Consider the following 72,089-nt stretch of genomic DNA (forward strand, 5'->3'; position numbering starts at 1 on the left):
ATGACCAATGTAACTCTGCAACCTGCACACTCAGAAAAATGCGAAATTATATCCCACCTGATTCAAATGTATGATATGTCAAGATCATTGTACTGCCATGTGTAACTAATTAAAACAAAAAAAAAAAAGAAAGAAAAAAAATGAGCAGGTCTCCCACTATCACTGTCAATATTTGACCTGGAGATTCGGGAGGCTCTGGCACTGACTTGACGACCTGGGTCACTCACCGTCCTCGCTGTGGTTGTAGAAGCAGTGCGCAATTTGCAGGTTGTATTGGTAAATCTGCTACAGCTCTTTGGCTTACCGCATCTCCTGGTCCCAGTACTCCAGCCCTTCCTGTTTCATGCACTGCGTCTTTAGCTCCATCTTTAGACTTGCGGCGAACTCATCCCCATCTTGAGTTTCAGGCAGAGGGAACTGACCCAGTGTGTCCTCTATGTACCCCATTTCGACAGTGTGAGGCTTCCTGGGGAGAGGTACCTTGGGTCCCAGGTTGAGAAAGCCTGGAGTGAAGTGGCCTGGATCTAGGGCTTGTGAGACAGAAAGGGAGGGTCGAGAAAAGAGAGTGGGTGAGGGAAGGGGGCACGACTCGGAAGTGGGGACTTGGGGAGGGGTCTGGGTCAGAGGTGAAGGAGACAAGGCTTCCCAGGGTCCTGTGTCCCAGCCGAGGCCATTTTCCTCCTGATCTCTCGCTCACCCGCCCAGGTGTAAGTCAGGGTCAGGGCTCTCAACAGCTGCTGAGAAGCACTCCGGGCGCCTGGCCCTGACCCTTCGTGTTTGAGTAGGGTGAGTCCCGTCGGTCCCTTTGGATTTCATAACCAGGAACTGCAGCGACGCTCTTTGGCTTCTCTAGAAATCCTACACCCAGTAGAAGTGCTGGGTCCCTGTCTTGAGGAAAGAGGAAACTGACCCAGTTTGGGACAGGGAAAAGTGAAACCCTGGGAAATCCCCTAGAGTATTCCTCAACGTGAGGCTTCTTTACACACCATCCCGTCCTGCGACCCTGAGAGCCAGGTCCAGAACCTGAGATTTTTGTCTAGCCTAAGCTCTCTCCTCTTTCCATGAGCGCTCTTTGGGCACAGAGTCTTTCAGAGTCCTGCCTCAGGTGCTAAGTCAGCAATTCTCAAACATTTTGATTTCAGAATCTCTGTATGCTCTTAGGAATTGAATAGGCTCCACAAGGTAATTTTCTTTATGTGTATTACAGTTATCAATATTTATCACATCATAAATTAAACCATTTTAAAATACTCTAACTAGTCAATTAATAACTTATTGTTAACAGAAAAATATTATTTCAGAGAAATAACGATTTTCCAAAATAAAGCAGTAAAGTGAGAAGGATGGACCTTCTTTACACTTCACATTTTTGTAAGTGAAAGAACCATCAGACGATGTTGGAAAAATACCCATTTATTGAGGAATAGCTTTGCACATTTATAGAGTTGGGGTGGTTCAATAGAGCAGGGTATTGGCACAAGAAGCTTTCTGATTGGTGGGTAAGGATCATGAGGGTCAGCTGGACTCACGATTGGGTGGCTCTTCCAGAGCAGTCTCTCTGTCTTGGGGCATGGGGAAGTTAGTACAGAAGAAAAGGCGGTAGCTGCCATCTTTGGAGCATGGGCAACTCCCAACAGTAAGTGCTTTTTCTTCTCTGTTTTGTTAAAAGACCTGTGGATTTTTGTATCTATTTCTGCATTTAACCTGTAATTTTGATTGAAATATATTAAAAAAAAATTAGCTTCACACTGGTATGTAAGAGGAAGTACTTTTAAAAATGTTTTTGGATAATTGTGGGTATTCATCTTTGATACTACATTAAAATGACACCTTAGCTTCTTAAAGTTATTTGCAATGTCACTGAGCTTTTGATATTCTGTTGAATTAAAATCCATAGATGTGTCCTGCACATCTGTCAGCCAAATATACAAGTCTAAATAATCATAGTTTCTCTGTCATTCATTCTTTGAAGTAAAACTGATATTTCACAAAATGAACTGATACCGTTTACAAAAGTTTTCATTGATATAAACATCCCAGCTTGGAATGTAGAAGGTTTTCTGTGTATTTCCCATTTAAATTTTTTAAGTTATCTTAAAAAAAATGTGAACCCTAGACTAGAGGTTTAATATAGTTAATAGTTTTTAATCCTTCAGCCTAGACAAGTTTGCATGAAAGTCACTTTTTCTTTTTCTGTAATTAAGAGGTGGTAAAAAAAAATAGAATAGCCACTACTAAAGTTTGGTATTGTAGCCTCTATTTTTGCTGAATTTTATTTCAGTCTTAGTAATATTATAAAATTAGTTTTGACCTTGTGTATCCTGTGAAAAGATCTCAGCAACTATAAGGGCTCCATATACCACACTTTGAGAACTACTGCTCTGAGTAGTGCTCAACTGCCCCCATTCTTTATTTTTGTGAAAAGTACCCTTTTATAGTGTTTATCTCCCCCCTTCACTCTTTTTTTCCTGTTTTTTTTTTTTCCTTCCCCCATTTGCCCACACTTTCTTCCTCCCTCCTTTTAGAACTTAAGGCAAGTTTACTAAATTTAACTGCTAGATTAATTTTTTTAATATTTATTTTTTTAGTTGTATTTGAACACAATACCTTTATTTTATTCATATATTTTTATGTGGTGCTGAGGATCGAACCCAGGATCTCGCACATGCAAAGCGAGAGCACTACCACTGAGCCACAACCCTGGCACTAGATTAATTTTTATATAACTAATATGTTTTTACTTACTGTATTAGTTTACTAAATTTAACTACTAGATTAGTTTTTTAAGCTGTTCCAGGACTTTATTATTGGTTTATACTTAAATTTTAGAAACTGCAAAGAAGAATTGCAACAAGTTTTTATCCTTACAAGGTTGTAAAGTACAGAAGTGATTACAGTTAAGGTGGCTCTGGTATCTCTTAAAATGTAGCTGGTATTGGGATTAGCAGAGGTCAGACATTGAATTAAAATATCATTATCTAGATATTCATCCAACTCAAAGCTCTTAACAAATAGAAGCTCACATAGTACTTCACTTAAAAGAAGTCAGAACTATATTGATAGATGGGTAGACATACAAACAAGAAATTTTTGCAAAACATCTCAACAATTTAAATGTGTTTCCATTTTTGATGCAGAAATTTCTTTTAGGAATTTATCCTAAGAAGATAACCATACATATAGTATATTCAAGGATGTTTTTATGAATTGTGACTAAACAAGCAGAAGAATAGGGACAATCTAAAGTGCTACAATCAGTATGGTGGTAGCTATGAATAGCAAACACTTAGTATGTCTCCAGTAATGATGCAATGTATTGTACTGAGAGGGTAAAATGTAATCCTCAAGCAAACCCATCAAGAACAGATTAGATTGTTTATTCCTTTGTGCAGACAGGGAAAGGAAGAATAAAAGAAGTTAAGGAGGGAGTGAAGTTGTGATGGAACCAGGGATTTTCTCCCAGGGTCTTGTTGACTGATATTCTGCTGATTTTCTGTTCCTCAGATGGTTGGTGTGACTCTGAACCCCAGGCAAATGACTTGTTTCCATAACCCAGAATGTTGCTAGCATCAGAGCTCAGGAGGATATGGGGCAGTGTAACTTCACTTCCCAAACCAAACTTATAGTTCATCATGCAGTATATGTTTTAAGATTTATGGTGAATTATGTGATCACTCAAGATACAATGAAGAAAAAAAGTAAGATCCTGGTAAATGCCCAATACTGAGGGAGCTGCACATTTAGAAGAAATTACAAATACAAGTATAAAATTAGTACTGAGCTAAGGGCTTTGAGGACAAATTCAGGGGATCATGAAAGCAGAGAATCAGGAGACCTAAGATATCCACTACCAATATTCTCAATAATATCTAAAATGTGTAAGAAAGACATGGCATTTATGAAACAGGAACAAAATTATATAAAATTATACACAGAAAACAAAAAAGAGCTTTTGGAAATTAAAAGTAACTGTGTAAGTAAATGATTCAATATATCAATTAGAAGATTAAAGTCATACTACCACAAAGTTGTACAAATGAAAAAAAAAATAATGGCAAGCTAGATAGAAGAACACTAGGCTATGAGTTGAGGATTTCCAATAACTTCATACAAGTTCTGAAAGAACTGAGAGTAAAATGTGATTCCATAATCACAACAAAATTTCTGAATTTACTACCAAAAATTTATACTTTACATGGTGCTTCAACCAAGTCTTATTATAGGTGAAAACACTCATACAAAGATATGTCACAGTTTCAGAAATTGGCTGGAAAAGAAGACAACTTGAAAACTTCAAAAGGCACGAAAAAATATCTTTTGGAGCTAGAAAACAAGGATAATATTAAAATGAAAACTTTGACAGTGAATGGGTTTTATTGGGGATTGATGAATTGACATAGTTCTCAGAAATGCATCACTTTCTCTGCACAAATAATCATAATAATACAAATAATGACTTTAGTTTGAGGCTTTGTATTACTTCAATATATATTTTTAATTTTTTATTGTGGGTTGTTCAAAACATTACAAATTTCTTGACATACCATATTCCACACTTTGATTCAAGTGGGTTATGAACTCCCACCTTCACCCCATACACAGATTGCAGAATCACATCAGTTACACATCCATTGATTTACATATTGCCATACTAGTGTCTGTTGTGCTCCGCTGCCTTTCCCATCCTCCACCCTCCCCCCTCCCCACCTCTCCCCTCCCCTCCCCTCCTATCTCTCTACCCCCTCCACTGTATAACCCTGAGGGTCTCCTTCCATTACCATGCAATTTCCCTTCTCTCTCCCTTTCCCTCCCACCTCTCATCCCTGTTAAATGTTAATCTTCTTCTCCTGCTCTTCGTCCCTACTCTGATCTTAGTTACTCTCCTTATATCAAAGAAGACATTTGGCATTTGTTTTGTAGGGATTGGCTAGCTTCACTTAGCATAATCTGTTCTAATGCCATCCATTTCCCTGTAAATTCTATGATTTTGTCATTTTTTAATGCAGAGTAATACTCCATTGTGTATAAATGCCACATTTTTTTTATCCATTCGTCTATTGAAGGGCATCTAGGTTGGTTCCACAGTCTTGCTATTGTGAACTGTGCTGCTATGAACATTGATGTAGCAGTGTCCCTGTAGCATGCTCTTTTTAGGTCTTTAGGCAATAGACCAAGAAGGGGAATAGCTGGGTCAAATGGTGGCTCCATTCCCAGCTTTCCAAGAAATCTCAATAGTGCTTTCAAAATTGGCTGCACCAATTTGCAGTCCCACCAGCAATGAACAAGTGTACCCTTTTCCCCACATCCTCGCCAGCACTTGTTGTTGTTTGACTTCATAATGGCTGCCAATCTTACTGGAGTGAGATGGTATCTTAGGGTGGTTTTGATTTGCATTTCTCTGACAGCTAGAGATGGTGAGCATTTTTTCATGTACTTGTTGATTGACTGTATGTCCTCCTCTGAGAAGTGTCTGTTCAGGTCCTTGGCCCATTTGTTGATTGGGTTGTTTGTTATCTTATTGTCTAATTTTTTGAGTTCTTTGTATACTCTGGATATTAGGGCTCTATCTGAAGTGTGAGGAGTAAAGATTTGTTCCCAGGGTGTAGGCTCCCTATTTACCTCTCTTATTGTTTCTTTTGCTGAGAAAAAACTTTTTAGTTTGAGTAAGTCCCATTTGTTGAGTCGAGTTATTAACTTTTGTGCTATGGGTGTCCTATTGAGGAATTTGGAGCCCGACCCCACCGACTGTAGATCGTAGCCAACTTTTTCTTCTATCAGACGGCGTGTCTCTGATTTGATATCAAGCTCCTTGATCCATTTTGAATTCACTTTTGTGCATGGCGAAAGAAAGGGATTCAGTTTCATTTTGTTGCATATGGATTTCCAGTTTTCCCAGCACCATTTGTTGAAGATGCTATCCTTCCTCCATTGCATGCTTTTAGCCCCTTTATGAAATATAAGATAGTTGTAGTTTTGTGGATTGGTTTCTGTGTCCTCTATTCTGTACCATTGGTCCACCTGCCTGTTTTGGTACCTGTATTTGTGTGTACCTACTTATGGGTACTTTGGTTTGCTCCATTGATCATCCCTTTGTCAATACCATAGAATCTTGATAACTGTAGCTAAATAATAAGCTTTGACAATGAGTAAAAATATTTCTTTCAATTTATTCTTTTTCAAAATTACTTTAGTTCTTTTCTCTTTTCACGTGAATTTTAGCATAATCTTATCTAGCTTTACAAAAATATTTCTGGAATTTTGATAGAAATTATATTAAACCTGGACCCCAGTTTGGAAAGAATTGACATCTTCAATCCATGTTGAATCTTTCAATCCATGAACACAGCATTTTCTTTTTTGACATAAATCTTTGAATTCTTTCATTGATGCTTTGAAGTTTTAGTGTGCAACTTGTGTACTTGTGTCATTAGATTTATACCAATATTTCAATTTTTGAGTGATTTTAAATTAAGTTGTACTTAAAAAGTCAATTTCTTCATGTTCATAGTATATAAAATAAGATTGTGTTTTGTGTATTTCTCTCAGATCCTGTTATGTTTCTGAACACACTTACTAGTTAAAAGAATTTCAATGTAAATTCCTTCAAGTTTTCTACATAGAGAAACATCTAATCTGAAAATAAGTGCCTTTTTAATTTCTTCATTTTCAGTATATATATTTTCTTGCCTTGCTACATTGGCTAAAACTTTGAGATCTATGTTAAAAATGAATGGTGAGAGAACATATTCTGTCCTCATTCCTGATGTTAGAAGAAGGCATTTAGTTGGAGGATTTTTAATAGATGATTTTTGCCAAGTTCACATAATTTTCTTCTATTTCTAGTTTGCTGAGAGGTTATTTTTTTTTAATTTTTGTATCATGAGTGGGTATTGGATTTTGTGAAAATATTTTCTGTCTCAACTGATATAATTTTAACTCTCTTCTAATGTAATGGTTTTCAATGACTGACTTTCTGATGTTTAACCAGCACTGTGTACTGAAGTAAATTACAGTGGATGGGGTAGAGAGAGAAGATGGGAGGGGAGGGAGGGGGGATGGTAGAGGATAGGAAAGGTAGTAGAATACAACAGTTACTAATAGGGCATTATGTAAAAATGTGGATGTGTAACCGATGTGATTCTGCAATCTGTATTTGGGGTAAAATTGGGAGTTCATAACCAACTGGAATCTAATGTATGAAATATGATATGTCAAGAGCTTTATAATGTTTTGAACAACCAATAAAAAAATTAAAAAAAAAAAAGAAAAAGAACATCTTTTTGTCACTGCAGTGTTTTTGTAAAAAATTGTATGAATATTTATGTGTGAGTGTGTGTGTGTGTGTGTGTGTATTTGCTTTTGGACTTCCTATTAATTGTCATTTGTTTTTTGTCAATCATTGCACAAGGTCCACAATGTCCTACTTAATATAACTCTATTTTAGATGTTGATATTTATATCTTTGTGAGTCTCCATCTTTATTTTGTTACTACAAGGTTGTTTTGGATCTTCTCTATCCTTTACATTTCCATGTAAATTTTAGAATTTACTTGCCAATTTTATTTTTTAAAAAAAAATATTCCAGGGGCTGGTACTATGCTCTCAATCCAAAAATAAACAACAAAAACAACAACAACAACAAAAAAACTCTAGGTAAAAGAAACATTTGAATATTTTGAAAACCTGTATGAAAAGCTGATGGACCGCTTGCCTAGCATGTGTGAAGCACTTGGTTTGATGGTCAGCACTGCATATAAATAAATGAATAAAATAGAGGCCCATCAACATTTAATTTTTTTTAAATGTTCTGAAATTTTTATTGAAATTACATTGACTGGCTAAATTAGTTTTAGAAGAGTTGAAGTTGTCATTATATTGTGTCTTTCAATCTGTTCATGAATATATAAAATTATTCGTTGCTTTTATGTAATCCTTATTTTTTTAATACTCTTTATTTTTTCATAGTGATGTTTTATGGTTTTCTATATAATGGTCTTATACAACTTTCAGTAGATTAATTCCCATGCATGTGTTGTTTTTAATGCTATTAAAATATCATTTAAATTTTATTTTTATTTTGTTGCTAGCATATAAAACATTACTGATTAGTGCTTAATATGTTCATATTATAGCAAAATTCCAATTATATGGGAATATCATGTGTAAAAATGATAGTTTTATTTCTTATTTTATAATTTAAGGTCTTTTATTATTTTTTTTTCTTGCTTTTTAACATTGGCTGGAACTTCTGGTACAGTATTTGAAGTGATGGTAACATAAATCTTTGTCTCATTCCTGATATGAAACTTTTCATATTTACACATTGAATATGATCTTTTATTTTAGTGGCTTTATAGTTCCTCTTTACTAAGTAAAGTAATTCCTCTTGTATTACTAGTTTGCAAGGAATTATTTTTTTTTAAATCATGATTGGGAATTGAACCTATGAAGTGTAGTAGCAATTATGATGTTCTTTTCTTTCTCTAATATGGATATTGTGTTTATTAATATTTGAATATTAATTTAGTCTTGCATCCTGAAATATATTTTATTTGGTTGTGATATAGTTTCTGTTTTATTAATATGTATATTGAGTATATATTCATATATACGTTTATATAAATGTTCATGTGTGTATATATTGCAGAATTGGATTTGTTTATTTGCATAATATATATGTATTTCAAGATTTTTGCATTTATATTCATGAATCAGAATAGTCTGGAATTTTCCTTCCTAGTACATTCAAGTATAAGTCAAAGTTATTCTTTCCTTATAGAGGAAATGGATAAAGGCTCCCTTTTTCTTTCTTTGCAGGAATTTGTATAGATTGTGATAGTTGCTTCCTTTTTTATTAGAATTCACCAGCAAAATCTGGACTTGGTGTTTCCCTTTTGGAAAGATTTTAAATAACAACTTCAGCTTTCCATACACGTTATCAAAATATTCAAATTTTTCTTTTACCTAGAGTTTTTTTTTTTTTTGTAAATTATTTTTGGATTGAGATAATTCACAAATTTCACCTAAACTGTTAAATTCATTGGTAAAAATTTCTTGTAATTACACCTTTTAATTTTTGACACTGATAGTGTGTATAATATTACTTTTTAATTTGGCAATGTTCATCTTACTGAGTTTATCACTTTCAAATAACTGTTTTAGATGTGTTGAATTTTTTCTATTGCACTTTTATGTTTATTTTTAGTATTCACTCATTCATTTATTTAGCTTCTTGAAATAAAATATAGACTTTTTAATTTTATTTCATTTTTAATTAGTGCATGAAAATTGTGTGTGTTTATGGAGTACACTCTGATATTTTGATATATGTATACATTGTATAATAATCAAATCAGAATAATTAGCATATCATTCACCTCAAATATATATATATATATATATATATATATATATATATATATATATTGATATTTTTATAAACTTTATTTGCTCAAAGTATACAGTACAGTATATTTTGATATATTTATACAAACACGGAGTATATCTTATTTTAATTAGGATTCCATTCTTGTGTATGCACAGAATGGGGAGATTCACTGACTGTATTCATATTTGTATATAGGAAAGTTATGTCAGATTCATTCTGCTGCCTTCCCTTCATTCCGCTTTATCTAATGCACTAAACTTGTATTCTCTCCTCTTGTTGTCTGTTAGCATCCATATTAAAAAGATATATATCAAATGTATATCTTTTTATTATTATTTTCTAATTCCATCATTGTCAAAGAACATTGTTTGAATGGTATAATCTTCAAGCTTTTTTTTTTTTTTTTGCTTGCTTGCTTTTCGAAAGACTCTATTTCATTATTTTTATTTTAATCCTTATTCTGATTGATGATGATCAAGGGAAGGGGTTTGCCAGTTCTTCCACTAACACAGATGAAAATATTAGCTTTCTTGAATCAGTTTTCCCTGAGTCATCTGCATATTGTTTAAACAGTGAGGTTGGAAGACTTCTTTGCTTCTAATCAGACAACTTTAATGTGTGGCCCTTCTAATCTGAAATTTCTTAAGTATTTCTTAATTTAGAGAAAAATCCAAGGATTAAGGCGAGGAAGGGCATGTATTGCAGGCAGAGCTCAGCCTTTCATCATTATTTCATCAGCAGTTTGGCTCTGGTCAGGTAGGCATTCCAAATCGAGCCCATTTTCCCTTGAGGCAGGTGGTTTCCACTTCTACTCAGCGCTTGGAAGAAGTGGCTTCCAGCAAAATGCAGCGGTCTCCCTGGGAGGATTTTCAGGGAAGTCATTGTCTTTTTCATATTTCAGTGATATTTTATTACTTTATCAAAACGTGCAATAGATCTATCCAGGTGCTAAACTACAATGCTTGCTCCCTGCACCAGAATTCCAGGCGAGGGCTGCAGAACCGTGTTTTCCAAGCTCCTAGGTCATTGTTAACAGTTCCCCAAAGGTGGGGCCTTTGTGCCCCCTGAAGGGCCTGGGCCTTCAAAGGGCTCCCAGCCTCTCCACCATGGGCTCCTTTGCGCCACTCTGATGGACGGTGCCACGCTTCCTTTGTCCCCAAGAATGCGGCCCACGCAGAAGGTGGACTCCCATTTTCCTGCCAAACATCAAACAGTCATAAATTTGGAAGAAGCATTATGTTTCCTCCACTTGGATACAATTCACTCTCTCTTATGAGTGTTTTTGTTGTTGTCTGAAAATTACTTTACTTAAAATAAAAGTCTCTTGCTTGGCTTCTTGTGCCTTACTTTACATTTTCTTTTGTTGGAACACAAGAGATGAGACTTGAAGTTTCCTGTCCCCATTTACTCATGACAATTTTGTGTACCTTAAATATATAAATACAATGTTTAAAAAAATTAATTGGGTTTGGAATCTGATTCTACTAATAACTACCTGCTTAATCTCAGATAAGCTCCTTCTTTTCTGGACTTTATTTTTCTTTTTTAAATAAATGGGGAGAATCTTTTCTCACAAGATTTCTGGAAATACTAAGATAAAAGTATTTTATAAAACACAAAGTGCTCCACATTGTTCACATAAATATTTTTGTTAAATTTCTAATAATATTTTATTAAAATACTATTAAGGTTTACATGATATTGGTGTCTCTTAATTCTTTCACAAAAGGCTATGACAAGGACAAAATTTAGTCAATCTCTTTGTTAGATTCTAACAAGGATTGACTTTACTCCAGTTTCCAGTAATATATTTCTCATTTCTGCCTGACACATCATCAGGATGGGCTTTATTGTCCATATTTCTAACACCATTCTGTTCATGACCACTTAAGTAGTCTCTGAGAAGAGAGGATTTCCCTACAACTCTTCTCTTCTGAGCCTGAGTCCTCACTGGAATTGCCTTTAATGCTATTACTGTCAATCTCACCTTTCACTACATGTACCTCAAAACCTTTCCAGCCTTAACCCTGTACACTGTTTCAAAACTAGTCCACAATTTTAGCTGTCTGCTATAGCAATACCCCACTCTTGGCACTGATTTCCTTCTCAGTTCATTTGTGATTCTATAATAATATCTTTGAGACTGGGTAATTGAAAACAAAAGCATTTTTTTCCTTCTTCTGTTTCTGAAGGATGGGAAGTCCAAGATCAAAACACTGGAAAGTTTGATGTGGATGAGGGCTGCCCTCTGCTTGCAAAATGTCACTCCAGAGGAGACAAATGTGTGTCATCACATGGCAGAAAGATGGAAAGGCAAAAGGTCTTAGGATTGTTGCCACTAAGGTCATTCATGAGGACTCCACCCTCATTACTTTATGAACCCCCCAAAAGACCACATCTCTTAATAGTTTAACACTGAGTCTTAGGTTCTAAGGTGAATTTTGGGGTGAGGGAACATACATTCAATCCGTAGCTTATGATAATATAAATAGATACTATTTGTGCTTATTATATTAATAGTAGTGCTTTATCTATCTAGACCATTTTCTCTGCCCAAACCACACAGAGTGATCCTGATTCATCACCACTAAGGCTGTGAGTCATAGTGAAAAATTAGAAACTGGAGATATGAAGCATCTATCATAAAGTTATCTTGTCAGTGAGAATGGGCTTTGATTACAAACCTCAACATTCTGATTATAAATGCTGCTCTCTAAGCTTTAACTTTAAATCTGGAGATTATAGAGAAAATTGAGTATGAAATCAAGTAATTTTAAAATTCAGAAGTTTAACCCAGATTATTTAACAGTTGTGAAAAATATAATCTTAAATTTGTGAGATTGGAAGTTGTCTCTGGGACAGGAGAAAAACGAATTTGTTTAAATCTGAAGGCACTTATAAGACCTGTTCTCAGCAGCCACAGACCACAGCAGGGACCAATTACATCAAAAGCTTTTGTTTCCTGAAACATTAGTGCACTGTGATGCACTGACAATGGTTATGTATTTTGTGTGGAGAGCCAGAGCCTAGCAGTGTCTGTGCAAGTAGTTACATTGGAAACTGTCTATTGGAAAGTGGAACATTATAGTACGTTATGGTACATGGCATGGGACCTCATTAAGAAAGTAAGTAGGCAACTGTGTATTAGACAATTATGTGCTACAAGTTAAATGGGTCCACATTTACATCTACAAGGCTGTAATACTTAATTGTTTCCACTGTTGGGATTATTTCCTTTGAAGAGATCAATAATGCTGCAACCCACACCAAATTTCTTATTAAAATAGCTCCCAGAAGTTATAACTTTTCTAAGAATTCCCTGATGTAATTAACGAAACTGGCAAATAAAGAAAACTCTGCCTCTGCAAGGCAGGCTAGATAACAAGCAGCTTTTAAAGAATTGTTCATAATAAGGTGTCCCAGAGGGAAGAAAGCTCATGACTTGCAGATGATTCACATGTTTTACAATTGAGAGAGTTAACTGTTGAAAAGGAAAATAGGGTTTACAAAACCCTCCTAGGGTCATATTATGTCTCAGAATATAAAAGCTCCATATCATGCTGATAATCATTATAGCACACATTGACTTATTTATAATTTATACATTGAGTTTGATATGTCCTGTCAGATTTTTCCCACCCCACCCCCATACTGCAGATTGAGCCAAGAGGCACTTTTTCACTAAGATACATCCCAGTCCCTTGCCCCTTTATTTTTTAAATTTTTAATAGGGAATCTTGCTGATTTGCTTAGGATGTTACAAAATTGTTGAGGCTGGCCGTGAACTTGTGATCCTCCTGCCTCAGTCTCCTGAGTTGCTGGGATTCCATGTGGATGCCACTGTGGCTGGCTCAAATTATTCTTTTATTGTTAAAATGTCCGATTAGGAAACAGCCTTTTTTTCCACTGTTTAATTGGGCTAGAGAATAAATTCTATGCATGGAAGTAAACCCATTCATCTCTAGTCAACTTTTTTTTTAAAATTTTTTATTGTTGGTTATTCAAAACATTACATAGTTCTTGATATATCATATTTCAACCTTTGATTCAAGTGGGTTATGAGCTCCCATTTTTACCCCATATACAGATTGTAGAATCACATCAGCTACACATCCATTGATTGCCATACTAGTGTCTGTTGTGTTCTGCTGCCTTTCCTATCCTCTACTATCTCCCCTCCCCTCCCCTCACCTCCCCTCTTCTCTCTCTGCCCCCTCTACTGCCATTCATTTGTCCCCCTTCTATTATTTTTCCCTTTCCCCTCACTTCCTCTTGTATGTACTTTTGTATAACCCTGAGGATCTCCTTCTATTTCCATGCAATTTCCCTTCTCTCTCCCTTTCCCTCCAACCTCTCATCCCTATTTAATGTTAATCTTCTTCTCATGCTCTTCAACCCTACCTGTTCTTAGTTTCTCTCCTTATATCAAATAAGACATTTGGCATTTGTTTTTTAGGGATTGGCTAGCTTCACTTACCATAATCTGCTCAAATGCCATCCATTTCCCTGCAAATTCTTTGATTTTGTCATTTTTTAATGCAGAGTAATACTCCATTGTATATAAATGCCACATTTTTTTATCCATTCGTCTACTGAAGGGCATCTAGGTTGGTTCCACAGTCTTGCTATTGTGAATGGTGCTGCTATGAACATCAATGTAGCAGTGTCCCTGTAGCACGCTCTTTTTAGGTCTTTAGGGAATAGACCAAGAAGGGGAATAGCTGGGTCAAATGGTGGCTCCATTCCCAGCTTTCCAATAAATCTCCATACTGCTTTCCAAATTGGCTGCACCAATTTGCAGTCCCACCAGCAATGTACAAGTGTACACTTTTCACCACATCCTCGCCAGCACTTGTTGTTGTTTGACTTCATGATGGCTGCCTGTCTTACTGGAGTGAGATGGTATCTTAGGGTGGTTTTGATTTGCATTTCTCTGACTGCTAGAGATGGTGAGCATTTTTTCATGTACTTTTTGATTGATTGTATGTCCTCCTCTAAGAAGTGTCTGTTCAGGTACTTGGCCCATTTGTTGATTGGGTTGTTTGTTTTCTTATTGTCTAATTTTTTGAGTTCTAAGTATACTCTGGATATTAGGGCTCTATCTGAAGTGTGAGGAGTAAAGATTTGTTCCCAGGATGTAGGCTCCCTATTTACCTCTCTTATTGTTTCTTTTGCTGAGAAAAAACTTTTTAGTTTGAGTAAGTCCCATTTGTTGATTCTAGTTATTAACTCTTGTGCTATGCGTGTCCTATTGAGGAATTTGGAGCCCGACCCCACAGTATGTAGATCGTAGCCAACTTTTTCTTCTATCAGATGGCGTGTCTCTGATTTGATATCAAGCTCCTTGATCCATTTTGAATTCACTTTTGTGCATGGCGAGAGAAAGGGATTCAGTTTCATTTTGTTGCATATGAATTTCCAGTTTTCCCAGTACCATTTGTTGAAGATGCCATCCTTCCTCCATTGCATGCTTTTAGCCCCTTTATCAAATATAAGAAAGTTGTAGTTTTGTAGATTGGTTTCTGTGTCCTCTATTCTGTACCATTGGTCCACCCCCCTGTTTTGGTACCAGTATCATGCTGTTTTTATTACTATTGCTCTGTCGTATAGTTTGAAGTCTGGTATCGCTATACCGCCTGATTCACACTTCCTGCTTAGCATTGGTTTTGCTATTCTGGGTCTTTTATTTTTCCATATGAATTTCATGATTGCTTTCTCTATTTCTACAAGAAATGCCATTGGGATTTTGATTGGCATTGCATTAAACCTATAGAGAACTTTTGGTAATATCGCCATTTTGATGATGTTAGTTCTGCCTATCCATGAACAGGGTATATTTTTCCATCTTCTAAGATCTTCTTCTATTTCTCTCTTTAGGGTTCTGTAGTTTTCATTGTATAAGTCTTTCACCTCTTTTGTTAGGTTGATTCCCAAGTATTTTATTTTATTTTTTTTTGAAGATATTGTGAATGGAGTGGTTGTCCTCATTTCCATTTCAGAGGATTTGTCCCTGATATACAAGAATGCCTTTGATTTATGCATGTTGATTTTATATCCTGCCACTTTGCTGAATTCATTTATTAGCTCTAATAGTTTCTTTGTATGCCCTTTTGGGTCTGCTAGGTATAGAATCATGTCATCAGCAAATAGTGATAATTTAAGTTCTTCTTTTCCTATTTTGATGCCTTTAATTTCTTTCGTCTGTCTAATTGCTCTGGCCAGTGTTTCGAGAACTATGTTGAACCAAAGTGGTGAGAGAGGGCATCCCTGTCTTGTTCCAGATTTTAGAGGGAATGCCTTCAATTTTTCTCCATTCAGAATGATGCTAGCCTGAGGCTTACCATAGATTGCTTTTACAATATTGAGGTATGTTCCTGTTATCCCTAGTTTTTCTAGAGTTTTGAACATAAAGGGATGCTGTACTTTGTCAAATGCTTTTTCCGCATCTATTGAGATGATCATATGGTTCTTATTTTTAAGTCTATTGATGTGGTGAATAACATTTATTGATTTCCGTATATTGAACCAGCCTTGCATCCCAGGGATGAATCCTACTTGATCATGGTGCACAATTTTTTTGATATGTTTTTGTATCCATTTCACCAGAATTTTATTGAGGATTTTTGCATCTAGGTTCATTAGAGATATTGGTCTGTATTTTTCTTTCTTTGAAGTGTCTTTGTCTGGTTTAAGTATCAGGGTGATGTTGGCCTCGTAGAATGAATTTGGAAGTTCTCCCTCCTTTTCTATTTCCTGAAGTAGCTTGAAAAGTATTGGTATTAGTTCCTCTTTAAAGGTTTTGTAAAACTCTGCTGTATACCCATCCGGTCCTGGGCTTTTCTTAGTTGGTAGTCTTTTGATGGTTTCTTCTATTTCCTCAAATGATATTGGTCTGTTTAGATTGTCTATATCTTCCTGACTCAATCTGGGCAGATCATATGACTTAAGAAATTTATCTATGCCTTCATTATCTTCTAATTTATTGGAGTATAAGGATTCAAAATAATTTTTGATTATCTTCTGTATTTCTGAAGTGTCTGTTGTGATATTGACTTTTTCATCCCGTATGCTAGTAATTTCAGTTCTCTCTCTTCTTCTGGTCGCATTTCTGCCTACTTTGCAGGTGCAGGCAGTGGCACTGCCCCTCTGCAGGCCTCTGGGGCTGTTCTGCCAGTGGGTTGCAGGTCCACCTACCTTGCAGGCGCCGGGTGTGGGTGGCTCTACCCTTCCGCAGGCCACTGGGCCTGTTCTGTTTGTTGGTTGCAGGTCTGGCCTGTTCTGTTGGTGGTCACAGTTCCACCTACCTTGCAGGCGCAGGGGGGTGGTGGCTCTGCCTCTCAGCAGGCCTCTGCTCCTGTTCTGCCGGTGGTTCACAGGCCCGCCTACCTTGCAGGAGTGGTTGGCAGCTCTGCCCCTCCGTGGGCCACTGGGCCTTTTCTGTCGGTGGTCACAGTTCTGCCTACCTCGTAGGTGCAGTGGGTGGGGGGCAGCTCTGCTCCTCAGTAGGCCACTGGGCATGTTCTGTGGGTGGTCACAGTTCCATCTACCTTGCCAGCACGGGGGGAGGGGGCAGCTCTGCCTCTCAGCAGGCCACTGCGCCTGTTCTGCCGGTGGGTCGCAGGCCCACCTACCTTGCTGGTGTGGTTGGCAGGTCTGCCCTTCCGTGGGCCACTTAGTCAACTGATTTTTGATAAAGGTGTTAAGAACATGTGCTAGAGGGTAGTTTTTCAATAAATGGTTCTGGGAAAACTGTATCTTCAATTGAATAAAATGAAATTAAATCCCTCTGTCTTACCTGGTACAACAATCAACTCGAAATAAATTAAAGACTTATATATAAGACATGAAACTACAAGAAGAAAACATAGGGATGTTGAAAATCTTTTGGATAAAATCCCCAAACCACAGGAAACAAAAGGGAAAATAAGCAAATGGGATTATTAAATCCAAAAAGTTTCTTCATGGCAAAGGAAACAACAGAGTAAAGAGACAACCTATACAATGGGAAAAATGTTTGAACTATATACCTGACAATGGGTTGATATGCAGAATATGTAAGGAATTCCAAAAACTCAATAGCAAAATTTTAAAAGATTAAAAAATGAGCAATAGACTTAACCAGACATTTCTCAAAATATACACAAATGTCCAACAGGAATATGAAAAATATTCAACATTGCTAGTCATCAGGGAAACAAAAATCAAAACCACAATGAGACATCACCTCACCTTGGTAAGAATAGCCATTATCAAACAACTAATGATAACAAACCCTGGTGAAGATGTGGGAAGAAGGGAATCCATTCGCATTGTTGGTAAGAATGTAAATTAGTACATCCATTATGGAAGAGTGTTGAAAGTTCTTCATAAAAGTAAAAACAGAACAACTATAAAAGCCAGAAATCCCACTCCTGGGATATTTCCAAAGGAAATAAATCTATCTGCACTCCCATGTTCATTTCAACACTATTACAGAAATGGAACTAACCAGTGTCCATCAAGTCATGAATGGATGAAGTGGTACCTATAAACATCAGAATACTATTCAACTATACAAAAGGATGAAGTCTTGTCATATGCAATATTGGTGGAATTAGAAAAGGGAAATGAGCCAGGTATAGAAAGACAGGTACCTCCTGATCTTACTCATGTGTGGAATATAAAATAGTTGAACTTACAGAAGTTAACAATAGAATGGTGATTGCCAGAGTCTGGGAGGGTAGCGGGGAGGTAGAGATAAAGAAAGGTTGATGAATCAGTACTAAGTTAAACAGGAGCAAAATATTCTGGTGTACTATCACATAGTAGGATGAGTATGGATAATAGTTATATGCTGAGAATTTCAAAAACCTAGAAGAAAATACTTGGAAAGTTTTTACTAAAGAAATGATAGGGTTTGAGAGAGAGATTCTCTTTAACTTGAGAAAACTATATGCATGTTGTAAATTTATGCATCCATAATTACAAAAGTGTCAGACTAACTTTTTGATTTTTAAGTGCTTAGGTTAATAAAAAACGATTTTTAGTTACCATGGAAAATGCTGGAGAAAGAGATTTGAAGGTTAGTGTACTCACTCCAGTGACTTTTAAGGTTTGCTAAAGTGATGGACATTAAATCATATTTTAATGTTATTGTAATTTAAATCATTTTGAATTTAGGATGGTGGATATACACTCATTTATTAGTCAACTGTTTTCCTTTGTAAATTTTTTCTTTGTCAACTTTTCCATTTTTGTTTTCCTATTTATGCTTTATGAAAGTTCTTTATAATTGTTGGTAACCCATTATTATCATGTTTTTTTTGAAAAATACAGTCTGGTAAACTTCATCTTTTAACTGTAGCTTATTGTCTTATTATTATGCCTTTGAATTTATTTGTAGCAAATGTTAATCTGTGTGGTCAATTTGTTCTATGTGTATATTCTGTTTCTCTTTATACTTGTAAATTTGAATATGTTTTATCATTTCTGTTCTTTTTCCTCCTGTTATTCTGGAAATTTTGCATTCTGCTTTCTTCTTTTATCTTTTAGCCTGAAATTACCACTTGCACCTTTTATCAGTATGAAGACTTTAAAACACTTTAACACTATAGAAACTGAATTTGTATTATATGCTATAAAATATGTATTTCTTTTTAACACCAAAAAAATTAATAATATTTTATACAAATTTTATTTAAATTTTTCAGTCAATGACTTTGGTTTTTTGATATTTATCTATTATTAAACTCAGAATTTTCCCCTTTTCTTCCAATTAAACTATACTCTTCAGAATCTCTTTTAAGTGAGGGTTTACTGGTCTCAAGTCTTATGATTTATATTTTGTATGAAGATATACAAATTCTATTTTTCATTTATGAAACTTATGGTCTTTGAACATGCTATTCTACATGAATGGATATTTACTCTCCCTGACTTATGTTTCCTGTTGTTGCCAATGGTCTCAGCTGTCCTACTGTATAACAATCTGTTACTACTTTCAAGGGTCTCTATCTTTCATCCCTCTCTTAAAACTTTTCTGCTTCTGTTTCTTTCTCTGTTTCATATTTCTTAGGTCAACTCATGCAACTTTTCTATGCCCCAAGGCTTCAGTTTAAACTTATCATTGTTTAGGTTTTCAAAATTTCTATAGGTGAAGATTCACATTGCATTCAACAGTCATTAAATTTCCAAGGCTAAAACTGTGTCCTTTTTTCAAATTCTTGTTTTATTTCTCTTTTAGTGAGCAATACAAAGCTCTGCACAACAATTACTTAAACTTTGCAAAAATTCCCCAAAGTAATACAAAAATTATAAAAATCAATACTTTTGGAGAAATAAAAAATAGACAAAACAAGGTCTCCAAGAGGAGATTCTCAAGACATTTATGCCTGGGACACCACTTGTGAGAGTCAGAGGGTACTCAGCTTATTTATTTTGTGGTCAGAATATGAACAAAGCCAAGTCTTGTGTCATTTATTTTTACACTTAATTGTGCGAAGTTCATAACAAGGCTTTGAGCAACCAAAAATCTCTATTAATTCTATTCAAAGAGACAATCAAAACCTTATAACCTTATCCTTAAAACTTCTTAAGTACAAAACTATCTATTTATTACAAGACACGTAAAGAGAAAAGAGTAAGGTGAATTGGTCAGGGAGAAGATAGTTAAATTGGAATGATTTTTTGTTCTTTGATAGAACCAAATTGAGACCATTAAATGGGGTAAGTCAAAGTCCTTGGGAAAACTTCTTGAATTTAGGTTGTGGAAATTACCAGATGGAACAAGTGGGCATATGGCACAGGACATCTGTTAGAAAATATTTGAATTTGCTCATCTATTTAATCACTTTTTGTTTCAAGTAGATATACCTGTTTACGTGCATTTATATGTGTGTGTTTATAAGTGTTTGTGTGTGTATGTGTACATGTAAATGGTTAAGGTGAATAAATAGCTACTGTATTTGTTTTAATATTTTCCATATACTGTAAATTAAAGTTTTCTATATACTGGAAATTAAACTATAAAGTTCCCTGATATCATTTAGTTTGAGTTTCAGTACTTAAATCAATATCATGGTACATTATGATTTTTGACCTTTGCAAACACATCTAAAGATCAAATTCTGGGAAGTTGAATTTCTAGTTCAAAGTATATGAATATTTGCATTTTTGATAGTTATTGCTAAATTGCCCCTTAGAGATTGAGTCAATTGATATACCCACATGTATTACACCATCCTTAAGCAAATACGGTGCATTGTCAAACACTTTGATCTTTGTTAAAATTGTATATCATTACATTTTACTTTGCATTTCTATTTTGCTTTTTTCTACTTTTTTTTTCTGGTAAGATTTCTTCCATTAAGAAATTATGACTTTGGGGGCTGGGGTTGTGGCTCAGATGTAGAGTGTTCACCTCACATACATGAGGCATTGGGTTCGATTCTCAGCACCACATAAAATTAAAATAAAGATATGTGTCCACCTACAACTAAAAAATGTTGTTTTAAAAAAGAAATCATGACTTCCTATTTTTTTTATTTTCTTTCATAAGGCTTAGATTATTGGGAATTTATTTATTAATTCTTTGATTAATATATAGTAATTGTACATATTCATGGGAATTAGTGTGATTTTTCAGTTCATGCATACTGATTAAATCCAGGCTCACTCTAGCCACTGGCCCCCACCTGCCCATCCTCTTGTAATCACTAATTTATATTCAGGTTGTTTTTATTGATTGACTTTTTTTTAAGAAGTGAGGAGATTTGAATCTAAGCTATTGCTATGCTCCTACACAGAAATAATGTGTGCCTATTAAGTCCATTAAAAAGTGTTTTCTAAGTACCAATATATTTTTGACATGCTTTAATTAGATATAGTAATTTTAATGCCGTATATGAAGCTAGAGTTAAATCTTCTTCCTTTTTAATACATTTTCTCTGAACCTACCTTAATTCTGATGAGCTGCCTTTTAGGTTTAACTGCACAGTCTGAGTAGCCTTTTTACTTCCATGAATCAGATATCACATTAACTCAGAACATGTCATGTACTTCCGTTTTCCTCAGTTATGCTTAAAATCAATTTACCCCTGGAATGCTGTTCACCACAGTTTATCCTTCTTTTTTTTTCAGGTGATAAACTTGCTTCATTTCACCCTACACAGTGTATCAGGATGTTTTTTGCTAATTGTCACTGTCATCTTTCCTTCCCTAAAGCAATGGAAAACATCACATTTGTGAATAAGTTTCTTTTGTTGGGACTGATCCAGGTTCAGGAGCTATAGCTTATAATCTTTAACATTTTCCTCATTATATACATGACAAACCTATTTGGAGATGGGGCCACATTAGTGATCATCATCTCAAAGCCAATACTCCACTCTCCTATGTATTTTTTCCTGAGAAATTGTTCTTGTCTGGATATTTGCTATTATTCAGAGACAATGCCCAAGCTAATGTGGAACCTCCTCTCCAGGCACAGGGTCATATCCTTCCTAGGCTGTATCACTCAGCTACACTTATTCCACTTTCTTGGTTGCACTCAATCTGTCTTGCTAATCATTATGGGATTTGATAGATTTGTGGCAATCTGCAACCCACTTCACTACACTGTCATCATGAACACCCAGCTGTGTGTTCTGTTGGCAGCTGTGATGTTGCTCATTAGCTTCTTCTATGCTCTGGTGCATTCTGTCATGACTGCATGCCTGGACTTTCACCACTTTCAGAAACTCAATTACTTCTTTTGTCATATCAAGCCTCTTTGGAACTGGCTTGTGATGATGTAAGTCTCAATAAGTGGCTCATTTTCATTGTCACTTGCAGCTTAGCCATGGTGGCTTTCTTCCTCACTCTCCTTTCCTATTTCTATATAAGTGGCTTTTTTCTGTTGAACCACTGGTCCTGCAGTGTATTCCGCAAGGCTCTGTCCACTTATCCCTCCCTTTTAATGGTGGTATTTCTCTTTTATAGAACTGTGGAGCTCACTTATATCCCTCCTCCCTGTGTTGCATGTGTAATACAGGAACAATTTATGGCTATTGTACACACAATGGTCACTCCATTGTTGAAACCACTGATATATACCTTCAAAAATAAGGAAGTGATGTTTGCTCTGAGCATAAATTTTAGGAAGGTGCTGAAGCTGTTTGCCTGAGGAAAATCAGTCACAATAATAAACAGAGGAAAACTGTATGCCATTTTTATGACATTTATTTTACTTCCTATAGTAATTCAATATATTTCTTAAAATTTTATTTTCATTTTAGATATTTGTTTAGTTGGAAACCAGGTTATTCTTTCATATAATTTCAACCACTACTCATATAATAATTCATTCATTTGAAATATCTTGAGTAAGTCCTGATCCATATGCATAAGATACCCCAGTGGAAAAAGGTTCAGGAGGCCATTAATGGGGACATGGATCTTACATTTTTGTTGAGGGGGCAGGTAATACATAACTGAATAAGTAAATGTGCCTCTGTCAGAAGGTAGGACATATTATGGAAGGTAAGGGAATGACAAAGGCCTTTCCAAGATGTGACCTTCAGGCAGAACACTGAAAGAAATGAGGTGGAGGGTCACACAGATATGTGAGGTTATGTCATTTTATGAAGAGACAAAAGCAAGTGAAATAGCATTGAGCAGAGTGTGCCTGTTGCTTGTGCCTGGAGCTTCATGGGTAATGGGGAGAATGGCCAGACATGAAGTTAGTCACCTGGTGGACCCATGACACAGGCATCTTAGTCATTTTGAGGATGTGGGTATTTACTGTGCATGATATTGAATGACTTTGAGGCATTTGAGCAAAGAGCTGACTTGATATAACTTCTACATTTAAACAATCACATTGAATTCTATGTGGAGAACAGTGAATCAATTAGAATGCCCTTAATCTTTTGGGTAAGAATTGAAAGTAATGCAGGCAAGGGTGATGGTGGTGAAGATATGAAAATTAGTTAGATTCTGGATGAATTTGAACACAAAACTTTCAGTATCTGCTGAGAGCTTAGATATATTTTGTGAGGACAAGAGGCACCAAAGATCATTGTTAATTTTTATTTATCTTTATTAACTGGAAAATTGACCATGATATCAATAAATTAGTCTATGAATATAGCACAAGTATGATTAATATAGGTTTGAATTAGCTTTGTATATCAGGGGAATAATTTGAATGGAATTATTTCTTCCTATTAATGTTTTTTTATGCCTCAAATAATATATGTTTAAAACTTTTATGTTCAGATTGGCATGTAGGTTTTATGTATTTAAAGGCTTTAAGATATTGCTATCAAATTACCATCTATTTGCAATAATTTAGATTTTTTTGAGCATGATTATATTCCATTTTAAGGTAATAAGAATAGTAAAATGTTTTTTGTTTGGGGCAACATATACTTTACTATGAAGAATTAACTCAGAACAGAAACAATTAGCACATAAGTCAGAATATAACAGGTGGAAAATGTTATAGAAGGCAATTTGAGATGAAATCTACAGTGAACACAAATTGTCTAAATGATAAGCAATATCCTACTTGACAGTGGATACTATAGCTCAAGTATACTGTGCCACATTGTAAATGATGTGAAAATAATCATTGATGTTTGGAAGAATTATATTTTTCAAATATTTTCTTTTGATCTTTGGATATTTCTTAGACACACTTGTTGCATCATCTTTACATACACAGACAACCCATCCATACACAATGAAATGTTTTACAGTTCTGTCTTTCTATGTCTTTCTCTTTGTCTCATTAGCCATATTCATTTTTACAAAAATAGTAGTCTAAATTTCTGTTAATAACCTGATGTGGAAGTTTCTAGTTAATATTTGAAGTTGAGGGACTTTGTAAAGACATAGAAATGTGATTTCTAGGAATCCGTTTACTAAGTATATCTGTGTGTATCTGAACTAGAATGAAAAGAAAATGTTTATGTATAATAAAATATCCACTTCTCCCTAACTCTGGTGTCTTTGCACATCAATGAAAGGCCTGATAGAAAAACATAAACATATATTTTTAGTGAGTTTAAACAAATTATTGCTAATTTTTGTCACAATCTAATGACATATAATGCATTTATATATTTTTATATTACATAACATATTATACTAAATAATATACTACATATAGATATATAAAGTATGTTTTCATTTGAAATTTACACTTTGAAAATGTAGTCATCAGATTGCACCAAGATGGTACAATAGTAGTTTCCCAACATGTATCTCCCCTCACCAATATTAATTTGGAGTCATTCATGGATAAAAGTGACTTTGTGGGATCTTTGGGATCAAGATGGTTTTGAAGCCCCAGTAGAGCTCAAGACAAAAAATAAAAGGGTTATTTTGAGAAGTCAGACCTATGCCTAAATGACCATAGGATTACTGACCATAGGTCTTACTAAAGATCTGGAGAAAGCCCCACCACATGGCCCTATTTATTCTTGGATTTGCCACTAGCATCATCTGCCAAGGAACCCAGCAAGAAATTGTGCAAGACTATGATCCAGGAAACAGTCCCACTGACCTTGGTAGTGGCTGTGGACCTGGGAGCTACCCACAATGACCTGGCTCCAGCATCTCTCAGCTGCCAGGAATTGGATGAGATACACATACATCCATGCTCCAATACAGGTCTTATGACCTCAATTTTACTGTAGATCCTAAAAATACTCTGCAACTTGTCTGTAGCCACTTTCAACTACATACCTGGAACATTCCTTCTGCTTAGGACCCACCAGGAAACTCTTATTCATACTCCTAAGTAAGGCTCTAGACCTTTGTCTTACTGCAGGTTTAGAAATAATTTTGTAGCTTGGATCTAGTACCCTGGCACTCAACATATGCTGAGCAGCATTTGTACTGCTTCTCAGCAAGATGGAAAAGACAGAAATCACAGAAATTCAATATTGGTCAGTCAGAGACTAAGAGATCCAGAAATTTGAGTATTTTTAATAGAGAAAAATAAAGAGTACATTGGAGTCATGTCAGTAGTGACAATGGCAGCAGGTCACTGCAGAGGAGAGGGTAGCACAGATCGAGAAGCATAGCAGACAAATTTGGTGTAGGAAAATTTGTAGATGAGAAAAACAGTATGAACTCAGTCAAATCAAAGGCTATGCAGTGAGCTGGTGTTAGAAAACTACTTCATGTTTCTCAGCTGGTCAACAGAAAGCCAAGGTAGGGGGCCATCTTGAGGAGGTCACACTGGATCTTTTCGATGCAGAAACCCAGGAGATCATGGCCAATGTTTCCACATTATCTCAACCAGTTTTTACTGTGTGGCCTAGAATGTATGTACCTGGCAGCATGTAATTGAAACAGGCACCGAGATGATTGTACCCACAGGGAATTCACGTTGGAGACATGGAGGAAAATTTCCTTTTAGTCTGGGAGCTCACACTACCAGCTGATGAAGGTTAGGAAACTGAACAGGTGAGTGTGGTTACACTTGGGAGTTGAGCCTGGAAAGGCCATAATTAGGGAAGAGGGTGAAAGAACTGTGCAGGGTTTGTTACCCCACCCTGTGAGAAGAATTCTTGGGTGGACCCTGAGATTCAGACTTCCAACAGAGAATGGTCTCTGCCCACTCATAGGGTTGGGTGGATCTAAATTTCTTTTGAATAGGTACCACCTGACAAAGTTCCTAAGTTTTGATTAGAGTTAAACCTCTCTGGAACTTATCATTTAGAACTCTGAACCAACCTCAAGCTGATAGATTATCTGGGCAAAACTCCAATTGACAGTACTTCCTATGTGTCCTACTTTACACTAGTGAGAAGGGAAGCCAAAACCATTCAGCCAGTTTCTGTTCATATTTGATGGTGATTTCTTGTGCATTCTGATTTACCTTGTCAAAAGATTTAGGTTGTCTAATACAGTATTTCAGATTACTGCAGGTATAATGCTGGGATACACAGTTACTAACTATAGTGATAGGTATTCACACATTTTGCTTGTTCACCTATGTAGGAATATGGTTCATCTGCTCATAATTTTTATACCTGTGCAACTGTTGTTAGTATAGCTGCACATTTATTCATTCAAAAGTGTTATTGTATATTTAATGGTGTAAAGTAGTTTCTGACATGTTCTGTCATGTCTCTAAAATAAATCCCTTTTGAAAATGCTAATAAATGTCTTTCAGTGAATTAAAATTAAAAATTTTCCCCAGACTTATACTTTTGGAGTTTTAATCTTTTGGAGATTTAAACATTTGAGATTACGGCTTTCAGTATCATGTCTTTTGTGGGTCAAACCCTTCTTAGTTAAAAAGTCAAGAAAAACTACCTGGGACTTGGAATCCCCACTGGGAAAGAAAACTGAGACCTCACCCTTACCCTACCTGAGTTCTTCTCCCTCCACATCATAACAGCAGCAACAGCTCCAAGGAGAACCAGTCCAGCAACCATTACCACAAAGGTGATGGAGAACTGGGGAGACCTCTCTGGGAAAGGAAGGGAGGATAAGTGACCCTGGATCTCAGTTTTCAGCCTTGACCCTGCTGAGGGTCTCCAAAGAATGGCTCGTGTTTTCCTGACCACAGACCCTGTGCCCCCATCTCTCCTTACCCCATCTCAGGATGAGAGACTCAGGCAGCCCCTCATGCTGCACATGGCATGTGTATCTCTGCTATTCTCCAGAAGATACCACCACAGCTACCCATTTCTGGAATTTTCCATCCCCTGCAGGCCTGGTCTCCACAAGCTCCATTTCCTGGGTTTGGTCCTCCCCATCCCGTTGCCAAGTCAGGGTGATCTCCACAGGGTAGATATCCAGAGCCCATTACCTCAGGGTGACCTCATAGTCAGAGATGGGGTGGTGGGTGACATATGTCAATGGGGGATCTGCAGATAAGACTCAGTTAATTGGGACATTTTGCATGGGGCACTGAAGAATGGACAGGACAATAGGTGTGAGGTGGGAGCAGAACACCCAGACACTAAGCAGGATTCAGGAATCTGGGATAATATTCCAATTTTTTCTTATGTTCTAGAATCAGAGTGAGACAGCCAAGAGGAAGATGCTCCACACTTCTAAGAAATACTTTAGATTCTGAACTGAGTGGAGGCTGACATCTGAGGAAAAGATGGCCTCAGACTTCCAAAATCATTGGGTTGGGATAAAGAACAAAGCCTGAAAGTCACCCTGGGATGCCCGAGATTGCTGCCAGAGTCAAAGGAAACTGATCACTTATTTTAAGGATTGTCTTCCCTCCAGCCATAGGACCCCTTGGTGTAATTAAGAGAAGTGTGGTCCTTAGAGTCACTCTCTGGTACAGCTTTTGGAAACCAAGTTGAAGTCATACCCTTTTGGATCAGAGGGAGGACACTATACATGCAAGAGGCACATTGGGGAATGTACAGGAGATCTCCAAGTTGCCCCGCTGCCGCTGATACCTGCACGCTGCAGCGTCTCCTTCCCGTTCTCCAGGTGCTTGGGAGTGTCTCCACACACCCCCATTACAGGAAGGCCCTGTTTGTCTCCGTCACTCCCTCGGCAATGGGGATGTAGATCTCCCCTTGGGAAATGATCTTGGGCATTCCTGTGTGTAGACGGCCCAAGGTGTGAGATCTCTGCCCTCACTGTATCAATGGAGTACTTCTCATAGCCCTGGACTTGGATGTTACCCATTAGGCTTAGACAGCCCACTTTCTACCTTATTTGTCAAAAGAATATTTCATTGAAATTTTTTTGAAGCCCTCTTTGTATAAATATTGAAAATGCAGGTTCTCTCTCTCTCTCTCTCTCTCTCTCTCTCTCTCTCTCTCTCTCTCTCTTTCCTTCCAGTGTTGAAGCAGGATCCTTAAGATCTCAGAGCCATTCTTCCCCTGCATTTCAAAATTATTTCTGTGTCATGTGATTTTTCTCTATATTTCTCAGCCAGCACATTTCACACAAGGGAAACCCAAAATTCATAGCCCACGTGGGATGCGAGGGAGAAGTATAGGAATTGATAAGAGTAAGAATTGAAGGGACTCTTGAAAATGTACAAAATGTATTTGTGTTTTAGAATGGCCATGAGCTTTTGGGGATCAAGGGAAGATTGTTATGGTTTGGATGTGAGGTGTTCCCCAAAACTTTATGTATGCGACAATGCAAGAACATTCAGAGGTGAAATGATTGGGTTATGAGAGCCTAACCCATTGTTAGGCAGTAGCTAGCAATGGGCAGTGAAATGCATGACTAGGTCACAAGTGTTCTTTAAATTACTTTAGAGTCTTTTTTTTTGTGGGGGATGGTACTGGGGTTTGAACTTAGCAGTACTCAACCACTGAGCCACATCTCCAGACCTAATTTTTATTGTATTTAGAGACAGGGTCTCATTGAGTTGCTTAGAGCCCCGTTGTTGCTGAAACTGGCTTTGAACTGGCAATTCCACTGTCTTAGCATACAGAGCTGCTGGGAGCACCTGGCTAGGGTCTTCTTTAAACTACTTTCAAAATGGCTGAGAAAGCAAAGGGTGGTAGTTAATTTCTATAAAATAAACAGAAGCAAAGGAGCTAATGGTAAAATATGTCAAAAGAAAAAGATTAATGGGAATAATGCTTGACTCTGTCCATTGATGTTGAGATGAATCTAGAATTTAAGGGTATAGGTCTCTCCATTTGTCTGGGAAGGAAGATTCCTTTCACAGTGCAGGCACACTAAGGTAAATTCTGACCAGCTATTGATCCCAGTACCCACATTAACATGCAATTGACTTGCAGATGAAGCCTCCCTGATAGGATGACCATCATAACAGTTCCAGAGAGGATCAACTAATGTAAAAAATTCCACCATCTGATGTTAAGGAGGAGTTGAACATCTGATTGGCAAAGAGTACAGAAGGTGGTCCCTAGATATCTTGGTAAATTTCAAACACTAATAAATTTGAAATATAATTGGTATTGAGATGATGGAGGATTGAAATTATTAATAATGACAAAATCTAGTGTTACAGATAGGAGAAAGTGGCTAAGGTAGGATGCAATGATTACCATACTATTGAATCTTAAGGAAGAGGGGAGGTAAAGGATGTTCAAGGAAAGGGGCAAGCATGAGTGAAATCCTTGTTGGAGAACACCTTGGCACATTTGTGGAATTGAAAACTAGCAAGGAAGATCAGATCTGAGGAATAGCAAAGCTTAGACTGCAGAGCTAAGCCACAGTTGGATCCTGGATGATTTGTAAGCAAATGTAATTAGAAGATATTAAAGTGGTTCAAATAGAAATGTTATATTATAACATTTTGGCTATTTCCAACTTTAAATATTATTAATAATAATTCTATAAACACAGTTTTTTTTTTTTTTTTCTGGGAAGAATACCCAGATGTACAATTGTTGGGTCATATGAGAGGTTCATTTTTAATTTAATAAGAAAGTGACATACTTTTCAATATGGCTAAGCATGTTACATTTTGGCTAATGTTAAATTTGTGATACAGTTTCCCTGTATCCTTACTAGTATTTGGTGTCATCACTATTTTTATTCTAGCCATTTTGATAGATGTGTTGTGATATCTTTCCATTATTTTAATTTGCACTGTTCTAATGAAAAAATGAACATCTTTTCATGTAGTAGTTTTCTATCTGCTTGTCATTTTCTGTTCATTTCTATTTATGTGTTTTGATGATAGTTTATTGGACTTTTTGGTTTTATACAGTTGAGTTTTTAGAGCTCTATGAAATATGTGGTTTGGAAATATTTTCTCCCAGTCTGCAACTTGTTTCTTTCCATTCTTTTAGTGGAGTGTTTTGCAGAGCAATATTTTTGGAGTGTGTGTGTGTGGTGAGGTAATTGTTTAAAATTTCCTCTTTATGGGTCATGCCTTGGGCTTAAAGTTTAATAATTCTTCATCAAGCTCTAGATTGTCGAGTCCCATGACTAAACACTCAATATCACTCCAGGTAAACTGGGCTGGCATGAAATAATCACACAGACACAGAGAAATACCTTTTGCTTTAGGTCTTGTGATAGCTCCTCTGACCTTAGGGTCTGTGGAAAGAGAGAGCAAGGAGCACCCACTGAACCCTTTTATTGAGGAGAAGCCATTCAAATGAGGCAAGGAGTCAGGTTTCAGCAGGCTGAGTCTGGCAGGTTGACTGACATCTAGGAAGGCCACACCCAAAGTCAGAGAAAGAGAAAGGGACACACAAAGTGTGTTTCCATGGAACATTCTATCCCAAACAGGGCAAAGAGGTAATATATAAAGGAACAGATGAGCATAGCTCAATCCATAAGGTGACATGCCTATGTCTGAAGAGGTGTCCTCAACCTCCAGGACCCAGGCAATGTTCAGGTCACTACGAAATGTAGTGACAGTCAGAACCTCCCTGCTCAGGGAAGGAGGATGCGAATCATTCAGACTGGCTCCCCATAGCTAATGATGCAAATTCTGCTGTTTTTATTTTTACCCCTTCTATTTACACAATAACTTAAATTTTGTGGGCTTTTATGTCTCTTAGTTTCACTGAAGGTTTAGGTTGTCAGGAAGGATGTGTCTATCTCTTGTGAAATTTTTGCACCTTAGAAGTGGAAAAAATCCTACTAAATTACATCTATATTACTGCTAGAACCTGAAATCACAAATTGAATAGATATTTCCTTTGTATGTTTAAAACTTATCTAAACTCTAATTCTAATGCCATACATGAGGTTATGGTCAGGTCCCACATATATAAAAAGTTCCCTTTATCCATATCTGATCTATTCATAATATGCTGCTTTTATTAGTCTAAAGTCATTTTATTGATGTACTATATATGTTGACCTTCCTTAATTTTGTTGTTCATAAACCAACTTTACTATTTTTTGTGTGTGTGTGTTGGGGATAGAACCCAGGATTTCTAGTATGCTAGATAAGTGTTCTACCACTGAGCTATATCCCCATCTCTTTGCTATTCTTAAACATTACTGATACTATAATTCACCACTAGATTAATCCAAATAGTAAACTTGCTTAACTTAAGCCCCACAGTTTAAAATTAAGCATTAGAAAAAAATAACTAATTAGTTTTTTATTTGCTCCCCAGAGGGATGGAGAATGTCACTACAGTGGATGAATTTCTTTTACTCAGCCTGACCAGTATTCAGGAGCTGCAGGCAGTCTTCTTTGTGAGGTTCTTAATTATTTACCTGATCAACTTGGTTGGAAATGGAGCAATATTAATAATTGTAATTTTGGAAACCAAACTCCATCCCCTATGTATTTCTTTTTGGGAAACCTTTCTTGTCTGGATATTTGTTATTCTTTGGTGACACTGCCCAAGGTGCTTATGAACCTGCTCTCCACTCAAAGGGCCATATCTTTCCTAGGCTGTATCACTCAGATACACTTCTCCCACTTTCTGGGAAGTACCGAGGCCATCTTGCCAGCAGCGATGCCCTTTGACCATTTTGTGGCTATCTGCAACCCACTTCATTACACCGTCATCAAGAACCCCCAGCTGGTGTTCTGTTGGCAGCTGTGGTGTGGCTCATTAGCTTCTTCTATGCTCTGATGCATTCTGTCATGACTGCACACCTGGACTTTTGCCATTCTCTGAAACTCAATCACTTCTACTCTGATGTGAAACCCCTCCTGGAACTGGCCTGAAGTAACACAGAACTCAACCAGTGGCTTCTTTCTGTTGTCACAGGGAGCATATCCATGGGAGCTTTCTTCCTCACTCTCCTCTCTTACTTCTACATTATTGGCTTCCTTGTGTTGAAGAACAGGTCCTGCAGGATACTCCATAAGGCTCTGTCTACTTGTGCCTCCCATTTTATGATGGTGTGTCTCTTTTATGGACCTGTAGGTTTTACATATATTCTTCCTGCTTCAGCCACGTCCATGAGTGAGGATCAGACAGTGGTTGTCATATACAGTGCAGTCACCCCAGTGCTGAATCCACTGATATACACCCTTAGGAATAAAGAAGTGATGTTGTCTCTGAAGAAAATCTTTGGGAGGAAGCTCCTTAAAGACTGCTATTAGCACCTAGGGGACTAAAAAGACTTATATCTGTTTTACATTAAGATTTTCATGACTTCACTATAATAAATAATTCTTTATTTGTTCTCCTATTTTTCTCTCAGGAATTTTGAGCATGCATTATATCATGGAGTTCAACAAACATAGGAATGAACAAACCAAATTCCACAATCTCATAAAAGTTACCTTTTAATGTGATGGGGGAATATAATAAACAAACTCATAAGAACCCATTATCAGGGTAATTAAGACCAATGGAGAACTAAAAGAGTAGGATGAAAAGGGAAGGATGAGAGTAGGAACCTGATGTATAATAAAGAACTTATCTGGTCTTTGTCTCTGGTTCATAGTATAGAGCTTCTAAAACCCTAGGAATTTCCCAAGTGGCAGAAGTGTCTTGGTTATTCATGAACCACCTGGTTCATACTTGTTTATCCTCATGTTATAATTTGTGGTAGGCCCAAGGATAGCTTAGGATGGGGGCTGACCATGCTCGAATGATTATCCAGGTCATTGGAGATTTGGGGCTTTGAATCATGATGATAGTATCCTGACCTTCACGAGATGAGGAGGTAGGCTAGAGATTGAGTTTAGCTACATGGTCAATAATTCAATCAACTATGCCTATGTTAGAAAGCCTACATAGAAACTTGACACTAAAGTTCAGGTATGCTTCTTGGATGACAGTATTGTCCATTGTTTTGAACACCAGTGTGCTAGAAGAGTAATGTACCTTAACAAGACAGAAAGTTTGTGTGTGGGACCCTCACAGAGCTTGCTTGATGTATCTCCCCTTTGTGTATTCTTTTCTGTGATAAAACTGTAATCATAAGTATATCACTTTACTCAGTTCTGTGAGTCACTTGAGGGTATGCTAAAGACCTCCAAATTTGTAGCCAGATGTCCATGGGTGAGGATGATCATTTCTGATCCTAAAATCTACAGATTATACCTGGAATGAGGACAGTCTTTTGGAGGACTGTGCCCATAACCTGTGAAATTTGGTCTAATTTCAAGTAGTTGGTATCACAAGTCATTACAGTCTTTCACTCTTCTCTCTTACACAGACACTTATACCTATATGTGCATATATGTACTCCCCCATATCCTTAAACTATCTTAATTCTTCTACACTTTTCAGCCACATGTTATTCTGATAATATGATGATGCTGGCCCACAGGTATGAGCTGGTTGTTGGTGGAGAGAAACACTGTATTCCCTTAGAGATGTGATTAGCAGAATATCTGTCAGACAAAAATGGATGAAATTATTGTAGCAGGCAGCAAAGTTTGAATGACAATTGGGGAATTTTGACCTACATGGTTAACGCTAATGACAAACTGATCATGGGAAAAGTTCTATTCAAACCAGTACGAATATTGACTGCTTGCTCTATATCAGGAGTGGATGAGCTAAAAGTTGATATTAACTGATTCAATGGAAAAAAATCACAATTCCTCCATAACTTAAGTTCCCAGTCCTGAGCCAGTTCTCAGAGACTGTCAATTGATGGAGATGCATGGTACTCAGTGCCACAGAAAGGATACATAGTAACATTTTTTTTCCTAGTTTTTGTCCAAAAGAGAGCTTTGTCTGTTTATCTGAATGATTGCACACTTTGGAAAGACAAATATTCAGGTCTTTTAAAAGCTTTGGTTATAAAGCTTTAACCAAGACAGCAACAGGTAGCACCGACTCTTTTTATGGTCCTCTGTTAGACTGGAGAGTAGGTATTACTGCATTAAGGTCAGGTGATAAAAATATCACTTTTCTAAGTCCACCTCACAGTGGGTTCACTGTGGCCCAGAACAAAAGAGAGATTTTCAGACAGTCCAGATTCTACACAAGTGACCATGTTGCTTAGAGTGATAAGATCAAGGAGATGCCACAGTAGTAATATCCTACTTGACAGTTGATACTATAACTCAAGTATATTGTGCCACATTGTAAATGATGTGAAAATAATCATTGATGTTTGGAAGAATTAAATTTTTCAAATATTTTCTTTTGATCTTTGGATATTTCTTAGACACACTTGTTTCATCATCTTTACATACACAGACAACCCATCCATACACAATTAAATATTTTACAGTTCTGTCTTTCTACCTCCTTCTCATTGTCTCATTAACCATATTCATTTTTTACAAAATTTGTAGTCTAAATTTCTTTTAATAACCTGATGTGGAAGTTGTTAGGTAATTTTTGAAGTTGAGGGACTTTGTAAAGACATAGAAATATGGTTTCTAGGAATCTGTTTACTAAGTATATCTGTGTGTATCTGAACTAGAATGACAAGAAAATGTTTATGTATAATAAAATATCCACTTCTACCTAACCTGGTGTGTTTGCACATCAATGAAAGGCCTGATAGAAAAACATAAACGTATATTTTGAGTGATTTTAAACAAATTATTGCTAATTTTGTCACATTTTAATGCATATAATATATAATGATTTTATATATTTTTATATTACATAACATATTATACTACATAATACATTGCATATAGATATATAAAGTATATTTTCATTTAAAATTTATGCTTTGAAAATGTAGTCATCAGGATTGCACCAAGATGATACAGTAGTAGGTTCCCTGACATGTATCTCCCCAAACCAATATTAATTTGAAGTAATTCATGGATAAAAGTGCCTTTGTGGGAGCTTTGGGACCAAGATGGTTTTGAGCTCAATTTAAAAAATAAAGGGGTTATTTTGAGAAGTCGGGCCTATGCCTATATGACTACAGGATTACTGATTATAGGTCTCCCTACAGACCTGGAGAAAACCCCATCCCATAGCCCTATTTATTCTTGGTTTTGCTACTAGCATCATCTGACGAGAACCCAGTAAGAGATCATGCAAGACTATGATCCAGGAAACAGTCCCACTGACCTTGGTACTGGCTGTGGACCTAGGAGCTACCCATCATGACCTGACTCCAGCATCTCTCAGGTGCCAGGAATTGGATGAGATATACATACATCCAGGCTCCAATACAGGTCTTATGACCACAATTTGACTGTAGATCCTGAAAATCCTCTGCAACTTGGCTGTAGCCACTTTCATCTACATACCTGGAACATTCCTTCTTGCTTAGGACCCCCCAGGAAATACTTATTCATACTCCTAAGGAAGGCTCCAGACCTTTGTCTTACAGCAGTTCTAGAAATAATCATGTGTGGGGCGCTAAGGAACCTAAATTGAACGCTGCTACCCGCTTCCTGGTCCCAGGGCCACACGTGGTTAAGATGGCACCTGGCGATCAGCCAGAAAGTGATGCTGTGGGTTGTGACAAAAAATCGGACCACCTCTAGGATAAGCCCAGGACTCTTCAGTCCTTGTAGACAGTTTGTGCTTTCCCTTACATCCCATTGAATTGGTGCAAGCATGAGTCCTTCCAGCCCTACCGACCTTTGTTCTGATTGGCTTCTGTACTCTATATTAGATGTGTGTACTTCCTCAATAAATGAGCTCCAGCTTTGACTGGTCTGCCTGATACATCTGATTGCCCTCCAGCAAGGGAGGGCTGGGTGCCAGCTGTCAGTTGGCCCTCTCCTTTCTTGGCTCTCCTAGTAGAGGCCTGTTCTCCCTATCTCTCCTGCAGGTTGGGAGGGAACAAGGACTAAAAACCCTGAAAATTTTGTAGCTTGGATCCAGTACCCTGACACCAAACACATGCTGAGCAGCATTTGTACTGCTTCTCAGCAAGATGGACAAGACAGAATTCACATAAATTCAATATTGGACAGTCAGAGTCTAAGAGACTCAGAAATTTGAGTATTTTTAATAGAGAAAAATAAAGAGTGCATTGGAGTCATGTCAGTAGTGACAATGGCAGCAGGTCACTGCAGAGGAGAGGGTAGCACAGATCGAGAAGCATAGCAGACAAATTTGGTGTAGGAAAATGTGTAGATGAGAAAAACAGTATAAACTCAGACAAATCAAAGGCTATACAGTGAGCTGGTGTTTGAAAACTACTTCATGTCTCTCAACTGGTCAGCTGAGAGTCAAGGCAGGGAGCCATCTTGAGGAGGTCACACTGGATCTTTTTGATGCAGAAACCAGGAGATCATGGCCAATGTTGCCACATTATCTCAACCAGTTTTTACTGTGTGGCCTAGAATGTATGTACCTGGCAACATGTAATTGAAACAGGCACCGAGATGATTGTACCCACAGGGAATTCACATTGGAGACATGGAAGATAATTCAACTTGCCTTCCCTTTTAGTCTGGGAGCTCACACTACCAGCTGATGAAGGTTAGGAAACTGAACAGGTGAGTGTGGTTACACTTGGGAGTTGAGCCTGGAAAGGCCATAATTAGGGCAGAGGGTGAAATAACTCTGCAGGGTTTGTTACCCTACCCTGTGAGAAGAATTCTTGGGTGGACCCTGAGATTCACACTTCCACCAGAGAATGGCCTATGCCCACTCATAGGGTTGGGTGGATCTAAATTTCTTTTGAGTAGATACCACCTGACAAAGTTCCTAAGTTTTGATTAGAGTTAAACCTCTCTGGGACTTATTATTTAGAACTCTGAACCAACCTCAAGATGATGGTCTATTTGGGCATAGTTACAATTGACAAGTACTTCACATCTGTCCTACTTTACACTGGTGAGAAGGGAAGCCAAGACAATTCAGCCAGTTTCTGTTCAGGCCACTCCAGCATGCAGGTTGGTGAGCAACAGAAAAGGAGAGAGAGTTTGACAATCCCCAGTCCTTTGTCTTTCTAAGGGATACATAGCCCAGAAAGAATGGAAAGAAGAACAGTCTGGCACAAGCAGTGAACTCTATCCTGGTCAACAGTTTTGACAATTAACCATAGTTTTGTTGTTAATTGCTGAACTCACCATTCCTGTTTCTGTGGTAATTAGTGTATTTGATTTCATAGTAAGCACCTGGTATTTATTTAAATGTTGTATGTTGGTTTTTTCCTTCTTTTTACTGTTGCTGCTTCTGTTTATTTCTCCCTTTCTGTATGATGCTGGGAATCTACTGTTAACACTGAGTCCGTGGAGTAGAAACTTGGCTGCTGAGCTACACTCAAAACCAGATGCATCCACACCCCAGCCAAGAGACAGCATACCTTGATCTACACAAAACCAGCCCCAATCAAATTTTAGCCATATTTCAATATGAACAATAGGGGAGAGAATAACTCCAAACTGATGACCAATCCTCAAGCAGGAATGGCTAGGGGGCCCTCAGGTCCCACTCATGGACACCCATACACCTAGAGCAGATAGAAAGAAATAACCTGAAGTCTGAGGATACCACACTGATGAAGGGGACTCAGTCTAGATTGTTTCCATACCCTTTGGAGTATACAGAGTTGTGCAGTCTAGAAAAATTGCAGAGTGTGCATCTCATATAGCCTGCTGTACAGAACACAATTGCCTGATCTATAGGAAGGCCCCCACACTTTTGAGACATTAAAAAAGGGATCCTCAAGCTCTGTCATAATACATACTGTATCAAGGTAAACTAATCATGAACTATACTAAATTTGGAACCTATTTAAATGAAGAGAAACTTGTTCCTGTTGAGAGTGAAAGCAAGAATCTTTTCTGAGCCCCAAAGACCTGTTGGATGCCAAGAAACTGGGAGTGGAGTTTACACTTTGCCCCCACCCATATAGCACATGCTAATCATATCTACATATGCACACTGCCTACCTTTTGTCTCACTTTGCTGTAACTACTGCCTCTTCTCCTTTAAAAGTTCTGCTCACCTTCAGGGATTTTGAAGATGAAACATTTAAAATATTAGTTTTATTTTGTCTTCTTTCAAAACTGGTTTTGAATAAAATCATTTTCCTACCAATTTGATTTCAAATATTTCTGGAGCAGTGAGCATTATATATAGGACATTCACAAAGTCCTTGCAAAGTTCAAGGACCACACCATTCACTGGAATCCCATGCAAGAAATTTATTGTTAGCAGCATGGAGCAAACCGACAAGGCTGTCCCTCTGAGGGGGTCCCTCTGAGGGGAGTAGCAGCCTGTTGGCACTCACAGAGCAGCTTGATAGCCCTCAAGAGGAATTTCACAAGCATGCCTAGGGGTTGTGACATGAACTAGGTGGGATTAACCTTTTAGCAGGCACATTCAGAAAAGCAAACAGAAAGAAATAACCTAAAGGCTGAGGACACCACAGCCTGGGGTCCCTGAACAAATGACTCTTAAATCAAAACTTAGTAGTTTCTACATAAAAATGGCTCCCAGTCCCAAAAGTGGCTGATCTGATGCCAATATTGATCTGATGCCAATATTGATCTGATGCCAATAATTATAACCTAGCCTTTTCCTCCCCAGGGTGGTACTGATAGTAACAACCATTGCCTCAGAAAGAAGTAGAAATAAATTAACCTGAGGAGGCGAAATACTTCTCCAATAAAAATTTTAAAACACTGAAGAAAGAAATGGTATGACTTTTCATGTTCATCGATAGGCACAACTAATAATGCTAAAATGACCTGAATTCCAAAAATCATCTATAGATTTAATGCAATCTCCATAAAGATACCAATGACATTGTTCATAGAAATAGCAAAAACAGCCCTAGAATTCATGCTCAAGAATAAAAGACCAGAATATGCAAGGTGATTCTAAGTGAAAAAAAAAGCAATGCTGGAGGCATCACAACAGCTGATTTCAAATTATGCTGCAGAACTATAGTAACAAAATCTGCATGGAATAAAAAACAAACACAGATCAATGGAATAGAAGAGAAGACAGAGAGACAAATCCACACAAATACAGTCATCTGGCCCACAAAGCCACCAAAAATATACACTGGAGAAAAGGCAGGCTTTCTAACAAGTGGTGCTGGAGAAATTGGTTTTATCCAGAGTACAAGAACGAGTCCTATCTCTCACCCTGTACAAAAGTTAACTCAAGACGGATCAAAGACTTAAAAACTATGCAACTTTTGGAAGAAAACACAGGGTCAACACTCTATAGGCACAGGCCTACAGTTAAGAAAATAATGTGAAGAGTTAATCAATGGGATGACATCAAATTAACAAGTTTCTCAATAGCAAAAAAGAAAAAAATCTTTACTAAGTACTGTTCCAATGTGAATTAATATCCTTTGTATAAACAAAACACTTACCACAAAAACCTCCAAATAACCTAATCAATAAATTGACAAAGGAACTACACAGACACTTCTTAAAAGAAAAAAATACAAATGGTCAACAAATATATGAAGAATGTACAACATTCTTTGCAATCACAGAAGTGTAAATCAAAGCTACACTGTGATTTTATCTCACCCCAGTTAGAATGGCAACCATCAAGAATACAAATGATGATAAATGCTGGAAAGGATTTGGAGAAAAAGATACACTTACACATTGTTAGTGGAGTTGTAAATTAGTACAACCACTTTGGAAATCAGTATGGTGACTCCTTAGAATGGAAACACGTTTTCCAGTTATACCTCTCCTCAGTATTTATTTTAAAGAATTAAAGTCAGCATCTGAACACAATTCTCAATAGCTAGGCATGCTTGTGTGTTTTATTCAGTCCTGCAGAACAATGAAATTATGTCATTTGCAGGAAAATGAATGATACTTGAGATCATTGTATTAAGCAAAGTAATCCATACCCAGAAAGTCATGGATCATATGCTTGCTTTCTCTCATAAGTCGAAGCCAGAAAGAAAAAAAGAAAAAAAAAAGGAAAAAAATAAAGGGTCAAGGGAGGAGCTTATAAAAATAGAAATGACACAATTAGAGTAAAATTAGAGGAGCCAGGGGAGCAAAGGAAAAGGAGAGGCACTGGTCAATGGAATTGATAAGATTATATTGTTCTACTCTGTGCACATTTGAATATATAACAATAAATCTCACTATTGTATATAGTTATATCCATAAAATAATATGTGTAAATTGATAAAAGGGTATATGATTCCAGTCTCATATCTCATACAAAAATCAATTCTGGAATATTGTATGCCTCAATGTGTGAAAGCATTGTAAAGGTCTTTTAAGAATGACACAGGGAAATATCCTCATCATATTCATTTAGGAAAATATTTCTTACTGAGGTCACAGAAAATACTGATAGCCACTTTCCATTTATGAATTTCTCTTCACCAAGAGTTATCACTACGAAAGTGAAGAAATAAGCCAAATTGTGGGAGAAAGTATTTGCAGCACATATTATCAACAAAGAATAATAAAAATAAAGTCTAAAGAAATCCATATTACTCATCTCTAGAAGATCTGGAATCATAAATTATGACAAAATTCAAATGTTGACAAAGAGGTGGAGCACCAGCTAGCCTTACATAGTGCTATGGAAATTTAAATGCATCAAAGCAGTTCGTAAAACAGTTCTTACTGAACACACTCTTTTATTATAAACTATTCTCTAAACACTGTTTGTACTGTGAGCATAACATATATTGTAGATCATATAATATATTACCTCTTTTTTGATCATTACTATGACTTCCCTGAATTATATATTTTTCAGATTAAATATTTTAAAGACCTTGTATTTATATTAGTTAACTATTGCTGTGTAACAAATTCTCCCCAAGTTTTACAGTTTAAAACAATAAATGTTTATTATCTCAAAATATCTAGGGATCAGGAATCCCAGTGCAATTTAGCTGTAAGCTTCTGACTCAGAGTTTTCTCACAAGCCTCAAAGGGTCTGGCTATAGCTACATCATGTCAAAACTCAGTGGTGGAATACATTATTGTCACTGGGCCTCAGGCTCTCTGGTTGTTGATCAGAGACTCAGTTCCTTGTCACTTGGACCTCTCCAGAGGGAGACCCACAACATAACAGCTGAGTTCCTTCAGAATGATTGAGCAGGAAAATGCGCCTAAGATTGAAGCCATAGTCTTTGTAACTAACCTTTGAAATGACATTTCACTACTTCTGTTGTATTCTATTTGCTAGAAGTTAAATAATAATTGTATCTTCTTGGCCTTTTGGCTAAGATCAAGTGTAGCATTTATTCTTATCAATTTAAAATATGATATGATAGTAATTGGAGTTTTAGAGCAGTACTCGCTTGCTTTGTGCATTCCATGCATAGACCTGATATTGCAGTACCTCCAGGAATGGTGCAATACACCCGACAAAAGAAGTTAACTTATAAATCCAGTCCATACTCAAAGTTTATACATTATAAAAAGTGATGAATGCTAGGAGGTGAGGATCATTGGGGAACAAATTAAAGTCTGTCTACCATACTACTTTTATGAGGGAAAGAAATAGTATTGAGCTGAAATTATTTTTTAAGAATAAATTCGTTTGATCAAATTATGATTATATATATATATATATATATATATATATATATATATATATATATAAATCTGCCACAGTGAAACTCACTATTCTGAATAATTAATGTGTACCTATATAAAATGAAAAAAAAAATTCTGTAAAGGAGTCAATCTTAGTTACATTTATTTGCCATATATAATAACTTATCATATATTTACTTAGTTTTTATCAATTTATAAAATGATATTTGATATTACTGATGTAGTATCAGTACTAATTTATATGATGAATTATAATAGGAAAGTGTTCTAGTTCACTAAAAATCATTTTACTGGATATCAATTACATGGAAAATCAAATTTTCTTTTTATCTCACATATCCATAGTTAGTTTTCAAATGTATGTAAACAAATCTATGCAGAGATCCCTAAATTTGTAAACTATTTTTTTTGTATCTAGCTATTTAATTTGTATACAATTACACAGTGTTTCATAAGTTCTTTTCCTAGACAAGTTGCTCTCTGCCTTTGTATTTTTGTCATCTCATAACTGTTCAAAATTTTTGAGAACAGGGGCTGTGACTTCTCTGGTTTTGGATCCTCTATTGCCTATCCAGTGATAAGATTAGGCTTTGCCCAAGGAGGAGTGTTATTTTAATATCATTAGCATATGGTGATACCACATGCCAAGAAGGACAAAATTGGGATTATAAACCTGGAAAGGAGGATCAAAATGTGTTTATGTTGAGAAGCTTAGGGGAGATTTTGTACTGCTAATTCTCAACCTAGGGTAAGAATAAAGTTGAGGTTTCTGAAATTTATTCTTAGCCTTAGATAAAAGTTTAGTACTACTTTCAGTCAGTTTGCATTAAGAGGATCTTAAGGGCAATTTTTCGGAAAATGTTGTATTTGGGCAGCATTCTTGGCAGAAGTGGAATGAGCAAGGGAGGACAGTGAAGACGAAATGATGTTGAGCAAGAATGGAGACTAACTTTGGTCTCACCCTATGGGAGTCCTGAAGAATACTGCATCTCAGAATTGGTTTCACCTTGAGGTAGAGGGACTAGACTTTGTCACCCTGTCAGTCAGTCAGTCAGTCATTGGTCTCTCATTGATTGTCCTGGAGAAAGGGAAAAGCTCATTTTTTGAAAGTCCAGAGGAGGAGCAGCTATGATCAACATTAAAAAAAAATCTACCCACATAATAGTAGACTGGAAGGAAGAAGTCATAATTGATTTAATTGTCATAAAAAAGAATTGATAAAAATTAACACATGTTTAGTATGACAAAAATTTTAGTAGAATAGAAATAAAAGCGAATTTAACTATGATACTAAGTATTTTATACCAAAGAAACTGAGCATCCATATGTAATGAGAAACCACAGAGACTTGCCTTTGGGCCAGTGAGAGTGAGAGGGTAAGAATGTCCACCACCATCATTACCACTTCATGTACTTTGCAAGTAATAATCTGTTCTATCAGAAAGGACACAGAAATATGCAATGTATGAATTAAAAAGAAATGGATAAAATTCCTTTGTACATGCCATGAGGCTTTATCTAGAAAAAACAAACAAAAAAAAAAAGAATTCGCAACAAACTACTCAAGTAAAAGGTGTTCACCAATGTTGGTAGATAGTGACACAGTAAGTAAGATAGAATTTATAATAGCAACAAAAGTTATATAGTATTCAGAGTAAATTTAACAAAGAAACATAGATCTCTATGATGAAAGCATTAAGTATTTTAAAGGCATAAAAGAAGATTTGAATAAATTAAGAGTTATGCCACAATTTTGGTCAGAAAGACATTTAAATATGTCAAATTCCCTTCCAAATAATTTATAAATTCCATGAAATGAGCTTTTAAAAATTTTATGAAAGCAATAGTTTTCAGAATTTTCTAGGTTTATTTTGAAAAAAAAATTAAAAGTATAATAATTTTGAATATGACATTTACATTTTAAAAGCTATTAATATAAAGTCATGTTCATGCAAAATAGATTTTAGAAAAGTGTAGAAATCATTGTTTAATAAGAGGAATATCACATTGAATGGTCAATGTTTAGGAGTAGCTAGGAGCAACCAGATCACTAAATACAGAAAAATAAAATTAGATTCTTGAGGGTTAAGAATTAATCTTCATTCACTTAAGATGAAGAAAAAGCATCCTGAAATTTAAAACTATAAAGTTAAAATAAAACCATAAAAATACATATTTTAAACCTATCAGTAGGGATAATCTTTTAAACAAACTTCAAAGTATCACTCATAAACTGAGAAATTATGGATTTTATTATGACAAAATTAAGATTTTGTTTTTTATGAAAGACATTCTAGATAATGTACAGAGGACTGATTACTGGAAGGTATTTAGAAACACAAACTTCCAAGTAATCAGTGATGTCTAACATAAATAAGGTACTCCTGCAAAAGAACAAGAAAAAACAGGGAATCCAAATAACTGAAAAAAATCTTCTGTATATATTCAACATTGCTGGTAATCTGACTAAAGTAATAATGAGCCACTACTTCATATTCATTAGATTGACAAAAATTCAAAAATTGGATAATGCCAAGTAACCTTAGTAAACTTGTACATTACTGGGAATGGTACAGATACAATTGAAGAAGTTGATTAGATTTTGAAGATTAAATTCACATAATTCATCATTTGCTGAAAGCCAAATTTAATTGTTCCTGACTTTGTATCTGCTTTGGAAGAAGTGTCCTCTGATTCTGAGGCACTTCCAGGCTGGAAGATAGTTATAAAAATTCTAATATTATCTTTAGCTTCCATGTCATCTTTGAAAAAAAAAGAGGACAATAAAATACCGTATCCTAGGCTGGGGTGGTGGCTCAGAGGAAAATTGCTCACCCAGCATGAGTGAGGCACTGGGTTTGATCCTCAGCCCACATAAAAATTTAAAGGTATTGTATCCACCTATAACTAAAGAATAAATGTTTTTGTTGTTGTTGTTGTTGTTGTTGTTGTTGTTGTTGTTGTTGTTTTTTAATACCATATCCCTGAGATGTTCTTTCCTGGTTTCAAGAACCTAGCAAAATTAAGAAAGCCATAAGAATTAGCCTAGTCCACAATTTCTGGATAAATATTATCTTGAAGGACATTGGCTTTCCCTCAAGTATGTATGTAGAAATTAGGGCCAGTTGTTCTATGTGTAGAAAGCTATTTTCTTGCATATATTCCAAGTTCCTTGGGATGCTGGTCATAAAAATGGACAAAGCAATCAAAGCTAATTATATTACTGCTTCTGTAACCTAATAATTTAACCAATAATCTCCCTCCCCGCCCCTGTGATAACTGGTGTGGAAAGGCGCTGTGGACAGGAAAGTGCTTGTCCAGTTGGCCATCGGACATTGAGAGGGATTGGGACACTATTTTCAGGTGAAACACTGTGTGAAATGGAGGTGCACCTGTCTAGCCTTTCACCTCTGGACTTTATGGAAAAGCTCCTGTCTAGCCCTTCACCACTGAATCTTTTTGGTGAGTATTTTTTGATAAATCTTATGTCTCACATCCCATTTCCTGGTGTCTTCTTTGGTCTCTTGGTAAGCTATTTCACTGCCCTAGCACAACTGAGCTGTAGATGGTAAAGCTTCCCAAGGTAATAAACTTTCCCCAATAGATGCAATCAGAAATAACAGAATTATATTCTAAAGCCATCAAGGTGGCATTAAAAGTTAAATTGTTTTGAAATGGCTTAAAAATCATAGCAAGAAGATGGAGAGGGGAATTGATAGTGATGGTGGAAGGATAAATGGCCAATGAACATTATGCTTCAGAATAACTTTTAGTTACATTTTTTGCACCCCTTATCAATAAATTGAAAGTTTTACATGATGTTAAAAATATCATACCTCCATTTCAAGTGAGATCTTAACAGAGAGAGATACTAGCAATTTTATCCAAAGGAAAGGTATTAGTTCACCAACCTACATGTAACGCATAAAGAGGTGGATATTTAGTTCAATTTGGTGGCTGAAATACATAGTTCTCTCTCTCTCTCTCTCTCTCTCTCTCTCTATATATATATATATATATATATATATATATATATATATATATATCCATCTATATATATATATATAGATAGATAGATAGATAGATATAGAGAGAGAATTTTTGAATGACCTTTATTCAAATTCAATTATATATATATATATATATATATATATATATATATATATATATATATATATATATATATATATAAATTCTCATCAAATATACTAGTGTGCTATATAATCTCTTCCCACTTCCAGAAGGAAATGAAAGTGATTCCAAATAAAAAAGGAATGGGGATATAATTTAAGGTGAAAAAAAAAAAAAAAAAACAGAGAGCTTAACATCTACCACTGGAAATTGAGAGTCCAAAGTTGAGTGCACTGTGTAAGTGCAAAGTAGCAAGAAACCAGAACACTGCATTTGCTCTGATGATGGGGAAAGGATGCAGGTTGCTTATCATGGGGCAGATATGGGCCAAAGAGGTGTGATCCACCTGGAATAGTTTTGATTTCACAGACTTCCTGAAACTGACCTATTGTAGTGAGGCTCTGTGTGTGACCTATGTGCATTTGAGCTTAGGAAGGGACTGGTGTGGCAGTGTGCTGCAAGTGTGCCTTTCCTCTTGTTCTGCCTGTGATCCCACACAGCACCTGAGATGGGTGTGACTTGCCAAGATGTCAATCAATCTGCTGACCACATGACATCACAAAGCAAGACTCCATCTTTGAAACCTTATTCCCTGCCTTATTTGGTGAAGAACATTCCATTGAACCTCCCTGGTGTGTGTCCCTGTCATAAAATAAAAAGAATACAGGTGCACACTCCTTTTCCAGTGCTGCCCAGCTGACCCTTGGTGTCACTGAGCTGTCCCACCCTAGACATTAGAAACTCATGTTTGTGTGCTGCATGGTTTCTTCACCATCTTCTTAGTTATTGATATAGCCAGCTCCTTTGAACCCAACTCATTCGACCAGCATGGCCAGCTGGTGACAACCTATGATGGCAGAAAAGTGGCTGGAAATAAAACAAATTCTCAGGACTGAGCAGGAATCAGAGTTATTGGTTTCAGGACCTCTGTGCTCAGAGGTCCCAGAAGTGTGTCTTCAGGGTCCTTGAAAGATTCCCACAAGATATGGAGATCTTTCACATATATATGGCCTTGTCCTTGCTCAGCTCTCGTCCCACCCACTGGCATGCTGGGGTTGAGAAGATTCTCTGTACTCAGCTGGAAGTCAGCTGACAGAGACTCTCCAGAGACAGTTATTATGTGCCATTCCTTGTGTTCATAAAAGCAGTTCCACATCAGGCTCTAGGCTACTGAATGGTAATCTTTACTATGTAGTTTTGATCACACGTAAGTAGTTTTAAATTGCTTAGTTATAGTTCATTGCTTTCAGAAATAATGTTTTGCCTTGATATTTGGGTGACACACTGAGTGTGTTTGTGGAGGGGAGATGGAATTGTAATGACCCAAGGACTTCCCAGGGAGAGAAAATTCAAACTTTCTCTCCCATGCTTTGAATGACAGAAGTAGACTGACAGTGTGCGAACCAGGGAGCTTCCTTCCTTTTGGACAATTTCTGTGTCTCAGAATGGACATGTGCTAACTTACTGACTCTTTACTGGATAAAGGACAGTATTTTCATATATATAAAAAAGAGAAAATGCCACTGGATTTCAGAAAATAGTGTTAGGAAAACACTGTGTGGTTTTCTCACGAGAAACAATCTTTCATAGGGAACTAACATCATTGCATGCTTGCTATGCCTATTTTACATGCTTATTATGTGATTTCAGATGTAAGTAAGCGATTGGACAATATACTTTTAGGAAATCCTTGCAATTTTTTGATTCTAAATTTCTTAGTTTCCTTTATTATTATTATTATTACTATTATTATTATTCATAATAATAAATTAATAAACTTAGCTTTGATAGAGTGACTAGTGCCTGTGATCCCAGGTACTTGGGAGGCTAAAGCAGGAGGATCACAAGTTCAATGTCAGTCTTATCAACTTATCGAGATCTTCAGCAACTTATTAGCCCCTGTCTCGTTGTAAAATAGGAGTGGGGATATAGCTCAGTGGTAAAGTGCCCCTGGGTAAACATACTGCAAACAGTCAATAAAACAATTTTTAAAAAGATGCACTGAGTCTCTTAAAAGTGAAAACATCAAGACTGAGACACTTCATGAATTTTCTGGGAATCTTTTCATGTGGGTCCTGAGCAGCCATCCTTGAGATCTTACTATGATGTGAACCCCTGAAAATATTCCTCCCCCACATCATCCCTTTGACCTCAAATCCTAAATAAATCCTAAATTATTCCTGGCCAAATAAGTAATAAGTTACAAAAATCAATATGTTTTGTTTAAGTGCCATAGTTGAGATCTAAACAAAGGCCTTAGAGTTCCCCTAGGGAGGGACATCATTTCCAACTGATGAGAAAGGTAGATTTCAAGGTGAACTTTGAAAAAATACATGAAGATTGGAAGACAGACATGGGGGCAGAAAGAAAAACTTGAATATAACAAAATTAATGTAAAATTAATTCTGAAAAAAATGTATTTTGTCTCAAGGCAAATAACCTTAGAGAATTAACATATTATTTGTTTTAATTATTCCATCTGGTCACTTTACCACATGACAGCTCCATAATGGATTAGGAAACAGGAAAAATGTGTTTTGAAGTGAGAAGGAATTATCTCAGGGGACAGTGGGCTTGGGAAGTATCCTATGGCAGAACAAAAGAATCAGGATATCCCCGGGAGGAAACAGTTCTTTCTCTGAATATGTAATACATGCAAAGAGGGAGGCATAGCAGCTGGATCAGGGTTTCCTCTCTCACCTGACAGCTCATAATGACTGTGTTGGTGACAGAGGATTGTCATCAGCAGGATGTCTTATTATGAGTAACATAAAGTAAGGAAATTGAGGGGTTTTTGTATTTTTATATTCTACAACGTTGTTCATATACTAACTGTGATTTGATGCTTCTTTGGATTTCTTCATATTATTGTTTTACTTCCCCATCTTCTTTTCTAGCATCTCCACATAGCAAATTAATTCTATAGAACTTAAGAATGTTCAATTTTGTGTTCCCTTATTTCTTATTCTATTCACTCCCATCTACATGATAGTTTTGAACACCTTTTATTTATAGATGTGTTACAAATGTATGTCTCTAGTACATACCTCTGTCCTGAGGTCCAAATAGCAACTGCTTTTTGAGACATTTTATTGGATATCTCAAAGATGCCTCCAGATAACTGAGACCACCAATGAACCTCTGATCCACCTCTAGATCTCAACTGTTTTCTGCTTTCTTTATCTCAGTGAGTGACTCCACTAAACATTTACTCACTCAAACTAGGACTCAGATCAACACAGTGTAGCCATTAAGGTTAAAATCTCTTTATTTAGTTTTTTTTTTTTCTTATAGTATGAGCATAATATTTCTATTTCATATTTGCTGTGTGTGTGTGTGTGTGTGTGTGTGTGAGAGAGAGAGAGAGAGAGAGAGAGAGAGAGAGAGAGAGAGAGAGAGAATTGGAAGAAATAAGATTTTTTCCTAACAAGCATTTAATGTATGTCAGTAATAATGATTATCCTTAATTCATCTCTCTTTCTCATTTCATACCAGAACTTTAAAGATTGTATCTCCTAACATCTCCTAATGCCTCTGATTATTTCCAACCCAGGTCTCACCAATCTGGTGTGAAGTTCCATGACCTTTTGTCTGACTGAAAAAGAGAACACAATGAGTTTGTCTTGCTCATTTTTGCTTCCTTCTATTTTATTGTCCACACATTTTCCAGAAAGACCATTTTTAGAACATGGACATCTTACATTCTTGAAATATATTCCAATTGCTCTTAGATTCTAGTAGAATATTTCACAATCTTGAAATAGATTCCAGTTGCTCCAGATGATTCTAACATTATCATAGCAGCCTCCTGCCCTTGCTCCTTTCCTTCCAGGCTTCTTGGATTTCCTTTAGGTCTCACATTACTCCAACCTCAGGACCTGTGCATATGTTCGTATTTGTGTATGGAAAGTTTTCTACATTCACCTTGCCTTACCTACTTAACTTCTGTTTATTATTGAGATTTCAAGTCACATTTTTTTCTGGGAAATTTTTGGTAACTAGGTTCCATATTAGTCTATCCCTTATGTTTTCTACTTTAAAATATTATTATAGCTTTTATTAGATATTTTTAAAATCATGCATAATCTTCAATGTACATATTCCTGGAGATATGGTTAAATTCTCTTTTTCTTATTTTGTCTTTAGTACACTTTGTCTTCAGCCATATAATTTGTACATTATATGGCTAAAATTTAAAATATATAAATTATATATATATATATATATATATATATATATATATATATATCACATACATTATATAAATTTATATATTAATACTTATAATTTTATCTTTGGAACATACTGCCATATAGTTGTTGAATAAAATTCGCAGAAAGGGTTTCCCAGGAGTAGAAAGAAATGTTAAGAAAAATGAGAAAGGGGAAGAAGATATTAGGAAAAGATAGATTAGAGAACAGAAATTTTGGATTGAGAGAAAATTATACTAGAAAATTCATTTTGTTCTAGTAACAATGTGAGATAATATATTATGAAAATATAAACCTTCATCTAATTTGTCATCTACTTCCACTGAAAATGTCCAGAGTAGTTCACAAGCAGTGAGGACATTATTTAAAACAAAAGTAAAAATGTACTACATTCCAAACTTGAAATTAAATGTACATTTTTTTCTGTAGGCCCAGATAATCAATAACGCATATATTTGAATAAATATACAATATGTACTTTTATTTATTCTTTTTTACTTTTAACTGATTTTTAAATGTACTTTTATTTTTAAATATGGTATTTTATTTATGTTTTTGGTTTCTATAATTTGTGTGAGAGTTCAAACTACAAAATTAACTTTTTTCCTTGAATTTGAAATTAAATATTTTTTTGTGTGTATTTTACTGGGTATCAAACCCAGGGTTTTGCACATGCTAGGCAAGTGCTCTACCACTAAGCTATATTCCCAGCCAATAACTTGAACATTTTTTAAAAATTATTTTTCAATTGACAATTATTATACATATTCACAGGATACAGTGTGGCAATTAGATACATTTACATAATAATTATCCCCACAATTTTACCAAACATTTTAATTATCTGACTTAACCTAAACTGTGGAATAGTATCCTTAGTAACAAAAACACAAACATTTAATGTTCATTTGGTCAGGAAGGTGAACAACTACACTGGATCTTTATTATTTAAACAAACACATTAAAGTGAAAGACCAGATATTTGGTAATAATTAGATTTAACCATCAAGATGCTGTGGCATAAATTATTAACATCTGGGAGCACAAGTCATAAAAGTTTGTGACTACATAATTAAAATAATTTAATTGTATGAACTTAAGTTTCATTAAAACCAGAAAAGTATTTTTAAAGAGGATTCTGTTGTCATTAAAGGGAATCAAATTTTCTACTACTCAATGTATGTATATTGAGATAAAAATGTATTTCCACCTAGCTAGCTGCCTAAACTCTGCCATATATCTTTCTTGCTGAAACTCTGTTTTCATCTGGAAAATGGCAATGATGATATCACTTATCTCACTGGATATGTGTAGAGTAAATGAGATGACATGTAGAAAGTGCTTAGAAATTATTGATAACCTTCTCTACTCAGCACTTAAAATGATTTGTCTAAACAGCAACAGAATCTTGAATAAACCTAATGGCTCTTGAATTTTCCAGACAGATGACCTGCACCAGTGGGTCTCTTTCAAAATTTGTAGAAATACAAGTAACCTGACCCCAAATTCAGAGAATCTAATTCAGCATGCTTATTATTGAAATTATTATAACAGAAATAAGTAAATAAAAAAATACAAATGTTCACCACTAATAAGAGTGGCTTTTCTTAAACTACTTCTAACATTGAGCAATCTTGTTGATTAGAATCTGAGATGTAGGTAACGAACAGGTAAAAATGATCCATAGTTGCATGTTAACTTTTAATTTTAGACTACTGAAGATTTTCTGTTACACCTAATGTCAGACCAACTTCCCTGACTTATTTCAAAGTCAGGATGCTGTCACACTAAAGATCATGAATCCCTTATCATTTATGTAAGTTGTACAGAATTAAGATAAATTATATACAACTTAAAGGTCATGTTTCATAGGGTTTATTGCCCTGAAAATCTATTACAATGCAGTGCTTAAGGAAAAAGCAGTTTAAAATACATACTTTTCTGATCCTCATTTTGAATATTTACATATGGAAAACTGATCTGAAACACAGACACAAAACATTTCTGTGAACATTAAGTATTATATTTATTAAAAATTTCTTTTTGGGATGGGGTTGTAGCTCAGTGGTAGAGCATTTCCCTAGCATGTGTAAGGCCCTGGGTTCAAAACCTGGCACCACATAAAACTAAATAAACAAAATAAAGGTATCATCTCCACCTACAACTAAAAATATTTTTTAAAATTATTTTCTATATTTTCAACATATTCTAAAACAAACACATTAATTTGAATCAGAAAAAAAGACAAATTTTGTTCTGCATTTAAGGATGGAAAGGAGGAGCAGAGATAGCTTTGCAGAAAGTAATGAAGGCCAGAGAGATTCTCCAGTAACTATTTCTGCAATACATGTCTACACATCACCAAGAAAATGTAAATAGGCTTGACAGAGGTATTATTAACAGAGAATCTTAGGATGTACATTGCCCTTTTGTGATTTGCTTTTTTTTTTAGGTGTTGATGGACCTTTATTTTATTTATTTATATGTGATGCTGTGAATCAAACACAGTACCTGGCATGTGCTAGGTAAGTGCTCTACCAATGAGCCACACCCCCAGCCCTTGTGATTTGCTCTTAGTTAAAAATGTTCAGTGCTGTATCTTATACAGGGAGATGATTTTCAAGTGAAACACTGGAGGTTTTTACATATGTGTTTGGTAGCTGGTATGAGTCATAGTTTATAAGAGTGATAATTCCTCTGGTTTACTACCAGATATAGTTAGTAATATTGTATTTGTAATATTTTGCTTTCCTGTTTTTCAGACCATAGCTACTGTAGCATATGATTATTGTTATCTATACGTCTCTTTGCCCAACTCCCCAGAGGAAACCAGACAACATTATGGAAGGAAAGAATCAAACAGCTATATCTGAATTCATCATCTTGAGATTCTCTGACCTGAATGAATTGCAGTTTTTACTATTTACCATCTTTTTTCTGACCTATATATGTACTTTGGGAGGAAATATATTCATCATTTTGGTGACAATGGCTGATCCACACCTACATACACCCATGTACTATTTCCTAAGAAACCTGGCCTTTCTTGATGTCTGCTATACCACCACCAATGTCCCACAGATGATAGTACATCTTGTATCAGAGAAGAAGAGCATTTCCTTTGGGGGATGTGTGGCTCAACTTTTTGCATTCATTTTCTCTGTAAGATCAGAGTGTCTCCTCCTGGCAGCAATGGCATATGATTGCTACATTGCCATCTGCAAACACTTAAGGTATTCAGTTATTATGAACAAGGCTCTGTATAGCCAGTTAGCAGCCTCATGTTGGATTGGTAGTTTCCTCAATTCAGTGGTGCATACAGTACTGACATTCCATCTGCCATTCTGCAACATCCAGATTAATTACTTCTTTTGTGCATACCCCCTTTGCTGATCTTGTCTTGTGGGGACACTTCTGTCAATGAACTGGTGTTGCTTTCCATAGGAGTCTTCATTGGTTGAACTCCTTTACTGTGCATTGTCCTTTCCTACCTTTACATAATCTCCACCATCTTGAGGATCCATTCCTCAGAGAGGAGATCCAAAGCGTTTTCTACATGTGCCTCCCACCTGGTCATTGTTCTTCTCTATTATGGTAGTGCCATTTTCACATATGTGTGGCCCATTTCATCTTACTCATTGGAGAAAGACAGACTGATCTCAGTATTGTATAGTGTTGTTACTCCCATGCTGAACCCTATAATTTACACATTGAGGAACAAGGACATCAAAGAGGCTATGAAGACATAGGGAGAAGGTGGCAGCCACCATGTCTTCAGATGTAATGTTAAGGATAAGTGTAAGGGTAATCATTATTTTGATATGTAATCAAAAAATAATAATCTTATATTAGAATTTAAGGTGTTTTTTTTTTTTTTTTTTTTTTTTTTTTTTTTAACCAATCAGCTGTTTCTCCTGACACTCAAAAACTGCCTGAAATGCTGGGACAGAGATGAAATAATTGGCACATTCCACCTCAAATGTACATGATCTTGAACTTGCTTTCTTCCCCCCACCCCTTGTTTTGGCACAAGAGGTTGAACTTCTCAGTCCTTTATTTTTTTTTTTTTTTTTTTTTTTTTTTTTTTTAATTTTGAGATAGGGTCTCACTAATTTGCTAAGGGCCTCACTAAGTTGTTGAGGTTGGCTTCAAAATTGCTATCTTCCTGCCTCAGGCTCCCTAATTGCTGGGATTGCAGTTGTAGGCCACTCTACCTGGCATTCTTGAACTTTTGGTAGTTCCACATGAGAGACATCAATCTCTTCTTTTTAGATGTTTTCTTCTTATCTATGTTTTCCATTCTTTATCCTCTTTCCAAAGATGGTGGCTCTCTTCCATGTAATATTTGTTAGATGAACTTCATCATTTGGTACTTTATTTCCTATATGTGGAAGAATGTGAAAGAAGCTTCTCTTACCATATTTCTCTTTTCTTACCACTTAATTCATGCTTTTGTCTTTTTTTTTTTGGTTCTTTTTAATAAAACATCATCATCAATATATAAGTTCACATTATTCTCATTTTGACAAAGAAATATAATCATGATGAAGTGGTATTTTATCTCCAGATCTGTTGGTAATTAATTTTAATTTTGTCACCTGATGCATGGGCTAAAGCCAATTTATCTTCATATTACAAAGAAGATACAGTTTCTTTTTTTTTCATTTTATTTTTTTTATTTTTTAATTTTTTTTATTGGTTGTTCAAAACATTACAAAGCTCATGATATATCATCTTTCATACATTTGACTCAGTTGGGTTATGAACTCCCATTTTTACCCCAAATACAAATTCACAATCACATCGGGTACACACTCAAATTTTTACATAATGGCATATTAGTGACTGCTGTATTCTGCTACCTTTCCTTTCACCTACTATCCCCCCTCCCCTCCCCTCCCATCATCCCTCTCTACCTCTTCTGCTGTTGTTCAATTCTCTCCCTTGTTTCCCCCCCCCTTTCCCCTCACATCCTCTTCTATGTAATTTTGTGTAACATTGAGGGTCTCCTACCATTTCCATATGCTTTCCCTTCACTCTCCCTTTCTCTCCCCACACTTGTCTTTGTTTAATGTTTATCTTTTCCTCATGCTCTTCCTCCCTGTTCTGTTCTTAGTTGCTCTCTTTATATCAAAGAAGACATTTGGCATTTGTTTATTAAGGATTGGCTAGCTTCGCTTAGCATAATCTGCTCTAATGCCATCGATTTCCCTGTAAATTCTATGATTTTGTCATTTTCTTATTTCTGCATAGTACTCCATTGTGTATAGATGCCACACTTTTTTTATCCATTCATCTATTGAAGGGCATCTAGGTTGGTTCCACAGTCTAGCTATTGTGAATTGTGCTCCTATGATCATTGATGTGGCAGTATCCCTATAGTACGCTCTTTTAAGATCCTCAGGGAATAGTCCGAGGAGGGTAATAGCTGGGTCAAATGGTGGTTCCATTCCCAGCTTTCCCGGGTATCTCCATACTGCTTTCCAAATTGGCCTTACCAATTTGCAGTCCCACCAGCAGTGTACAAGTGTACCCTTTTCCCCACATCCTCCCCAACACTTATTGTTGTTTGACTTCATATTGGCTGCCAATCTTACTGAAGTGAGATGGTATCTTAGGGTGGTTTTGATTTGCATTTCTCTGACAGCTAGAGATGGTGAGCATTTTTTCATGTACTTGTTGATTGATTGTAGTCCTCCTCTGTGAAGTGTCTGTTCAGGACCTTGGCCCATTTGTTGATTGGGTTATTTGTTATCTTATTGTTTAATTTTTTGAGTTCTTTGTATATTATGGATATTAGGGCTCTATCTGAAGTGTGAGGGGTAAAAATTTGTTCCCATGATGTAGGCTCCCTATTTACCTCTCTTATTGTTTCTCTTGCTGAGAAAAAACATTTTAGTTTAAGTAAGTCCCATTTATTTATTCTTGTTATTAACTCTTGGGCTATGGGCGTCTTATTAAGGAATTTGGAGACTGACCCCACAGTATGTAGATCATAGCCAACTTTTTCTTCTATCAGACAGCGTGTCTCTGACTTGATATCAAGCTCCATGATCCATTTTGAGTTAACTTTTGTGCATGGCAAGAGAAAGGGATTCAGTTTCATTTTATTGCATATGGATTTCCAATTTTCCCAGCACCATTTGTTGAAGATGCTATCCTTCCTCCATTGCATGCTTTTAGCCCCTTTATCAAATATAAGAAACTTGTAATTTTGTGGATTGGTTTCTGTGTCCTCTATTCTGTACCATTGGTCCACCTGCCTGTTTTGGTACCAGTACCACGCTGTTTTTGTTACTATTGCTTTGCAGTACAGTTTGAACTCTGGTATCGCTATACCTCCAGATTCACACTTCCTGCTTAGAATTGCTTTTGCTATTCTGGGTGTTTTCTTTTTCCATATGAATTTCATGATTGCTTTATCTATTTCTACAAGAAATGCCGTTGGGATTTTAATTGGCATCGTATTGAACCTGTAAAGAACTTTGGGTAATATCGCCATTTTGATGATGTTAGTTCTGCCTATCCATGAACAAGGTACATTTTTCCATCTTCTAAGATCTTCTTCTATCTCTCTTTTTAGGATTCTGTAGTTTTCATTGTATAAATCTTTCACCTCTTTTGTTAGGTTGATTCCTGAGTATTTTATTTTCTTTGAGGATATTGTGAATGGAGTGGTTTTTCTCATTTCCATTTCAGAAGTTTTGTTGCTGATATACAGGAATGCCTTTGATTTATGCATGTTGATTTTATATCCTGCCACTTTGCTGAATTCATTTATTAACTCTAGCAGTTTCTTTGTAGACCCTTTTGGGTCTGTTAAATATATTATCATGTCAACCGCAAATAGCGATAATTTAAATTCTTCTTTTCCTATTTTTATGCCTTTAATTTCTTTCGTCTGTCTAATTGCTCTGGCTAGTATTTCAAGAACTAAATTGAATAGAAGTGGTGATAGAGGGCATCCCTGTCTTGTTCCAGATTTTAGAGGGAATGCCTTCAGTTTTTCTCCATTAAGGATGATGCTAGCCTGAGGTTTAGCATATATAGCTTTTACAATGTTTAGGTAAGTTCCTGTTATCCCTAGTTTTTCTAGTGTTTTGAACATAAAGGGATGCTGTACTTTGTCAAATGCTTTTTCTGCATCTATCGAGATGATCATATGGTTCTTGTCTTTAAGTCTATTGATGTGGTGAATAGTATTTATTGATTTCCGTATATTGAACCAGACTTGCATCCCAGGGATGAATCCTACTTGATCATGGTGCACAATTTTTTTGATATGCTTTTGTATTCGATTTGCCAGGATTTTATTGAGAATTTTTGCATCCAAGTTCATTAGAGATATTGGTCTATAGTTTTCTTTCTTTGAAGTGTCTTTGTCTGGTTTCGGGATCAGGGTGATGTTGGCCTCATAGAATGAATTTGGAAGAGCTCCTTCTTTTTCTATTTCTTGAAATAGCTTGAAAAGTATTGGTATTAATTCTTCTTTGAAGGTTTTGTAAAACTCTGCTGTATACCCATCCGGTCCAGGGCTTTTTTTGGTTGGTAGTCTTTTGATGGCTTCTTCAATTTCTTCCTTTGTTATTGGTCTGTTTAAATTGTGTGTGTCTTCCTGACTCAATCTGGGCAAATCGTATGACTTAAGAAATTTATCAATATCTTCACTATCTTCTATTTCATTGGAATATAGGGTTGCAAAATACTTTCTAATTATCTTCTGTATTTCTGTAGTGTCTGTTGTGATATTGCCTTTTTCATCCCGTATGTTAGTAACTTGAGTTCTCTCTCTTCTTCTCTTCGTTATCATGGCTAAGGGCCTGTTGATCTTGTTTATTTTTTCAAAGAACCAACTTTTAGTTTTTTCAATTTTTTCAATTTTTTTTTTTTTGGTTTCAATTTCGTTGATTTCTGCTCTAATTTTAATTATTTCTTGTCTTCTACTACATTTGCTGTTATTTTGCTCTTCCTTTTCTAGGTTTTTGAGTTGTAGTGTGAGTTTATTTATTTGTTGTTTTTTTCTTTTTTTGAGGAAAGAACTCCAACAAATGAATTTCCCTCTTAAAACTGCTTTCATTGTGTCCCATAGATTCCGGTATGTTGTGTCTGTATTGTCATTTGTCTCTATGATTTCTTCCTTTATGTCTTCTGTAACCCATTGGTCATTCAGTAACATATTGTTCATTTTCCATGTGATGTAGGATTTTTCCTTCCTTCTTTTATCATTGATTTCCAGTTTCATTCTATTATGATCAGAAATGGTGCATGGTATTATCTCCACGCCTTTATATTTACTAAGAGTTGCCCTATGGCATAGTATATGGTCTATCTTTGAGTAGGATCCATGTGCTGCTGAGAAGAACGTGTATCCACTTGATGATGGTTGATGTATTCTATATATGTCGGTTAAGTCTAGGTTATTGATTGTGCTATTGAGTTCAATAGTTTCTTTATTCAGCTTTTGTCTAGAGGATCTGTCTAATGGTGAGAGTGGTGTGTTGAAGTCACCCATAATTATTTTGTCGTAGTCTATTTGACTCTTGAACTTGAGGAGAGTTTGTTTTATGAAGGTTGCAGCTCCATTGTTTGGTGCATACAAATTGATAATTGTTATGTCTTGTTGGTGGATGGTTCCTTTTAACAGTATATAGTGTCCTTCTTCATCCCTTTTGATTAACTTAGGTTTGAAGTCGATTTTATTCGATATGAGTATGGCCACTCCTGCTTGCTTCCGAGGGCCATGTGAGTGATATGATTTTTCCCAACATTTACCTTCAGCTTGTGTATGTCTTTTCCTATCATATGTGTCTCCTTAAGGCAGCATACTGTTGGATTTGTTTTTTTGATCCAGGTTACTAGCCTGTGTCTCTTGATTGGTGAGTTTAGGCCATTAACATTTAAGGTTACAATTGAAATATGATTTGTACTTCCAGTCATGTTTATTTATTTATTTATTTTAGTTTGGCCAGTTTTTACTTTTTGGTTATTTTCCTCCCCCTTTACTGAGATACCTCCTGCTGTTAGTTTTGGGCACTATTTTTCAACTCCTCTTCTTGTAGTATTTTGCTCAAAATGCTTTGCAGTGCTGGTTTTCTGGCTGCGAATTCTTTAGCTTTTGTTTATCGTGAAAGATTTTAATTTCATTGTCAAATCTGAAGCTTAATTTTGCTGGATACAGTATTCTTGGTTGGAATCCATTATTTTTCAGCATTTGAAATACATTGTTCCAGGATCTTCTTGCTTTCAAAGTCTGTGATGAAAAATCAGTCGTTAACCTAATTGATTTACTCCTGAATGTAATCTGCCTCCTTTCTCTCGTAGCTTTTAATATTCTCTCCTTGTTCTGTATGTTGGCTATCGTCATAATTATATGTCTTGGAGTTGGTCTATTATGGTTTTGAATGTTTGGGGTCCTGTAGGCTTCCAGGATTTGGCAATCCATTCCATATTTCATCTCTGGGAAGTTTTCTAGAATTATTTTATTTAATAGGTTGTCCATTCCTTTGGTTTGATTCTCTGTGTCTTCTTCTTTCCCGATGACTCTCAGATTTGTTTTTTTTTATGACATCCCATGTCTCTTGAATAGATTGCTCATGGGATTTAAACATCTTTTCTGTGTTGACTATATTCTTTTCAAGTTGATAAACTTTTTCTTCATTATCTGATGTTCTGACTTCTACTTGATCTAGTCTATTTGTAATATTCTCGTTTGAGTATTTAATTTGGTTTAGTTTCCTGCATTTCTAGGATTACTGTTTGAATTTTTTTAAGATCTCTATCTCCTGGTAAAGCTCGTTCTTTGCCATTTGAATTTGTTTGTTTAATTAATTTTCAAAATATACTTTTATTACTTGGACTTGCTGTCTCATGTCTTCTCTAATATTCCTTTCCATCTGAGTTAGGTATGCCTTGAGTTCTTTCCCTATCCCTGTTTCTGATGCTTCTAGGTCCTCCTGTATATTTACATTGTCCTGCATTGTTTGTACTCCTTTTTTCCCTTGTTTTCTCATGATGTTCACGCTACTTTCCAGTTCTATTTGTTTGCTGTGTTTCTGCTCTCTTCTATAAACTTGTTTTGGTTTTTTATATCTCTGTTATCTCTCTTTTGTGTTGGTGGACTATGCTTGCTAAAGTGGATTCCGCTGAGAAGGAATTCCGACGGCCGAGCTCCAGTGACGTCACCTCCCTGCTATGGCGGGCCCCAGGCACCTTACTGGGGTGTCCAAATGGAGGGGTTGGACTGGACTGTCTCTGGTTTGTTTCAGCTCCCGGACGCCAGCGTCCGGGCAGTCTCCAGCCGCCCATTCATGCTGGCAGCCGGTGGGCGATCGGTCGCTGGCGGGCGGGCGGTCTCCAGCCACTGAGTCGCATGAGCAGCGGGCTGGCTGTCACCGGTGGGCGGGAGGTCCCCAGCTGCCCAGTCATGCTGGCAGCCCGCGGGCGATTGGTCACCGGCGGGCATGCGGTTTCCAGCTGCTCAGTCACAGGGGCAATGGGCCAGCTGTCGCAGGCGGGCATGTGGTCTCCATCCACCCAGTCGCAGGGGCAACGAACCGGCTGTTGCTGGTGGGCGGGCAATCTCTAGCTGCCCAGTCTTGCAGTGGGTCAAAGGCGGGGGGCGGACTCCAGACACCCAGTCGCGCGGGCAGCAGGCGGGCGTCCCGTCTCCAGCCGCCCAGTCGCAGCGGCAACGGGCCGGCTCTCACTGGTGGGCGGGCAATCTCTAGCCGCCTAGTCGTGCGTTCAGTTGCCGGTGGGCATGCAGTCTCCAGCTGCTCTGTTGCAGGGGCAATGGCTACATAGATCTCTTGAAGATGCTCTGAGAGCTTTTGTGGCAGTTTTCCATGAAGAAGAGGGTTGGGGTAGCCTTGTTATGCTCGAATTCGGGACCCCCAAAAGACAACCAGAGACCAAGATTGATGTAGCAGCAAAGAGGTGTTTATTGTGAGCTAGCTCGGTCCTCCGTGCACACACACAGCAACTGGTGATGCTGAGAGGCCCCGAGCCCAGGGTTTGCAGCAGTTTTATACACTCTTTGGGAGAGGCGGGGACCTCCACATACCAAGATACAGTTTCTTAATCCCAGTTTATATTCCTTACTCTATTCAAAAGGTGAAATATCCTGAAAATATTTTTTTCTAAGAATAACTCCACATGACAGACTACTTAACATAATCTTAACATAATATTAGGAACATTTTTATAAAAATTTAGAAAATAAAATCAGATAAAAATATAGAAAATTTATATTTTATAGGAAGGAATAAAACTTTTAGTAAGATGGCAATTACAGTTAGAAAAAAATAGAAATTACATGTTTAAAGTATTAAATTACTGCTTTTATTTTGTATACTGTTTAAAAACACTTCTGGTTTGCCCACTATTCCTTTAACTATGATTATTTGGTAATTGCTGTATTAAGTATTCTGTGTATTACCTATCTTATAACCTATGTCCTGTAGAAACCCTAAGTAATCCTTCCCTAGGTAGGGATTGGTTCCTGGCTATACACCACCACTATGACCATTTCCTTAATTTCCAACTTATATCCTGCCAATCATTTAAACAAAAAATTCTCTATTATTTATAAATTTGTTCATAACACACTTTTCCCCAATCACTCCATCTGGAAGTATTTTATCTTCCTTTTAAATTCACAGAATACTATGCAAGATAGCAGGGGTTGGAGTGGTAGCAAGATTTCCCTGACTATGCCATTTAAATTGCATCTTTCTACCCCATAATAATCATTGATAACCCCAATTATCACAACTTATTAATAACAATCATCAATTTATTATTATCTGATTTATGTGTTCTATTCACCTTTGGATTTTTAGGGTCAAGAGTAATTCCTGGCTTATAGTAGCTTTTAAAGAAATTCTATTGATAAAGATTAAAGTACCAGGTTATCATGACATATACTATAGTATTTGTGCATGAAGTCTTTACTGTCTTACTGGAAACACACCTCTAAGGAGGACACATCTTATAAAAAGTATATATCTTGGTATCCCTCATAGTCCATAGTTTGATGGTTTATTCACTTTTGGGTAATATTACAGGATATTTTGCTTTTTGGGTAGATTAATAAAGCAGTTAGGGATGAATATAATTTAGTTAGTTATTTTATTGGATTTTTTTCTCATTATTGAGCTGATATTTTTAGTATTTTGTTAAGGATTTTTTGCAACTACATTCATCAGGGATATTGACTTACAACTTTCCTTTCTTGCAATGTCCTTGTCTGGCTCAAAGCCAGTATACCAAGTATCAGGATAACACAAGCTCTTTAAATGAGTTAGGAAATATTCATTTTTCTTAAATATTTTCGAGGTGTTTGAGGATTGTTGTTAGCATTTCCTTTTAAAAGAGTTTAATAGAACTCAGCAATAAACTATCAGGTCCCAGGCTTTTCCTTTATGGAATTCTTTTGATTACCTTATTTGTTATTGATCTGTTCAAATTTTCTATATCTTCATTATTCAGTATTTGTAGTTTGTTGTTTTTTTTAATAATTTATATAATTTTTGTTTTATAATTCCAGGTTTAAAATTATTCAGAATAATCTCTTATGGTCCATTGTATTTGTGTACTATCAATTGTAATATTGTCTTTTTCATTTTCATCCTTTTTCTTAGTCTATATAAGAGTTCATGGATTCTATGTTCTAAAATACCTATTGTTAGAGGGTTTTTTGTATTTTAAACTTTCTTGTCTTTATTTTACTTATGTTTGCTCTAGTCTTTATTATTTATTTCCTTCTGAGAACTTTGAACATATTTGTTACTGTTCTCTAGTTCTCTGAGTGATAATATTGTTTATTTGGATCTGTCTTTGATACAAGTGTTCTTTGCTGTAAATTTTCCTCTTAGAACTGCTTTTCCCCATTATCTCATAAATTTTGTTATGTTGTTCTTTGATTTTCATTCATCCAATTTTTTTTAAAAAATATATATTTTTAAAAATTTTATTTGCCCATTGTTTTTATGAGAAGCATGCTAATTATTTTCCATGTATTTGTGAATTTTCTGAATTGCCTCTGTTGTAGGTATGTAGTTTTATCCCTCAAGAAATATACTTTTGTTATTTCAGCTTTCTTAAATTTGTTGACTTGTTCTTAAGCCTAACATATAATGTATCTTGGAGAATGTTCCTTGTACACTTGAAAAGGATGTGCATTTTGCTGATGTTGAATGGAATGTTCTGTATATATTTGTTAGCTTCATTTTATCTAAAGTTTACCTTACGTCCTATGTTTCCTTATTCATTTTCTCTCTGTTGATCTGTTCTTCTTAACATTTGCTACTGTTAATGTATTACAGCCTCTGTCTTCCTTTTAGTCTAATAATATTTGCTTTACATATATGTAGGTTCTTTTATTTTGGGTGCATATACTTTTATAATTTTTAAATTATCTTGATTAATTGACCATTTATCATTACTTTTTTTTTTTTTCTCTTTTGGCAATTTTGACATAAAGTCCATATAATCCAAGTAAAGCTACTCCTGCTTTCTTTTGATTCTTATTAGTATGAAATATCTTTTTTTTTTTTGCATTTATGCACTTTCAGTCTATTTGTGCCTGTATACATAATTTGAATCTCTTGTAGGCAGCATGTAGAAGGGTCTTGTTTTTGTTGTTATCCATTCAACTATTCTTTATCTTTTAACTGGAATATTTAACCTATTTATATTCAAGGTTATCATTTGGTAAATATGAACCTACTTCTGCATTTTTAAAATTACTTTTTCTGGTTGCTTGGCAGATACTTTGTTTATTTATTTTCCTCTTGCCTTCTGCCTTTGTGATTAAGTGAATCACTCTAGAGGTGTACTTTGATTCCTTGCTTTTCATATTTTGTGTTTATAACACAGATCTGTACCTTCTTGATAACATGAGTCTTAAAAGAAATCTTCTATAACAGACTGTTTTAAGTTGATAGTGGCTTAAATTTGATTGCATAAAAAAACTATGCTTAAGAAAATCCTTTTAAAAAATAAACTATAGTTTTATTCCACTATCTTAGAAAGTTAATGAAAAACACTATTTTTTTATAGTTTTGCCTTTTAATGTTGATACTAAAAATATATGATTGAAACAGCATGATGACATTATTAGGCTATTCTGAGTTTTTATTTATTTTTATACTTTCTTATATTTTCATATCATTCATTAATTAAAAACATAAAAACAATGGGCAAATAAAATTAATTAATTAATTCAACTAGCAGTACTACCTTTAGCATTTTTCATAAGGAAGATCTGGTGGTAATGAACTCCACCCACTTTTGTATTTCTGAAGGACAGCTTTGAAGACACAGTAATCACAGTATTTTTTTTTCTGTTAGTACTTCAAATATGTTGTCACATTCTTTTTTTTTTATCTATAAAGCATTTTATGAAAAATTCATGCTAGAATTACTCGAACTTCCTCACATGTCATTGGAGTCTCTACTCTTGCTTTCAGAATCCTCTCTTTGTGCTTGATTTTTGATAATTTGATTATTATATGTCTTGGTTAGTTTTGTGTGGATTGAATCTGATTCGAGAAATTTTATCTTTATGTACTTGGATATTTATATTTCTCCAAAAAATTGGAACATTACTATTATTATAATTTTTTTGAGGTTCATAGAGCTTTCTTAAAGAAATTATTTCAAATTATTTGTTAGGCTGTTCACATATGTCCATGTTTTAGGGTCAGCTACTGGGAGATTACTATAGGGTTTTTTTGGTGGTATTTTATCTCTTTGATGTGTGTGTGTATGTGTGTGTATGTGTGTGTGTGTGTGTGTTTCTTGTTTCTTACACTGATTTTTGCACATTTGAAGATGAAGTAACTCATTCCAGGTTTTGTAGCTTGGCTTTGTCTGGGACACCCTTTAGCAGTCAGCCTGTCAAGAGGTATTGACCCATCCTTCTGGTTTTGTCTCAAGGTTGGAATTGCTTCTGGAGTCCTTGGGCAGGATGGCCTGGTGCCTGGATTAGCAGGTACATGGATCTTCTGGGGATAACCTGATGTATGAGTGTGTAGGGAAGGCCCTGGAGCCTGGTTTCAGGGGACCTCAGACTGTAGCCTGGTATTGAGATTAGCATTAAGACTGAATCTTCAGAATATTGCCAGGCTGCTGGATGGATCTGGTGCCTGAGTCCATTGAGCTGGGTCTGGACTCTGAGTTCATGGGGGCTGATTTGGCACAGGGGTAGACCTGGAGCTTGAGTCTACAGGGGTGGATGTGTTTCCTGGGCCCATGGTGGCTGGCCTGGAGACTAATCTGCTAAAACATACATTGACTTTAAGTCCTCTGGTGCCCATGCCCATGGGACCAACCTGTACCTGTTGGAGCAGGTACAGAACTTAAGATCATCAGGGTTTGACCTGGTCTTGGGATCCTCACACAGATGAGAATGTTATATGGTTCTAAGAATGTTAGGGTCTGTAAACAAGTCAGGATGGCGCCTGGCATTTTGCCAGAGGGAGTGGTTTGTGAAGTAACACCAGCAAGCCATTAAGTGTGGAGATTCTTTATTGGTTGACTGCTATATGTAGTTTATTTTAATTAAGATAAGCTGTGTGGAATGTATATATACCCCTCCTGTCCTACAATAAAGGGCTCCCACTCCTGCTGTATCAGTCTACACAAGTTGCTCGTCATCCCCCAGTTATTTTGGTGCAGCCAAACTGCGGCAGATGGTGACCTGTACTGGGAGCCCTGGGACACTCAGGGGTAAGTGATGAAAAAAAGCTGCCCATCTCTAGATAGAAAGGAAGCAAATCTGCTCATCCCTAGGCAGATAGGGCAAGAGGAAAAATGGCCATTTTGAGAAAACGGAGAAGATTGATACAGTATGTTTCTGTCTTGTTTTGTCTCAGTGTATTGTATTGTCTTTGTGATGAAAATATGGAAGGGGTGAGAATTAAATTACTAAGAGAAGAAGGCACCCAATGGAAGCAATAATAGTTAGGGCATGTGTTGATATAAGCACAGGAACTCTGGTCAGAAAGAAAAAGAAAGTTCAGAGGAGGAAGTATTATCAGGAAAAAAAGTTGCAGCAAAAGGCTATTACTGAATACCTTTCGTTACCAGAGGGTGCGTGAATCTGCATGGCAGCTGCCACGTGTGCGAGCCAGTCATGGCGCAGCAAGGACTTTCCAAGTGGAGGCAGCTGGCTCTTTCCTGCCCCCCGCCCAGGGAGCGGGACGCCACTTCGAGAGCCCAAATCCAAACCTGACACGGAGCACAGTCTCAAAGGCTCTTGCTCCCTGTGCCCAGTGGCAGTTTGAGTTTGGAACACTCCCTGGACTATCCCTGGGGCCATCTGGGGCTGCCCAGGATGCTGCAGGTGGAAGATGGCCCACGTCCCTGAAGTTTGATCATTTCCAAGGCCAGTAACTACAATGGTTCTCCCAGGCCTAAAGCTAATGAGTAATGAGCACTATTAAGGTTTATTTCAAATGTAAAAAACCTTGAGATAATGTGCTAAATTGTTCAGAAGGTTGTTTTCTTAGTGCCTGCTGGAATACTACAGGATTTTCTTTAGCATCATTGCCAGAATTCCTGCCTTTGTCCAAGTGCCGGTGAAGACGAAGGTGGAAGAATTTCCAGTGTTGCTGAGAACCGGATGAGACTTTGGATCAAGCTAGCTGCTTACAGAACTTACCTGGACTGTGATTTAAGCTAGCTGCCTGCAGAACTTACCTGGACTGTGATTTACCTGGACTGTGAGTGAATCTATTGAGACACTGCTTTACCTGGACTGAGACAACAAACTGTAATCTACAACAAATTGTAAATCGGTATCTTTGCTAACAGTGTCATTTCTGGTATAATTTTTCCAAGGGCTTCTTGCATGGAGCCATCAATTGGCTTGGTATTGTGGCATTTTGTATCCTCCCCTTCTGCTTGTAGCAGATTATTTATGATGTTTCTGTAAAAACCACTATGGTCATTATTTAAATTAAACAAAAGGGGGAAATGTTAGTGTCTGTAAACAATTCCGGATGGCGCCTGGCATTTTGCCAGAGGGAGTGGTTTGTGAAGTAATGCCAGCTAGCCATTAAGTGTGGAGATTCCTTATTGGTTGACTGCTTTATCTAGTTTATGTTAATTAAGATAAGCTGTGTGGAATATATATATACCCCTCCTGTCTTACAATAAAGGGCTCCCACTCCTGCTTTATCAATCTACACAAGTTGCTCCTCACCCCCCGGTTATTTTGCTGCAGCCGGACTGCAGCATAAGAAAAGGTTTGATCCTAAGGCCACTGAAGTTGACTGGTAGTGGACAAGCATGGAGACTGAATTCAGTGCACAATTCTGGTGGCAAGGATATGGCCTGGCACTGGGCTTCTCTGTGGGCTCCACAGGAGTCCACAGACACTGGTCTGGAATTTGTGGTCAGATGGACCTGCCTAGTGTGGGTATAGAGCAAAGTCTGGTGATCACTTTCTTCTTTTTTGCCATATATATTGTATCTCTGTCCAGGTCTCAGGGGTATGGTCAGCCATGTGATGAAAATTTGTTTTTCCTACACTTTTAAAACCCATATTTTCTTATTTCTGCACTAAACCCAAGTATTCTATCCTCTCACCCACTCTCCTTTCATGGAGGTATTTTATAGATGCAAAGCTGTTTAAATTGATATTTATATGAGCATTGAAAAGTCCTATTCTGCCATCTTGCTGACATCTCTTGATGTCCTATTTTTCTGTAGCAAAAAACTAATTGTACTTTTTCTTTAAAAATCATACTCAGACAATCTTGTCCTCTATTAAGGATTTGGTGCCATTAACTACTGGGGATTTAATTAGTGCACTGCTTCCCTTTTCACCCCATTTTTATAACTCTGCATCATTTCTCTTCTTTAAAAAAATCAAGTTCATAGTGGTATCATTTGAATATCACAAAATTCAGCATTTTAAACACATATTAAGCTGGTATTGACAAATATTTATTGGGTATTAGGGCTATCATGTTATTGTACCTTTCCCTAATTCAAAATGCTTTTCTCATGCCTCTTTCAAATAACTTCCCTTGGCATCACTCCCAGCCACTGGCAACTGTAACCTTCCTGTCAGTAAGAAGTAGTTTTCCTACAATATTACATGAATGGAATCATGAAGTGTGTGTATTACTTGTTTCTGGATTCTTTCATTCAGTGTGACAGTTTTGGAATTTATCCTAATTATGGAATATGTATATAATTGTTGCATCTCCACTAGTGAGTGCTATTTCATTGTATGGATACATCATCATTTGTTTATCCATTCATTAATCTGTGGACATTTAGATTGTTTGAATTTCAGCTATTCTAAATAAAATTGATATATTCTTGTGCAGAAATTATCTCTTTATTCTTCTTTAGTAAATATATAAAATTATGTTTCTTGGTTCAAATCTATTAGCAAACCAAATATGTTTTTGCTCTTGCTAATTTCACCTTAAACAATTGTTGTTTTTATGCAGAATTTAATTTATGACAATAAGCCATACACTACAGGACAAGTGGATATGATGCTGACTTCCAGTGCTAATACTTATCCTAATTAGATGGAAGGGATAAGTGTAAAATTATGGGCATTAAAATTAAAACCCATAATTCACACTTCAAGACTAATGGAACTGGCCCACTGGATATTTAAACCCAAATCGGGAGACCAAATTCAAAGAAGTAAAAGGGATAAGTAAAAAGCAGCCAGTATTTTAACCCTGCTGTCTAAGATTTAGTCATGACCCAAGAAAAGACAGCACCCCTCTTAGTGTCCTGTGACTCTTGTGAGTCACCTGATCTCCCAATCACAGGGATCCCCAGGCTTCTAGAGAACAATAGGGAGAAACCAGTACATATTCATTGGCTTGTTTTTTTTTTTTTAATATGAATTTGAAATACTCATTCATCCATTTATTTCTGATTAACTCAGTAATTCTACAGGTGGTCATCTTTATTAACATAAAGTCATTCTGCCTGAGCACTTAAACTCAAACTTGAGTAGCTTTACAAAATGGGGTAACTCAGTTTTTGACACAGACTGAAAACTGCTGTTCAAAAAGTAACCCAGAGAAGGGCATAGTCTGCTCTCCACACCTATATTGATATTTTGAAATCTGTCTTGAGATGAAGAATAAGTAAAAAAGTATTGCCCCTTACTAATTACAGGGATATGGCACACATTATACAAAAAAAAAAAATCTTTAAATAATATATGTTATTATTGTTAGAGAGCTTAGCAACCTGGCAAAACAGTTTAGTTACTTCTACAATATTCTAAGACAACAATCATGATTAACAGCATTATATCCAGACTATCAGATATTTAAAGCTTTAGAGTAAAACATATGATATCATTACAAAACAATAGTTATTTTAACTGGAGGTGAAAAACAAACAAACAAACAACAACAACAACAAATCAAACAAAGAAAAACAACAAAACAGACTTTAGGACAAATGAAAATTTGAATGAGCCAGGTGGGGTGGTTCATGCCTATAATCCCAGTGTCTCAGAATTCCAGGTTTAAAGTTAGCTCAGTAACTTAGTGAGACCCTAAGCAACTTAGATAAACCCTGTCTCAAAATAAAAATTAAAAATATAAAAAGAGTTGGGGATGTGGCTCAGTGGTTAAATACTCCTAGGTTTAAACCCTGGTACCAAAAAAAAAAAAAAATTAAATAAATTGTTGTGGGATTTTTATAAACAATAAAAAATATAACCTAATCAGCAAAATGATAAAGCATAAAATCTTCATTCTTTAAACCAGTTCTTTATAAACTTTACTAAGAGCAGATCAGCCCTTGTCACTATTAGATCCTATAACAAGGTTTTACATTCTTCATTTTTGCCTGCAAATGTCCAATGGATGGCTAAAAGCAGGATTAAAAACCTGGCATTTCTTCCTCCATTTTATATCCATCCCTTTTGCCCCTGAGTCCTTTTACCCAGGACTTCAGGAAGATTGTCTGATCTGATCAACATCTTTTCATTGTGGGATTTATCTTCCAGACAACAGCAACTTTGCTATGAGGGATAAGACCCCACCTGACCAATCCTGAGTTAAGGATGGACAGGGAATACCTGATCAAGATCACCTGCTTTGGCAGTCATGGAATGCCTCCAGCTGTGCTGTGATCAAAAGTTCTCTAAGGATTTTTAAGACGGAATTAGTGCTTTTCATTTACACAACAAATCTCCCAGACAGACATTCTATGTCTCTATGTCAAGGGAGAAGAGATGTCGCCAAAGAAGAGTTTGAGGAGTTCCTGGAGAGAAGGGGAAATTCACCAGCAGGGTTCTTGGCATAAGTAATGGGAACAGAGTTGCAGCTCAAGCCAGTCAGAGGCATAGACAGAGGCTTATTTAGGGAAGCAGATAAAAATTGAAATAAGAATGGGAAAAAGTAAAGATAGATTCCTTTGGGGTAAAGCAAGGGAGAATATGGGCCATCTCAAGAGTGAAAAATGCTGTTTGGGGGTTCTAGTAGGTGTGGGAAAATATGTAGGAATGATATAAATCTGGTGATCTCAAGATGGGTTCTGGTGGTCTGCTCAATCTCTGGATCCTCAGGCTGACATAGTTTTTATAATCCAATCAATAGATAGTACAGGAAATGATAACACAGAAAAGAAGATTCCTGAAAGAAGATCATACTGAAGCCAGAATTAGGCAGATAGGCAAGGGTCAGATCCAGAGAATGGAGGAAATAAAATGTTAATTATTTCAGAGCCTTCTCTCCACTCTTATCAAGATAACATGCCCCTGCTCCAACCTGTTGCTAAGGTAACATGCCTCAATAATTGTCCCTCCCTATAGAGAATTGCCCACTTCCTGGCCAAATCACTCCAACTTGACCTCTCCAGCCCAATTGCTTCTCACCTCTTGGCCATCCCACCTGAGCATCTCCTGTACCTAGTCACATAGAGAGGAAGGAGAAAAATAAGGGAAAGAGAGCAGAAGAACAAAGGAAGCCTGGGACATATAAAAAGGCAAAACACCCTCAATCCTTGGGATACCAGGATACCAGTTATTGCCACTCCTCCCTCCATAGGGAAGTCTATGTTACCCCTTTTAATAAATTCTAATTTATATGCATGCCTCTGCATGCTTCTCTAATGTCATACTTCAACATGTTCTGGAGCAGAACTGCTCATCAATAACTGGCCGAATCACTACCAAAGACTGGGTTGTGTTTTCAGCTCCTGTGTCTTCATATGAGAGGATTTCAAAGTTCACACATGCTAAGTAAAAGTATAGCAGAATTTATTAGAAGAGAAAGAAAAAGGGGGAACACCCTCATGGGAGAGAGTGGATCCTCTCAGAAAGGAAATCAACACTCACTTCTTTGTGTCCCAGCTTTTACTTAAGTAGAAGAGAGATTGTTAGAAACTCTGTCCAAATTCCACCTCTTGACTATAAATTGAAAGACACATTAGCTAAAAACGTAAGGGCAATTCTTGGTCATTTGGCTGACAGGTCCTAATTGGAACTGGTTCTATATAATTTGTGGTCATTGAGTTCCAATATTAATCATCCTGCTTTCTTAGTTCTGGAACTCTCTGGTCCAGGTTGTTTTTACAGAATCTTATTTAAGGTGATTTAGCAATTAGGTCCTTCTGAGAAAGCATAAGCTTATCTTCCTCCAAATTTATCTATCTTCTTCCTGTTGAAAGAGGAATAGTTTATAGAGCTGACTGGGATCAGACAAGGGTCCTAAAATAGCTATATTGTTAAATCATGAGGGTGTCACTGAGGCAGGTCTGTTATTAATTAATTCGCTCTGTACTAAGAATTTTCTTAAACTTCTGACCCACTGCTGATGTCTAACTGCTAGGTAACAGAAAGTTCCTTGAATTACATATTCCTTAAGATATCACACTTTCCTTTACTAAATTGATTTATTGAGGATTTAATTAACAGTACACAGGTAGATATATGGATTTCTCAGAAATTTTTGAGCAATGGGCCTGGGGGAGAGACTCTTTGGGGGAGTTATAGGAGTGGAAAAGTATGACAAGCTTTTGAATTAAAATCTTTCCCTTCTCCTTTCTTTATGTCTCCTTTTATCTATTTCTTTTTAAATTTCTTATACCTCATCTACTC

The 72,089-nt window shown here is 36.4% G+C and overlaps 5 pseudogenes; 4 read left to right on the plus strand and 1 right to left on the minus strand.

Annotated features, from left to right (window-relative positions):
• LOC124095365 (popy Class I histocompatibility antigen, A-1 alpha chain-like) overlaps window positions 1-447 on the minus strand; it is a 2,030-nt pseudogene extending 1,583 nt beyond the window's left edge.
• Window positions 448-21,591: 21,144 nt separating this feature from the next.
• On the plus strand, window positions 21,592-22,529 carry LOC124095366 (olfactory receptor 12D3-like; annotated as a pseudogene).
• Window positions 22,530-31,408: 8,879 nt separating this feature from the next.
• Window positions 31,409-32,348, plus strand: LOC124095367 (olfactory receptor 12D3-like; annotated as a pseudogene).
• Window positions 32,349-41,290: 8,942 nt separating this feature from the next.
• On the plus strand, window positions 41,291-41,452 carry LOC124095370 (U2 spliceosomal RNA; annotated as a pseudogene).
• An 11,379-nt stretch (window positions 41,453-52,831) lies between these two features.
• Window positions 52,832-53,774, plus strand: LOC124095369 (olfactory receptor 5V1-like; annotated as a pseudogene).
• Window positions 53,775-72,089: the final 18,315 nt, after the last annotated feature.

This window comes from Marmota monax, unplaced genomic scaffold (assembly GCF_021218885.2).
Source record: "Marmota monax isolate L192 unplaced genomic scaffold, Marmota_monax_Labrador192_F-V1.1 WCK01_AAM20220418_F8-fsc00912, whole genome shotgun sequence".
NCBI classification, from domain to species: Eukaryota; Metazoa; Chordata; class Mammalia; order Rodentia; family Sciuridae; genus Marmota; species Marmota monax.